A 72,089-nucleotide genomic window follows, 5' to 3' on the forward strand; every position below is an offset into this window, starting at 1 on the left:
ATAAAATCAATAGAAGAAGCTTCAGACTTCATGATTTCAAAGTTCTGCTGCCTTCCAAGAATTATAGACAACGCACAGAAATTCAAAAATCCAGACACTTTGCATCAGCCCCTGTACACTTGACAAAGGGCCCAAATGGCTCCCTTTAGAGCAGGGGTCTCAAACTCAATTTACCTTAGGGCCAGTGCCACGCCTCAAATCCTCCCAGCAGGCCAATAATTTCACTCATGCAGCCCAGAATCCACCCCCCAAACTCCGCCTCCCCAAACTCCACCCCCCCACCTAAGACTCTGGGAGGGAGTTTGGGTGGGGGAGGAGGTCTGGGGTAGGGGATTGGGGTGCAGGCTCTGGGAGGGAGTTCAGGTGAGAGGTTGGGCTCTGGGAGGGAGTTTGGGTGGGGGAGGTGGTCTGGGGTGAAGGCTCTGGGATGGAGTTTGCCAACTTTTCACTTTCAGTTAACGGGCAAGTTCTTCCAATACATAGCCTGGGGATTTAGGTACAGTAACTCCTCACTTAACGTTGTAGTTATGTTCCTGAAAAATGCAACTTTAAGCGAAACAATGTTAAGCGAATCCAATTTCCCCATATGAATTAATGTAAATGGGGGGTTAGGTTCTAGGGAATTTTTTTTCCACCAGACAAAAGACTATATTTTTATTTTTACACCCAGACACATGCATACACACACACACACACACAGTATAAGTTTTAAACAAACAATTTAATACTGGTACACAGTGATGATGATTGTGAAGCTTGGTTGAGGTGGAGAAGTCAGAGGGTGGGATATTTCCCAGGGAATGCCTTACTGCTAAATGATGAACTAGCAATTGGCTGAGCCCTTAAGAGTTAACTCTCACACTCTACAAGGCAGCAGGAATGGAGGGAGGGGAGACAGCATCGCAGACAGAGACAGAGACACACACTGTGTGTGAGAGAGAGAGATGCGCATTTCCCCTTTAAGTACCTGACCCTACTCTTAAGTAAAACTGCCTTGTTAATTACATCAGCTTGCTGAGACCACAGCTGCTGCCAGCAAGCTCCCTCCGTCTTGAGCCCTGAGCCCCGTCGTGTGTCCCCCCTGCTCTATGGAAGATGGGGTAAGCGGGGTGCAGGAGCTGGGGAGAGGGGGACACCCTGACAGCCCTCCTCTCTTTCTCCCCTCCCCCTCCGCACAGCAAGCAGGAGTCTTGGGGAGCAGCTCCAAGGCAGAAGGCAGGAGCACCACATGGCAGTGGGGGGAAGGACAGCTGAACTGCCGGCAATTGATAGCTGCTGGGCAGCTGCTGCACAGGGAACTTAGGGGAGCGGGGAGATAATAGGGGGAGCTGATAGGGGGGCTGCTGGTCCACCCTGGTTCCAAGCCCCCACCAGCTAGCTGCAACAGGCTGCTCTTCCTGCAAGCAGTGGACAAAGCAGGTGGCTGCCAAATGACATTAGAAGGGAGCATTGCACAACTTTAAATGAGCATGTTCCCTAATTGATCAGCAACGTAACAATGAAACGTTAACTGGGATGACTTTAAGTGAGGAGTTACTGTATTTGAACCACCACTGCTGGCTGTCTTTCCATTTCATCCCCTGATTCAACAGGCTCATCTTCCTCATCCAGGAGTTCAAACAACAAACTCCCTTCTTGATCCTTCAGTACTGATCAAACCATCAGTATTGTATTTAGCTCTATATCTCTGTTTTCTAATCACTTGCTGCTTCACTCCCATACTTTTTGCCAGACCGTAATGACACACACACCCTTTTGCCATTCTTTTCCTCTTTCATACATTCATATGGAGGTGGAGGGGCACTTGGCTTTACATATTCCTCCTCCTTCTCTTGTGCTTTTTCCCTCTGCCACTCCTTCACAACATTTTCCCAATCCTCATCATTCCAGGGATTATGATCAAAAGCCATGCTGCAAATAGTTTTCCTAGTCACCAAAGCAGACTCCAGCTTATTAATCACTTCAATGCATTTCTTATGATTCTCTTTTCCAGGTGGCTTTGTAGCCTGTTCAGTTAAAACTGAAACAGCCCCTTCATATCGTTTTGCCTCCAATTTATACTTTTGTTCTTCCTGCATTTGTGCATCCATATCACATTCCAATTCCTGACAAGTTTGAGTTAAAGCAGCTATCTGCTGGACATTCGTTACGTTTTGCGTCAGACCAGTTTGAAAATCTCTTTTCATCCCCTCATTTTGTAATTTCAGCTTCTGTTGCAAACTTTCCTTCTCCTGTTTCCAAATCTCACGCTCCTCTGCAAACCTATTCACAGCCTGATACATAAACCAAACAGCAACATTTGTTATTTGTTCCTTTTTGGAAATAGGAGTGCCACATGTCTGATATTTTAACAGCATTTCATTCAAACACCCTGCCTTGTATGGGACAGAACAGCATTTGGCAACCATGGATCAGCTCTTCACATGCCTGTCTCAATAAGCACCTCTAAACCATACCCAAGGGCTTCGGGATATCTCCCTTGTCCCGCGGTACAATGACCCTTCTCTCTCTGTGTTTGTGAAACATCATCGACTCTAGTAATGACCAATACAACCCCACTCACTGCTATATTTCCCTCTCTTCATACTATAACTAAATCTGGCCCCTGAGCTATAATTAATATAAAAGTCAGAACTGATTCAGAACAATATTCAAATTAGTCGGTTAACACCAATGATTCAAGATACCAAGCACTTAACGGGCAACCAGTTTAGACACAGTTTGATTCAGTTTAAAGACTTATTCACTTAGACATGACAGTAAACCGTCCTCTGCTACCAAATGTTGACAACAGGGGGCGCTACTACCCCATAAATGGATCTTTACTGGCACCCGGTGGAGCAGATTACTGTCATACCAGTGAAAAAGGTCCACAGTAGTTATCTGCAATACGCAGCAGTTTATTGAGAAGGAATTACACAAGCAGTAAAGGGTTATATTAAGCACATAACTCTTATGTTAGACATTAAGAGCTATACATTCCTCTTAACGAGTCTCTCTTTCACACACATACACAAACAGGCCCTGCGCTAGCCTCATGCAGTTCCTGCTTGGAAAACAGAGAAGATGGTTACCAATTTTATAGACGGCTTTTTCCCTCCTGGTCTGTTCTTCTCAGTCCTCTGGTCTGTCTCAGATTCCATCGAGGCAAGGCCTTGGTTGCCTTGACACCTCTGTGGTTCACAGTCCTACTTGAGCCTATGGAGCAGAGTTTTGGCTACTCTGTCTAGCAGCGTTGCTTCTTCAAGCATCAATTAAGGAATCCCAACCACAGTAATTTACTTTGCTTGATTCTTATACTCTCTTTCCTCAAAGGAGTCACATGTCTTAAAAGAATACCCAGTGGGTGTATGGTTACTAAATTTTACTAATTAGTGTTATAGAAGGGGCTGGGGGGTGTGGTACCAAATGAAGATCACCCCATGTTTACTCACTCATCAATCGTTCACTCTGGCTCTTTGCATGATGTCCTTGCTGTAAGGTCACTATAACTAGGTCGACCTGTGCTCTATGCTGGAATTTTATACATGTGATATTTACTTTTTCATGGGCCCATATTTGCTGACCAATAGGTTCAATAATCGATTGTACACTCAGACTTTGCCAGTTCTTTATCAAATTTGTGTCTGCTTCAAGGGAACCTGCTCCCAGGATCCTCTGCAGCCATTCAGCCATGTTTAAGTCATGTCAAGTTATGCTCTCACCATTCATTCAGTATGGCCACACCAATTTGGCACCATCCCAACAATAGCTCCCATGGACTTCAGTGAGAACTCCTGGGTGCTCAGCATTTTTTAAATCTGGAGCAATAGTTTCATTCTCAGAATCCTGGCTTCTTGAGGAGATAAAAGAAGATCAGCAAAAAGAACAGGAGTACTTGTGGCACCTTAGAGACTAACAAATTTAAGGTGCCACAAGTACTCCTGTTCTTTTTGCGGATACAGACTAACATGGCTGCTACTCTAAAAGAAGATCAGGTTATATTATCTAACAGAGAATTCACCCTAAATTATGCTAATCAGTAATTAGAGCAAGTTGCAATCTATAATTTCAAACCTACCTACCTCCTCTGCAAACCTTGGCAAATTTTCTTGCTTCATCAAAACACACTCTGAATGCCTCCAGATTGTCTCTGTGTGAGGCAATGTAGGGTGACAGTGTGAGACTGTACTTAACTCCTCATCTGTAGCCATTCTGTCAGGTGCAATATGTTAAGGAAACAACCTTTAGCCATGCTGCCTGCATACAACAGTGTACATCATGTTTGCTGGAGTAAGACATTTTTCCTCCAAATTGCTAGTCCGTTGAGTACCTCCTATGAGTACCTGAATCATAGAATCATAGGACTGGAAGGGACCTCGAGAGGTCATCTAGTCCAGTCCCCTGCATTCATGGCACTAATGTGCTGCTATAAAGCATTAAGGCCCAATGCTATAAACACTTATGCATGTGGGTTTACTCACATACTTAATGTTACCAACTCATTATTTTAAACACAAGTCTCATTATTTTAGCCCCAGCTAAAAGCTCCAGCTGCTGGAATCATGATATTACACCAGAATCTCAGCTTTTTTTTTTTTTTTTTTTTTTTTTTAAAGTAAGCTTCTAGCTAGCCTTCGTGGTTGTTGAGAAAAGCCTGAAAACCTGAAGCAAGTATACCCTAAAAGCTCAAAAACCAGAAGGCAAATAATAAAAATCCAATATCTATTATTTTTTTAAAATCTCACATTGTGGGGTGGGGCTGATCTCATGCTTTTTGAGCATTTGGGGTTGGCAATATAGCTGTGTAACATAGTAGCTTGCCCATTTAAGGGCTAGAGGCCTGGGGCCAGCCAACGCTAGTTACTAAGCAGACACATCTGATAGGGTCAGGTGATTCCCTTATAAAAGAGCAGCACCAAGTTCTAAAGAGACAGAGAAGAAACGCTTGAGAGAGAGGGACTGAACAAACAGAAGAAAGGGATTACAAAGCTCTCCAGTCAGGGAGGCCTGGGAGAAACATTGAGTAACTCTGAGGCCTTATAGAAGAAAGAGCTGCTGTTGGAACTCAGACTTTATTTTGGGACTTTTACATTTTTGTCTGGGCTCTAAGGTAAGAGCCTGTAAATTGATACGTGCTTTTCCAGAAGGCTCCGTTAAATAGTGATACACGGACATAGAGGAAACTGCACGGTGCTGCAGAGTTCCCTCTGGCCACCAAGGTTGTGCTCAAGGAAGCCACTCCCCTGCTACAAGCATGTTTAAGTGTTTGCAGGAGCAGTGCCTATATTTATAAAGAAATATAAAAGGGAGCATCAAGCACATTTATAGAAGTGGCATTATATCAAGAAGGGTAATGTAGACTCTAATGTTAGTGTAGATAGTGTTGGCATAATTGGTTATGTAACCCCCTGCTTGCTTGGAGTGACACTTTGTCCCCCTCTAGTGGAGGCTAGGCCAGCTAGAGATTGATGAGTCTACTACAGCCCTGGTTAACAGGAATGTGGCTTTTAGCTCATGAAGTACAGGCTAATGCATTTAGCTCCAGAGGCCTCAGGTTTGATCCCACTGCCAATGCCTCTGTGTGGGTCAGCGTTACAGTTATAAATATAGGATTTTAGAAACTTGGATTTGTATCTGTTAAAAACTAGTCACATTACAAAATTTTTGTGCTATGTAACGCTGAACACTAGCAATTGATGTAGTTGAACCAGTAGAGCAAACTGTCTGATGCAATCCAAAACACACATACATACACACAAATTGAGCTTTCCACTCCCTTTCCTGTGATAATATTGAGAGAGGTTCACAGTAGACCATACCCTGCTGTTCAAGTAAAGTTAGCTAGTCAACTACAACAAAAACAGTGACTGGGAAGTGAGAGGAGAAACAAGGAGCTTTACAGGCAGGGAGAGAAAGAGAGAGGGGGTGGAAATATGATTGGGAAGGAGAGAGAAAAATCATAGGAACATAATAAAACATATTGACTGTTTACAGACATAAGAGCAATAATTAATTGTTCCTTGGGTACATGCTGTTCCCACCCTTCAGCTCAGCTCCACAAATTATTTTGCACTCAGACGATAAATATACACTAAAGTATTTAGTAGCAAATAGAGTCTGACTAATTGTGAAGCCTAAAGTTGGTAAAATGGAAAACCCCTTGGATAGAACTGAATACAAAATGTGCTATAACTATTAGTGTAATTAATAGTTTTTTGCTTCTTTTTTAATTTCAGTGCTTCACTTTATACCTTTACGCAGGACTTTATAGACTTTGAAGACAGGACTAAGCATAGGCTCTCTTCTTTTCTTCACTTTCATCTCTAATTATATTTTAAAATCTTATAATTTTAAAATCCCTTTTAAAAAAAATAGATTTGTTCAGTGTTATGGAATCAAGTGCAAATACACATGTAATAAAAAAATCAGCAAAGAGTTTGCTAATGCTTTATAACTCGTTACAGATGACCTACTATGGATTTTTTAAAATAATTGGACTGGTTTCCTTTTTTTGCTTTATAATATAGACCAGAATGAGTCCCTGGCATGTGTTTTTACCTAAGAAATATCATAGAAACGTAGGACTAGAAGGGACCTCAAGAGGTCATCTAGTACTCTAGTCCATCCACCTCTCTCACTCCCTCGGGCAAGGCCAAGTATACTTAGACCATCTCTGACAGATGTTTTGTCTAACCTGTTCTTAAAAACCTCCAATGACAGGGATTCCACAACCTCCTTAGTTAAGTACTAGAATAGGTTACCAATCCTTATGGTTGGACAATTTTTTCCCCTAATATCCAACCTAAATTTCCCTGGCTATAGATTAAGCAGATTACTTCTTGTCCTACCTTCAGTGGACATGGAGAACTTGAGGTAGGAGAAAAGCAGGCTTGTCAAGTCTGTCTTCTCTAGTTTTGCTGGAGGACCTCTCAGGATCTCAGAGGATTTTCATTGCCATCTCTCACACATTAAATCGACAGAGTGGGGGTGCTGAATCATTAACAAAGAAGCCTTCCTCCCAGTTGTTAGTCACTCATGCTTAATAGGCATTGCCAAAAGAGAGTTTAACAGTTACATAAAAATCCTCCACCTTCTTTTGGTGTAGACACATGCATAACGAGGCTGATGCAAACCAAGTTTACATGGACCTAACTTTGTAGTGGAGACCAGACTTCGGCTGCTTAACATTTACTCACTTGACTTTTGTGATATTACCATTTCACTAGTTAGGACCTGAATTTCTTATGTTAAAGAAAAAATAATTAAACCCAACCACCGGCTTTCAGGTTGTCTTTGTACAAAGAACAAAAAGGATACAAGCCCATTTTCCCTTTTCCTCTTTCGTGGCAGGTTGCCTTTAAGATTCTAAATCCACCATTGCCACATACAACTCACTACAGAATTACTTTTTTGAAGAATTCAAGTTTACTGAAGCAGCCCAAATATCCTACTGTACTTTTCAGACCACTTATCCTCTACAATTCTTACGTAGAAAGTAAAGTTCCTGGGACCACTAATTCTACTGCAGCACTACTTTTCCCAGGAATTCAGTATTGGCTCAGAAACAGTAATTTCCTAAATGGTATATTGCCCTTCACAGAGAAGTTTTACATGACATGAAAAGAATCTAATAAGAAATCTTTTATTATACAGAAAAATCTATTATCTATAGTCAATAGATGGCTTAATATTAACATGAGTCTGTTAAAAAGGAACACTCTCAAGTTAGTGCACACTAGTCAACCTACCATAAATCAGATCAATATATTTCAGCTTGAAATACAACAAAATCCAATGGAGCTAGAGAATATTAATAAGACATTCCTAAGTATCTAGGAAGGTATCAGAAACAAAAGGTATACAGGCATTCATTGTTTCTTTCAACAGTTACTTATTTAATACATATTAATCTCTCTCTTGTTCATACTTCTACAATGGAGGAACACTCAATAGTAGGTATTCAAAGCCCATTACAAGCAATCAACGTTTTGCATGTTTCAGTTCCTTCAACAAACCTTTTCACTTACCAATTAAACGGATATCAGTAAAAACTACCTCAAATTGTCCTAGGAATGTCAGACAGTGGATCTGACCATTAGACAAGCAAAGTTATTTACAGCTCACTTTTTTTTTCTCCTAGCAGGGTGAAAATACTTTCGGCATATTACATTTCTAGCTTTCCTCATTAAAGTCATAGGAAATTGTAAAATGACTATGAAGAGGTCAATTTAATTTAACACTTACATACCAGTATAGTTTTCCAGATAGATATTGAGTGTACTAGGAAGCTCTCTCAAGGAGTAGTCACATTTCAAAAAGACAACACTAGGTTTTCTTCTCCTGCTTTTTCCCCTCTTATCTTTGGACAACACTGCCTTAGGAGTGGGCCATACAAACTTGCCATCTTATACAAATGCCATCTTAGATTACAAGAGCATTTTTTCCATCCACTTGCTCTAAAGTGAACTGAATACATTAAGTATCACTTTCCTTAAAGACAATGCTGACTGACTTTAAGATGGGAATGGTTTCTTTCTCCTAAATGAGAAGTTCAAAGCTAATTTCCTGCAGCCATGGCAGAGACTTTAATAGTACTCTGAGGTAGCCATTTGAAGTGACAGCCCTTATAATCATAATATAAACTATACATAAAACTGGCACTTATAGATCTCTTAATTCCAAAGCATGGTATAAACTAACTAATCAATAGAGACTCTTCAGGATAAACTCACACCTTCCTTTCAGACATTGTCAGGGCGAGCAGATTTCACATTCACCTGGACTACTAGTAACAGTTTTTTGGTCCCAATAAAAGAGCCCAACAGTATCCAACACCTTCCTTGGTAAAGCGTCCAGATTTATAGGTACTCCACGAGTTTTCAGCTAAAGTGGCTACTTTGGGATTTTGGAAGAGTTACTAGCTCTAGCCACACACTATGTTACTTGCAAGCACTGCTAATATTGACCAATACTGAGACCAAGTATCGTACAAGGATCTGGTAATAACGGTGAGGGCTACAACCAAAGACAAGATAGAGAGTTTGTCAAGGGGAATACAGTGGGGTCTAACAGCTACAAGGAGACTTGTATCCTGGCTCCAATGGCGCCATCTCCTACAGCTATCTGTATGAAATCCCCATCTGATATTTGCTGGGATATGGAGCACCCTAGGCTACTGCGAAATTGTCATAAGGAAACACAAATGCAGCTAGGTTACCATTTATTTAGAGCAGGAAAAGAGGCTCTATCAGAAAGGGCTGCGAGAATAAGTCTTGATGTACCTCCTCCAGTCAGATGAAGACCTGCAGTTTTATTGTTTATTTAGAATAAAAAGAAATGACCAGATTCTATTCCAGTAGAGATTTTCTGCAATTAGACTACAGGATTGTCCTTTCAAACCTCAAAGGTCGTACTTTAAGCAGTTTTACTCAAACTCTGAGCCTTCCCTGGTGCCAAGCAGTCTGCTGTATGTACTGGTTGAAATGCCATACTCCTTCCTCCGGCAAAAGTCCCAATGAGCAAGGACTGGAGCACTTGAGCTTCTGAGTTTATTCAGAAAGATCACCAGTTAACTTTCCAGACTTCTTACAATTCGCTAGCTTTTCTCCCCCTTCAAGGCCAGAGATCTGGCAGATCCTCAATGTATCTCTTCAGTATCAAGAGCAGGTTTCTCAAAGCAGATCCCTCCCTGCATGCTTCTCTTTTAATTTTACCCTTATTTTTAATAACCTGTCTTGACACAATACCCTTCCATTATTTAACTCACATTTTTGAATGAGTAACACCAGTCTCCAATAGTAAGTGTTATCTAAAAAGAGGAAGTATCCAAAATAAGTAAGAGGAAGAAAAGAGGGAATCTGATGAACAAGTCTGATTGTCATGCTCACAGCTATTTACAGATTTCAAGACTCTTTCAACTTTAAGTAGGGCTGCTCAATAGGCCAAATGATGAGGAAAAAAACAAGGAAGGAAACAGTGTTGGAAAAAATAATTTAAATAAAACAAATCCTACCTACCCTCTCTCCCAGTGACCTGCAACATGAAGACATTTATTTTCATAGAAAGACAGTGTTTTCCTCTTGTGCATTATCTACATATAAAATTAGCACTTAAATTGCTTTTGGTGCTAATCATTTTATTTTAAAGGGTTAACATGTGAATATGGCACTTCTTGCTGAAAGCATCTGTTCCCCGTGCCTTACGTTAGGGACAAAAAATAAGCTTCTACTACCCTGTACTCCTGCTAGTGCTACGTAGACAACAAAGCTATAGAGAAGTGAGCAAGGTTTTTGATCTCGTCAACCAGGGGCAGGTTCACAGAGCTTTTCACCAGCCCTCAACAACAGCGGCTCTGCAGAGCCCCCGGCGCCTCACACCGAACCCTGGGCTCTAGCTTCAGCTTCCTACGAGCTCTCTGCACGGGAGCCCGGCGCCCGCTTCCCAAGGCGCGCTGGAGCCGGAGGGGAGTGGTCAGGTTGCAGTGGTCAGGTGCGGGAGAGCAGCGGCGGCACTCCCTCCCTGGGGCGCGCGCGGAAGGACCTGTGTTGACTTTCCGCGGGGGCGGGGAGAACTGAGATGCTCGCTCGCCACATAACGAACCGCATATACAGAAGCGAGTAAGTTTGAGCTGGTACGGCCCCCGTAGTTTTCGCGTCGTGTCTTCCTTGTTCTGTGGAATTCCATGTCCGCCCCTGTCGGGCTTTTATGGACGCCCTCCCGGCCGTGCTGGGCGCCGCTGCCCTGCTGTTGCTGCTCCTCGCTGCGCGGCTTCTCCTAGCGAGGCGGAACAGCAGCCCGCGGACAGTTCCCCTCAGCCTGCTGGTGGTGGCCGGCTCCGGTGAGTAGAGACGGGCCCGATCCCGGCCGGCCGGCAGAGGGCAGCACAGCGCACCGGCAAACTCCCACGGGCTGTCGCCGCCGTGAACTACAGCTTCCAGCACGGCCTCCGCTGCCCCCGGGAGCGGCGCATGGTGGGAAGTGTAGTCCTGTAGGTGGCGGCTCGGCGGCGGGTAGTCTGGGGCATGCTGGGAAGCGTGCTCGAGCCTTGCACGGCGGTGCGGCTTGGAGCTGTAGTGTCCCCACCACAGCTCTGTCCCGAAATGGAGAGCTGGCCGGCGGGGCGGGGCTCCTGCGGCAGGGCGCCCGCCTCGGCGGGAGGGCCACAGAGAAGCAAGAGGCAGCTAAGGGAGGGCGGTGGAAAGTGGAGGTAGGCGAGTGAGGTCCGAGGGACAATATGAGGAAACCCGCGGGGGCATTAACAGAGAACGCAGGGTGATGCCCAGGGAGTCATGGGTCCTGCTTCGGCAGCCAGGTGGGCCAAAGAGCCAAACGCACCTGGGCTGGGGGAGGGAGGGCGTTACACCCCACACTGCGGAGAGTAATGCTATTAGTGCGGTGTTTTATGTTTCTGCTGTAATATGCAAGACCACTTCATCCACAACTGGGTGACAAGAGTAGTATTTTATTATGTTAAGAGTGTAACCTTTCCATTGCTAGGATTGCAAAAATCAAGCTCCAATACTCACGGGGTCCTTTGTGTGCTACCATTATATACTTATTTATTAATAACATTAACACTTATCCCTGGCTGGGATGGAGCTCTGTGGCTGTCATACAGGTTGGCAACACCACACAGCTGTATGGGCAGCATGTGAAGTATAGGATGTTGAGGGAAATTACATTAAATATGTTTTAAGATCTTGCTATGCTTTCAAGGAAACAAACACTAGCTGTATCACTTATTCTTAAGGCACAGAAAACTAAGTGTGAAAGACACCTTCTACAAGGAAACGTGAGGTTAAGAGGGAGTGGGCCTCTTCTGGAATGACAACAGAAGAGTATATGATACAATACACACAAATCTAGAGAAGAATTAAGCATGTGGTAGCATCTTTTGCTCCATTTTAGCTTGTTTTACAAGCCCCCTGCAGTGCATAGTTGGGCTTTTTACTTAAACTTCATTTTTGCATCCTTAAAAAAAAACCAATACATTATATTTGCTGTGTGAAAAATCACTCACATCAAACCCAGTGAAGGATTAAGGTAATTTAAAAAAATAAAATAAAATAAACCACACTAACAAAGATACGATTGAGTTTGAACCTGGGAGCCTCTTCCTATAGTGCCACTATTATAGATTTAAATAAAGATTTTAAACTTTTAATCCCACTACTGATCTAAGAAGATCTTCTTCAGAACACTTCCAAAAAATATTGTGCAAAAATGTATGTAAAATTGACAATTTTGCCTAGGTGCTGAAATATGGCAGTCTAGATACACCTCTACCCAGATATAACGCTGTCCTCGGGAGCCAAAAAAATCTCACCACCTTATAGGTGAGACGTTATATCGGGTTCGGTCCAGTACGGCGTACCGGCAAGAGCCAGCACGCCGTGCCGGACTGGACCGGCTTCCCCGGTGGTGATTTAAAGGGCCTGGTGCTCCAGCCACAGCGGGGAGCTCCGGGCCCTTTAAATCACTGCTGGAGCTCCGGCAGCGGGGCTCAGACGGGGATTTAAAGGGCCCGGGGCTCCACAAGGATTCAGATATAATGCAGTAAAGCAGCGGGGCTCGGGTGGCACTTTAAAGGGCCCAGGGCTCCCCGCTGCTTTACCGCGTTATATCCGAATTCGTGTTATATCGGGTCGCATTCTATCGGGGTAGAGGTACCATGTTTTTTTTCTGTCAGTCTCCTGCCATGGCATATTTTGGGTGTTAGTCTTCCAGATGATATTTGCCACCAGTGAAAATGGACACCAGCTGACAGAGTACAACTGGTTTTACTTACTTTAGTTTGGTCTACCTCTGCAACTCCATGGCAGAGTGAAAGTAACTAGGGCCCCAATCCTGCAAACACATGTACTCAAATGAAGCATAACTGCAAGATCAGGGCATAAAATAATACAATCCTAGAATCCGATCCTGCATACCCCAAGGACAGGGAATTCCCATTAGCTTTAATGAGAGCGTTGCACTTGCAGCTTACAGGAGTGGGATCATATTCAGTTTCACTATTCAACTGGCTACCTGTGTTGCGTGTCTTTGCACATGAGTATAGTGTAACTGTGTGCCGCTCCTCCTAAAAAGGGGGGGGGGGGGGAAATGCAGGAGGAAGAAAGGAATAAAAATGAGAGGTACCTACATTTTAAGACTGGCCCACCAAAATTTTGGTACACAAAGTTGTCATGTTATCAATGTATAAATAAGGTTACATATATAGAGTCGCATGAGGTTCTATTAACAGGCAAATTGACTATTTCAGGGATGATATGGCAGTCCTCCAACTGTTATAGTTGTCTTACCTTGACATACAAGACCAAACTTTGTTTTAACCATACTGTTAAAATAACTCTACGGCCTAGTGAAGATCAGGCGCTAGATTAGTTACACTGGTAGAAGCTAGTGAAAAGCAGGTGGCAGGGCAGAGTTGGAGTGATACAAGGACATTTGTAATCACAGTATCCCATGTTGCTTCCAGATCGCCAGCATAGACCCAAAAGTGTTGGTGCTGGCTGGTAAGGGGATCATGACCAGGAATGGCTTGCATATAGTGATAACGTGTCCAAGGCTTTAAGTCTGACCATAGGATATAGTTAAGACAGGTGTCAAACCCCATCCTCTCTGCAAATTGCAAGTGTGCAGTAAACAGGTCAAGATTCAACTGTGCTATAACCAGAACAGTTGTCTCAGCTGTATTTGTGGCATATACATGACATTGGAAAACAAAGTCTCTATAGTAGGTCCTCTGTATGGGCCTGGTCCAACTCTCATTTAAAATCAGTGAGTCTTTCAATTAACTTCAATGAGAGTTGAATGGTCTCCATATTACCTTAACCATCACAAACAGCCCCTAATTAAATTCCCAGCTCTCAGAGGAGGGTGAATGAGGCTAATATTAGCAATGTCTCTCGAAGGAAGAAGTGACCCCCAGCAGCATGTTTTCAATTGGGAGTTGCTAAATATTTCATATACTAACTAGCTTCGATGGTTTTTCCCCCCCCAGGAGGACACACAACAGAAATCCTGAGGTTACTCAGCAGTTTGTCCCAGTCATACTGTCCTCGACATTACATTTTTGCAGATTCAGATAAAATGAGTGAAGATAAAATACGTACTTTTGAACAAAAAAGAGCTGAAACTTTCTCCAATTCCCAGGTAAGTTAAATACATACTCATAAGAAAGCTTGATCATTTGTACATGATATAGTACAGTAGAACCTCAGAGTTATGAACACCAGAGTTACAAACTGACTGGTCAACCACACACCTCATTTGGAACGGGAAATACGCAGTCAGGCAGCAGAGACAAAAAAAAAAATACAGTATGATACTGTGTTAAATGTTTTGTTCAGCATTACAAACATTTCAGAGTTATGAAGAACTTCCATTCCTGAGAAATTTGTAACGGAGGTTCTAATGTAGTTTAAATACCTTTTAAAGAATTACTGAAACCAGTAATGTTACTCGTTTAATATTGGATCAATTTGAAAAAAAAGTTTTCAGTTAAAATTCTTAAGGTGTATTAATTTGCTACAATTGTTCAATAAGCATGATATAAAATTGATGGCTTTCTGTATATTGATACTTCATGTAACATCTGTCATTTCTGGAAAGTTAAGGGAACAGAACTGATTACATTTATATTATTTCAGTTTTTGTTCCTACCTAGGTCTACCATTGCTTTCCAGCAGGGTTCTTTCAGCTCTGGTCCCTTTCCTGGAGTTTAGGCCTCTTGTCACTACCTGGCAAGAGTCCTTCTGCACAGATCTGTCAACGGCAACTCTTCTCTGGGACAGCATATAGTTTCTGACAGGCTTGGCTTCCTTCCATCACTTAGGAATTCCCTATTCCTCAGAGCACACCTTCCCAGACCCCTCATCCAGTGAGCTTTCCTGGACACTCCTCTCATCAGGAACTTCCTGTCTATAGAATCCACCTTAGCTGAGCCCTGGTAACCCTTTATCAGGCTCACTAGCTAATTAGCTGACAACCAGCCAGGGCATTTAATTATTTTCAGGTGGGATTTGAGTTGGCTAGTTCTTCCTTACAGGAGTGTGTCTCAAGTAGGCTAGTCCCTGACTCTTTTTATAGGTCAGGTCCCCATGACAGTCACCCTATCAGTTTACATGGCTTGAACAGAAATAAAACAGCAGTAATCAACAGGTTCTTACAGAAAATCTCCTTAGTCATTAAGTAAACAAGTTATTTTGCACAAAAGCAAACTTCACCCAAATCCCTTCCCCAGTATCTCATTTCTTTGGAAGGATTACAGCTTGTTCAGTTGAACACACTGTAATGGGCCATGGCAATGGCAAGCTTTCACTACCTCTCCTTGCATGCTTCGGCAAAATAATCAAAAAGTCACTAGATAATAAAGGGCTACAGCATTGATGTTTAAACTTACAGTTCTCCAGTCTCATCTGTTGTTGAACTGCCAGTTTCGACAGTTTGATGTCTGACTAACAATGAGAAGGTCTCTATGCGCAGAAAAAGCAATTATAAATAAGCACAACCTTATAAAATCATATCGGAGATGAAAAAGACCAATTGGTCCATATCTGGTATATGAGCATGATATGTTGACTTCCATTAAAAGATGTATCAGATTTAAGTGCTTACTGTTAGCCTTTGTATCATAGTAGAGATGGAACATGTTACTGCAAGAATTACATTTCTAAAAAAATATATAGGCCGGGGGCTGGTGGAAATCATAAGTTTAATACTTTCTTAGTTAACTATGTGTAGATAGGATCAGTCCTCGCCCACAGACAACCCCGCCAACCTTAAGCATATTCTCACCAGCAACCACACACCGCACCATAACAACTCTAACTCAGGAACCAACCCATGCAACAAACCTCGATGCCAACTCTGCCCACATATCTACACCAGCAACACCATCACAGGACCTAACCAGATCAGCTACAACATCACCGGCTCATTCACCTGCACGTCCACCAATGTTATATATGCCATCATGTGCCAGCAATGCCCCTCTGCTATGTACATTGGCCAAACTGGACAGTCACTACGCAAGAGGATAAATGGACACAAGTCAGATATCAGGAATGGCAATATACAAAAACCTGTAGGAGAACACTTTAACCTCCCTGGCCACACAATAGCAGATGTAAAGGTAGCCATCTGACAGCAAAAAAACTTCAGGACCAGACTCCAAAGAGAAACTGCTGAGCTCCAGTTCATTTGCAAATTTGACACCATCAGATCAGGATTTAACAAAGACTGGGAATGGCTATCCAACTACAGAAGCAGTTTCTCCTCCCTTGGTGTTCACACCTCAACTGCTAGCAGAGCACCTCACCCTCCCTGATTGAACTAATCTCGTTATCTCCATACTGATTTATACCTGCCTCTGGAGATTTCCATTACTTGCATCTGAAGAAGTGAGGTTCTTACCCACGAAAGCTTATGCTCCCAATACTTCTGTTAGTCTTAAAGGTGCCACAGGACCCTCTGTTGCTTATGTGTAGATAAGCTTTCTACAGTTTTTCTTAAGGAATGTCATTTCTGAAAAGCATTCCATACACCCATTGTGTCAAGTTCCCTCATACACTATGGTAACTTTCATTTATTTATATGACACTGTGCAGTTCAGTGCTTTTGGCACAAGCCTCCCTTCTATACAATTCCATGTCAAGATTTAATACAGTCTATAGCTGTTAAACAGAATGTTTTCACAAAATGTCATAACACAGATGACTCAAAATAACAGTATTTAAAGAAAAAAGTTTGTGACAATAATGCAAGTTTGTATTTAAAATGTGTAGCCACATTAGAAGGTCTATTGGAATAATGCTATGTTCTGTCACTTCTGCTGCTTTTTAACCATTCTTTTCAACCCTCTGTACAACTTTTCTTTATCTTTAGTTTACTTTTTTTTAAACAAGTAACTGTCTTAAAACTTGGTCTCTCCTAACTTCAAACCACCACTCATCAGGGAAACATGATTTTAGCTAAGACTGGTGTATTTAGAATGAGTGGAGACTTTATGGTTTCGGTGATGAGATTAGGAGCGTTTTACTTCCAGGTCATCAGTTGGAATTCTGCCAAATTGATAGTGACTGAGACTTGTTACCATTTGATGACTGTTTGGTGGCCTTCATGAAATGAGTGAGCAGCTTCTGGCCAGTTCTTAGGAAATAGTTGTCCACCTCATTAAAACCGCTGTCACACATGGCACGTTTGTTTGGAGTTTCACTGGAGATCAACTTTTCAGTGTGCATAGAGACTGACTTTTGACCTATCTGTGTGTTCTAGAATTGTTTCCATCAGGTCCCAAAGCCTGCTACCAAGGATGTGTGGAATCTAAGTACTGTTATTCATGTGCTATCTGTTTTGACGAGGGAGGGGGGAAGAGAAAAATAAATAAATTTCAAATTCTGCAGTTTGTTATCTTTCTTGATTATTGAATGGTCTCTCTCCCCCTCCCTTTAATTTATTAGTTTCTAAAGAAATTGACAATATTACTTTTCTCAATTATTAATTTCTTTATTCAAACACTTTTTCTGTCAGTTTTGTTGCTGATCCATTCATTTAAAGGATAGGAATATCATTTATTTAATACATTTTTTTTAAAATTGTGATTAAACTGAGTATGCTGGCCACTGATACATTAGATTCTCTTCTTGCTTACCTCAGTTTTTACACTACTATAATTCCACTCCCAGTTTACACTTGCAAAAGTCAGAAAATTGTATCTGATGAGTATAAACATAAAAATGTCTTAACAATGCTTTGTGTTGTCCACTAGGTGGGGCACTAAGTTAACATACTGCAGGTGATGTTGCTCCTTATGTGTATTTTTATTGAGCTAGAAGTGTTTTAAAGTAACTTGGGATGGGACAGGGTAGCAGAGTTCTGGTATTGTAGTTCTGGTATTCTGGTATACTAGACGTATTGTTTTTACAGCACCCCAAAGTGTGCTATTCACGTTACACAACAAGGTTCTTGACCAAAGGGTTTACACTCCAGATTTTAGAAGTAACAAGTGCGTGTAATAAGGAAACATACAAAATGAACAACAAACAAATATTTTTATAGTAACGGAGATATATATGCTGTCACATATTCTGCAGAAGGAATGTATTTTAATTCAGTTTATCCTACTCTCTTCCAGTTTACCCTTAATCGTATTCCCAGATGTCGGGAGGTGCGCCAGTCTTGGAGCTCTTCAGTACTGACAACACTGTACTCCATACTTTACTCCTTTCCTTTGACTTTCAGACTAAAGCCAGATTTGGTATGTAAAACAAACCTTGTTAATGGTGAAATGCTAATCTGTTCTAAAAGGGAGTAGCTGTTTGGGATATCAAACCATTAATGAATATACAATGTGTGTACACTTAGGCTTACGGTCCTTACTCGAGTAAAACTCCCATTAAGAAAGGACCACAGGATCAGGCTATAATGGTATGCTAGAACAAAATCCACGCTCCTTCTTACCAATCCAAAATTCTGTGTTTCTACTTAACAATAGACTAAATTCTTAAACAGATGAAGCTGTGCAGGGCTTTCACTCTCTGCTATTAAAGATGTCTATGATATCATCTACAGAAGCAACAGAATTTTGAACTGATGTCAGGGAAGATATTTCTCTGTAGTAGGATATCTGAGTAATACCCTGACCATGCTTAATAGAGAACCTTTGGCATTGTAGTAAGTAGCGCAGTTGTCAAATATGACAGTGTGGCTTCACAGTCAGGAGCTGCATGTTGGAAAGGACACCCTGTAGATTTCTTAGTAGCCACTAAAAAGAAGGGAAGTGTTTAAATTTAATCCTGGAAAATCTACAGTTGGACTCCGTGGCTGGAGCCCTGTAAAATATCTGTAGTCCTGTGGCTGTGGAAGATAATAATTATTGACTTTAGCCCAAAATGTGGCCTAATTAGTTATTGAGTGATGTATGGCAAAGAATATTTTATGAAATTTGCCAAATTTAATTGATATACTGTATGTAATTTTATATATTTTAAAGTAAAGTAGAATCTTTGTAATTGGCACTTTCAGGTGTCAAGTAAATGATTGTCCCAGTTAAGGAAGTTTCTTAGCAGTATATCATGCATATTCACTTTAATGAATTACTTAGTGTACTAAGCACCTAAGAATATATTAAAGTAAGTTTAAATCTCTTGTCATCCATATTGGAATAGGGATGCAGCAGGAAACAAACATAGGGTTGCACATTAGAAATCTAGGATACCAATGTATCCCTTTAGGTTTGCAAGGTAACTTGGTAACAAGGTCATTTGTAAGGTAACTCCCTTCTCTTCATGTGTCAGTATATTTATGCCTGCATCTGTAATTTTCACTCCATGCATCTGAAGAAATGGGGTTTTTTACCCACGAAAGCTTATGCCCAAATAAATCTGTTAGTCTTTATGGTGCTACCAAACTCCTCGTTGTTTTTGTGGATACAGACTAACACAGCTACCTCTCTGATATTTTAGGTTTGCAAGTAACTTAGCAAACTTCATTGAAGCTCATTGCACTCCCTCCATCATGCTGGTAGAAGCTGACACAGTCCAGATTGCAGGTGCTTGTTGATGGTTATCTCTGCAAGGAGTAGGAATGCAGTAGCACAAGCTACCTGCAATCCCTGTTCTTTAGCCTTGAGAGTGGGTGTGGCCCATCTAGGCAGGGCAGGTTCAGACCAAACAGGGATTCAGTACTTCACTTGAGCAGTACATGTCAATAGGGTTCTGACTAAATTTTAAAACTGCCCTGTTTCTGTATTTCTCTCTTTGGCACAGAGCCTCGGGGCACTTACTGGCCAATCTAACTTCAGGTGCCCATTTACATGGACTTTTCAACTACATGTCAATTTATTCAATTTTAAAGTCACTGAAATTAATTACTTAGCCTGTTCCCTGGCAATGATCTCATTTAAGCAGATATGCCACTTACCAAAATGTAGATTAGATGTAACCTATTGTAGTAATTTTTTTCATTTGTCCTCAAATATGTAAATTCATGCTATTTAAAGCCAACATATTTCTGTTACTATCACCCAGTGCATTTTAATAAATCATAAGCATTCAAAATTTTGTCATTCTTGCATTTATGACTATATTTAGTAAAGATGCACCCACCACAAAAATTTGAATTGGAACCTAACTTCCGCAAAGTTAGTGTGCTTGGATTCAGGGTTTTGGTTCTGACCCATCTCTAATATAATCTTCAGTTATCTAGTATAGTAATTCTGAATAGCATCAAGATTAACTACATATGCAGTACATTGCAACAAGATAGTTTCTGTAAATCAGTGGTTCTCAACCTCTCCAGACTACTGTACCCCTTTCAGGAGTCTGATTTGTCTTTTGTACCCCCAAGTTTCACCACTTAAAAACTACTTGCTTACAATATCAGACAAAAATACAAAAGTGTCACAGCACACTATTATTGAGAAATTGCTTACTTTCTCATTTTTATCATATAATTATCAAATAAATCAATTGGAATATAAATATTGTACGTACATTTCAGTTATAGTATATAGAGCAGTATAAACAAGACATTGTTTATATGAAATTTTAGCTTGAAATGACCTCTCTAGTGCTTTTCATGTAGCCTGTTATAAAATTAGGCAAATATCTAGATGAGTCGATATACCCCCTGGAAGACCTCTGCATATCCCCAGGGGTACATGTATCCCTGGTTGAGAACCACTGCTGTAAATGATCTGTTTATGGGCCTGATCCTGGTCTCATTGGCTTAATTGGTGCAGATAAGTTTGTATCACAGCAAACCTCACACACAGTTTAAATAAAACAGAAGATCAAGGAGAAGTCATTGTGGAGCCCCCTGCTATTCTCTCCACACATTAATTAAAAAAGAAACACAAAGAAAAGGTAAAGTGCCTTTTATCCAAATTAAATGGACAGCCTGTAGGAGATCAGAGTAACGAGTTCATTAGGAAATTGCCTTGCTACAGTAGTGGTTTCATTTAATGAGTATCAATTTTATCGAGTTATCATTATGAGTGAAATTGACTGGAAAACCTAACTGAGCAGCTTAATATGCTACCAAAGGAGCCGACATGGAAAATCATATGAGAAGAACACTGTGAAGTTACTAACTGTTATATAATTCAATTGATCCTTTGTTTGTAAGAGGAACTTAAAATGACTGTGACATTTGCAGCAGACTCAGAATTATCAGAACTTATGTTAAAATTGCTAATCTATTGATAGTTTAGTACTCATGTAATGCTTTTGACATTTAAAAAAAAAAAAAGTCTGTCTTGATAAAATGAATAATAGTTTAAAGAAAGACTACATCTTTGCCAAGGTCCATATGCCCTTTGCACTGAAATCCTCCACACTTTTATTTATTAAGAAAATTCAAGAACATTGTAAATTTTTAAACGGCATAGATCTGTGATCACTTCAAAATACCTGAGAATAAAAGTCAGAGTGCTTGTAAAGATTATAGAATAGTTAAAAGGGCAAAAATAGAGACTAAAATGCCTTTTTTGCCAATAAAAAGATTCTAGATGTGTAGTACGTAAAACAATTGCTTATATTTAACTTTCCTTGGGTGAAAGTGTGGTTAGTGGACCGCAGCTCCCTACATTCTTGGCAGAATATCATGTTCCTTAGTTTATAAAACTTAGGAGTGGGGAAAATGAATACTAGAATTGAGTTGACAGCATTTGTGTAAAATTTCTGATATAAAAATCAGCACCCAAATATTACTTTGCTTAGTGTTCCTAAGTTTATCAGATCAAGTCAAGAACTAAGTATTTGTAACACTGGAAGCTATAGAGACTCTAGGTTTTATCAATGTAGGCAAATATTTTTCTGCTGTACTTTTTCTTGGGGAAAAAGGAGGAGTTTGGAATACTTCTAAATCATTTATATATTGGAATGACTGATCCTACAAATCCTTGTACACCTAAAACTCCTGTTGACTTCAGTGGAAGTTTTTAGGAGCATGAGGAATGCAAGATCTTGCCTTCTTGAAGTGAAACGTGTCCTGGGCATCAGAAAGCCCCAAATGCAGCAGAACTGATGCAGTTCCACTCTTCAGTAGGTGGAGGACAAGGAGAGTCCTGTATTGAGTTCCCTGTGTACCACAAAGGCAAGCTTTGCAGTGTGTAGACTTACGATGGCATAACTAGTGGGTCCATGGACCAAAAAACTGTATAAGGGAAGCAACAGACTCAGCTGCACTGGTGTTACGTGCCTTGTCTCTTAGTTGTGGAGAGGATAACGTCTCCTTTCATACCTTGACTTGAGCTCATGGCAAAGCCCTTTAGCTTGCCCTTTGTGTTAGGGAGCAGAGTTCAGCATCCTGTCCTGAGGTCATTAGGAGTTGAGGATGCTGAACAACTCTCAGGAGGCACTCAGTACCTTTCCAGCTCAGGAGCTTGGATTAAAAAAAAAAAAAAAAATCATTTTTCGTAGATTAGATCTAATCCTTTTCAGACAGATTCTGTGGCTAAGATTTTCAAAAGTGACTAGTGATTTTTGTTGTCAAACTTGAGACATCTTAGAGGGGCCTGATTTTTAGAGCTCAGTGCTCATCACTTTTTGAAAATTACATCCCTTTAAAGCAGTGGTTCTTAACCTGGGGTGAATGCACCCCCTGGGGGTGCGAGATGCTCTTTCTGGGGGTGCGAGTCATGCCAGATTTTTTTTATAAGGTAAATCATCAAAAACACAAATTAAGCACAGGCACGTAAGTACAACTACTTTGTTTCATCAAACCTATCTATTTATTAACATACATTTTTTAACGATTATCGTAATATACGAACAAAAAATATATCTAGGTTTAAAGAACTGACCTACTTCAATGATTTTTTATAAGGGGTGCGAGAACATATTTTGAGAACCAAAGGGGTGCAGGCTGCAGTAAAGGTTAAGAACCACTGCTTTAAAGTGTTGTATCAACCAAAATCACAAGTCACTTCTCAAAATCTTGACCTATATTTTTATATCCAAGTACAATACCTTAGAAATAATTAAGCATTGTAAAATGCCCAGTTCTTAAGCTAGTTAAGTTCACCATAATAAACCTAGATAAATGCTCACACAATGAAACTGTATGAAAGGAGACCTTTATTTCACTTAGCTAAGATTTTCCATTCTCTGTTCCATGTTCAAAATGTCTTAAGTTCACAGCACTTGAGCAAGTTGCTATGATGGACAATAAGTTATTGTTCCTTTATATCATGATTCTCATTAGATCTTTGTGGTAATCCTTTCCTATTTTTCACTTTTTAAACAAGTGCACTGTGTGTGATGCTGCTAGTAAGGGGAATCTAGTAACTTGTTTTGTGTGCCAAAGCATTTTTTCCCCCCATAGTTTGTCTGGTACTGTACTGTTTTTATATTATGTCTCATCTACTATTATCCTTTTTTAGATAAAAAACACTTAACATGTACAAGAGAAACCAAAGTAGGAAAAGGAAAAAGGTCAGCTGTTTAAGTTGCACAGTATAAAAAAGGAAGGAAAGTTTAAGCACACAAAATTAAGACTAAATTCTCTCCCAGAATTTACTAAAACATTGGGGAATCTTCTGTTCTTTGTTTAATACTTTACACATATATAGACCTTTTCATCTTCAAAGCACTGGGGAGCAGTGGGGGCAGAAAACCTAACTGGCTTCAAGACTGAGCTTGATAAGTTTATGGAAGGGATGGTATGATGGGACTGCCTACAATGGCATGTGGTCCATCAGCGGCTGCCAGTAGCAAACATCCCCAATGGCCAGAGATGAGACACTAGATGGAGAGGGCTCTTGAATTACCTGGGAAATAATTCTCTGTAGTATCTGCCTGTTGGGTCTTGCCCACATGCTCAGGGTCTAACTGATCACCATATATGGGGTTGGGAAGGAATTTTCCCCCAGGTCAGATTGGCAGAGACTGAAGGGTTTTTTTTGCCTTCCTCTGCAGCATGGGACACAGGTCACTTGCAGGTTTAAACTAGTGTAAATGGTGAATTCTCTTTAACTTGAAGACTTTAAACCATGATTTGAGGATATCAGTAACTCAACCAGAGGTTAGGGGTCTATTACAGGAGTGGGTGGGTGAGGTTCTGTAGCCTGAGCTGTGCAGGTGGTCAGACTAGATGATCATGATGGTCCTTTCTGACCTTTAAAGTCTTTGAGTCACTTTACCATTGTTGACCAATTCTTACAACAACATTACCAATGACATAACTCAGGTCTCCAGAGGGAGACAATGTTGGGGTTAAGGTTAGAGCTGAGTTCCTGGCTCCCAGTCCTATGGTCAGCCTCTAGATTTAACTTCTTTTTAGGTTTAAATATATCTCACTCATCCTCTACCTCATGAAAATAGTGTTTTACTTTTCCTCACATCACATAGTTTTTATATGTAGCATATCAATTGCTATCTTATGAGCATGTTTATATGCATATAACAAAAGTCACATTTAACTACCTCAAAAATACCTTTTTCAAAGTTTCTGGTCCATACTAATGAAAGCCACATTGAGAATTGTGGTTTTTAAAGTTCAATTGTAGGGTCGTTGTCAAGCAAGCATATTTATATACAGTTTTTAGGTTTTATTATCCTTTTTTCTCTTTGGAATAGGAGGCTAGGGAGCAGTCCAGTACGATAATGTTTACTTTGAGGGAAGACAGGCCCTCATCCTCTAAACTAGGTCTACAAACTGATCTAGAATTTCCTGCGATTTCTAAGCAGGAGATCATTCACATACAGGCTCAGCTAAGATGCCATTCAGAGCCTTGGGGACGTGCTGAAGGATGACTTAGAGACAGGGCCGGCTCCAGGGTTTTGGCCGCCCCAAGCAGCCAAAACAAAAACAAAAAAAACCAAAAAAAAAGCCGCGATCGCGATCTGCGGCGGGAGGTCCTTTGCTCCCAGGCGGAGTGAGGGACCGTCCGCCGAATTGCCGCCGAATACCTGGACGTGCCACCCCACTCCGGAGCAGCTTCCCCAAGCACCTGCTTGAGAAGCTGGTGCCTGGAGCCGGCCCTGCTTAGAGAACATGACAAAGAAGAGCCATGTCCCTGTCTGCACTTAAGATTGCCACTAAAAATCAGCATTCGAGCAACTGGTGTCTTGTAGCAGACCACACTTATTAGCAAATTAATAATTGAGATTGTTGAATTCCTGGAGCATTCTAATTAACCTCTGCAATCTTTCTGCCATTTATGAATCATCCTTCTGATGATAATATGACCGGAGCCGCACACAGTGTTCTGAATGCAGTTTAATTTGTGACATAATGTCTTCTGATCCATATTCATTTTCTTTATGTATTATGGAATTTTGTTTGTTTACTGTTATTTCCACTACATGCTTTATGAAAGTCAAAAGAACTTCCTAATGTTATTTTTTGTAAGTTCCACATATTGTAATTTGCTGTTACATATTCTAAAACTTTTTATTTAAGTATTTTTATACAGCTCCCAACAGTACAGCATATGGGTGCCTCATTAGTTAAAAACATGCAGTTAAAATAAACTGAACACAATAATACTGCACACAAATGGTAGACTGCAGCTGCTTTAGGACAGTGGCTGCCTTCTCTAGTGGATATCTGTCTTTTGAAAATTAATTCCAGAGTCTAGTTAGCCAGTTGCACCTTACAGTGGGCTCCAAAGGCCACTAAACTGTGGCTCTGGTGATCTGTTTGAAGTAGTAAGTTCATTAAGTGAATGTGAAAGTCCTTCACTGAAAAATGCTGTGAGCTAAGAAGTTTGGTCACTTTCAGCCATTCTAGTTTCTTGATCTCATTGAGTATCCTGGTTTATTTTGGTATTTCTCTTCTTTTTCTACTTGGAAACTGTTTTTTTTGGGCATTTCTTACCAATCCTCCTTTGAGAATACTGAGACAAACAACTAAACACTTTTAAAGCAGTCCCTGTCTGTCAGTCTATGACAATTTAGTAATAATTTTTAAAGACCCTATTTTTTTCTTGCTGACTTCTTGTTCCTTTTGTACTTGAAACTTTTCTTACTATTTCTTAAATGCAGCCACAAAGGCTCTTTTAAAAAAAAAAAACCTGGGATTTTGCCTTTTTTGATTCTTTATTATGTATAAAAAGAAGATCTCCAGGATTTTTTTCCCCCTTTGTTTCTTATTCCCTTCCTTTCCTCCCTCTGCGCTTGTTTTTTATCTTTAGAATATCAGGAATGTCAATTTGGGACTTACCTAGTGTTGCTGGAGGATGATGGGAGGATCTCAGAAGTTTGTGAGCTTTCACACTTTAACTGAAGTGACTGTGGTGTTAAAGATTCAGCAAATACTACTTTTCCCCCCCAGTTTGCTATTGAACTGTGTCAACAAAATCAAGGAGTTTTTAAATAGTCTAACAAAGTCAGTTCTTTGTACAGATTCTCTGATTTCAATCTTTTGACTCTTCAGAGATACTTTTTTCCCCCCAGCAATTCTACAGTTTTCCAATCTAAATAGGCGCTACAGAAATTTCTAATATAAAAACTAAAACACAGCAGAATTTAAAAAAAAAAACCTTTCAGGCCTCCACTGTTAATTATAATGAAGCAAAAGACCCAGGCCCATTATTTTTCCCTTTACAGGTTACCTTTAAACTCTTGTTAAATTATCTTTTTTTTTATTTTCCAGTGATAAGGTTTCACTGCAGATGAGTGATGTCATGTCAAAATTAGCATGAAAACAAAGAACCAATTGACAGGCCTTTTTCATTTATAATAAAATGATAGAGCATGACATTGCTTTATCCATCCATGAGGATACTTTATCCATCCATGGATACTGTTTCTCAAGGTTAAAGAGCAGTATTTCCTCTTGATCTCTTGCTATTTTGTTGCACTGGCATGCTGTAATGTGTTGTGATAGTTACCTATTTTATGGTATTTAATAAGCAGTGATCAAATACCGAATTTATAGAAGTGAATATCTGACTTGTCACTAAGATTTAAGCCTTTCACCCTAGCCTGTATCTTTTTTATAATAATCACACTATAACATTAAAACTATATTAGGTACTTTACAGACAAATTTGAAGACAAAGGGTAAAATTTTCATAAGTGCCTATGTCCCATTTTCAAAAGTGACTTAGGAATACAAGTCTTATTGACTTTCAGTGACAGTTCAGCTCTTAGAGTTAGATTTTTAAAGATATTTAGGCACCTGTACATTGAGTTAGCTTTGTATCACTGTGGTGGCACAAAGATGTCTGGAATCTTTGGGTGACACAGAGCCACTATAGCACTCTTCTGTCACCTCCACTCCTGTCCCGGTTAATTGTGCAAGCAATGAATTGGGAAAAGGAGGCATGGTCAATGTTTTCTTAGGCCTGGCTTATCCCCAGTTGCTATAACATCCCTTGGGGTCCATTATCAGTTAGCATAAATGGGAAAAGCCTGAAGCCTACTCTAAGTCATATAGGCCATTATGGAGAAGCAAAATGGATTCTTTGCATTAGTCTCCACTGCAGAACATGTGGGGGAGATACCCACATCAGAGTTATTCTTTTTGGGCAAGAAATCTGAAGTACTGTCACAAACTGATGTGTCAATAGAAGAGATTTTAGAACAAATAAATAAACTGAATAATAATAAGTTACCAGTACCAGATGGTATTCACCCAAGAGTTCTGAAGGAACTAAAATATGAAATTGCAGAACTACTAATTGTAGTATGTAATTTAGCTCTGAAGTTAGCGTCTCTACCAGATGACTGAAAGGTAGCTAGCATAATGCCAATTTTAAAAATGGGCTTCAGAGGAGATCCTGGCACTTACAGTCCAGTGAGCTTAACCTCAGTACTGGGCAAATTGATCGAAACAATAGTAAAGAACAGAATTATTAGACACTTAGACACGATTTGTTGGGGAAGAGACAACACGGCTTTTGTAAAGGGAAGTCATGCCTCACCAATCTATTAGAATTCTCTGAGGGAGTCAACAGGCTGTGGAGAAGAGTGTTCCAATCAATATAATGTACTTGGATTTTCAGAAAGCCTTTGACAAAGTACCAAAGGCTCGTAAGGAAACTAAGAAGCTATGGGATAAGAGGGGAGGTATTACCTCACCACCTTGTCTCTCTAATATCCTGGAACCAACATGCTAAAAACACCACTGCAAATGAATGAAATTATTCAAGATAGTTAACTCCTTGCATTCTGCTTTGGACTTACAGAGGGCTCTCTCAAAACTAGGTGAGCGGGCAACAAAATGGCAGATGAAATTCAGTGTTAAGTGCAAAGAAATGCACTGTATGGGGTGGGGGGAGAATCCCAGATAGATAGATAGATACACACAGTGATGGGTTCTAAATTATTTGTTACCACCCAAGAAGGAGCTCTTGGAGTCACAGTGGATAGTTTTCTGAAAACTTCTGCTCAATGCACAGCAGTAGTCAAAAAGGCTACCTGTATGTTTGGAACTGTTAGGAAAGGGATAGAAAATATAATGCCACTATATAAATCCATAGTGTGCCCACACCTTTAATACTATGTCTAGTTCTGGTTACCCTCTCTCAAAAAAATATAGTGGAACTGGAAAAGGTTTGAAGAAGGGCAACAAAGGTGATCAAGGGTATGGAGTGGCATCCATTTGAGGAGATACTAAAAAGATTAGGGCTGTTCAGTTTAGAAAAGAGATGACTAAGGGTAGGATACAATAGAGGTCTATAAAATCATGAATGGTGTGGGAAAATGTATTACTTACATTTTCATGTAATACAAAAAATGGGTCACTTGATGAAATTACCAGGCAGCAGGTTTAATATAAACAAGAGGAAGTACTTTTTCACACAGTGCACAATTAATCTGGGGCACTCATTGCCATGAGATGTTGTAATGGCCAAAAGTATAACTGGGTTCAGAAAAGAACTGGATATGTTCAGTGACTATTAGCCAAGATGGTCAGGGACGCAACCCTGAGCTTGGGGCAACCCTAAACATCTGACTACCAGAAGCAGGGAGTGAAAGATGGGTGGATCACTCCATAATTGCCATGTTCTGTACACTTCCCCTGAAGCTGTGCTGGTGACAGGGTACTGTGCAAGATGGACCATGGTCTGACCTAATATGGCAGCTTTTATGTTTTTATGCCAGGAGCTAGTCAAGCAACCAGACAGCCTCAGAGTTGAGTGCACAGTTGTCTTCAATTCACCTTTGTACACTGCCTCTAAGTTATGATGAGTGTTTCCCTGCCATGGAGCAGAATCTATCCCAGAATACAGAAAAGCAATGAATTTCATTGATGTTGTCAGGCTCACAAAGAGCAAACTCTGTGGAATTTTCTAACAGAAATAAGAGACCAGTAGCTATTGACAGGCCTTATGCAAAACAATCTTGCATTAATTTTCAAATTTCTACTAAGGTTGTAGGGACTTTGTTGTCCTCCTTTTGATTACTGAATTTTATGAACATCAGAAGTGCTGAAATATGTAATTAAAGGTATAAATTAGAAAAATAAACTAAATATAATAACTCGCAAGTTCTCTGCTTTTGCTGGTTTTTGTTTTAGCCCTTTGTCTGACATTTAATCCTTGTATGGTTGTGAGCTGTTTTCTGTGTTTTAGCTAGTAAATGTCATTCATTCTAATACATTGTTGCATTCACTTACACTAAAGCAGCTTTCATTTGCAGTGGCTCTGTGCTAGTTGGGGGGGAAGGGGAGACTACAGGTCCAGCTTGATGCCTTTCAACAGCCATAGAAAATGCCTAAAAAAGGTAAAGCAGTATTAAGCCGAAGTGATCTTGGACTGTTTCACTGCTGTCCTTAGGATTCTGAATAGCAGAGATGAAAATGACCAGATTATGCTGCTGCTGTGATGCTGTGGGCTAGTCTACATGGCAACACTAATGTGACTTGTGTAGTCACGATAGAGCGCTGTGAGAGAGCTCTCCTGGTGCTCTAAAAAAACCCACTTCCATGAGAGACGTAGCTACCAGTGCTGGGGCACTGTTTACACTGGCGCTTTACAGTGCTGAAACTTGCTGCACTCAGGGTGGTGTTTTTTTCACACCCCTGCGCGAGAAAGTTGCAGCGCTGTGAAGTGCCAGTGTAGACAAGCCCTGTGTCTGTGTGCAGACTTAGGGAGAGAGTATCAGTTTACACTTAATTCACATTTGGAAGATTTTCTTTGTAACCATTAGGGGGTAGAATTTTTTTTAAAATGAAAGCTTAAATTCTGTAGAAATTATACTTCAACATTCATTCTCAACAGTTTGGAGAGTGGATTTTCAATCCCTGGCATAAGTACTCGATATCTAGCGCAGCAGCAGCTTCGAAAGTACAGCATATTATTTTGATTTTAAAAATCTGATATGCAGAATTGTTCTCAACTGAATCTCATCTTAACCAGATACGGGCTAGTATGAAAAGAATTGCACTTTAATTTTATTATACAAATATATTGATATTTTGTTACTGCTGACATGTAACAAAAACATTTCATGGTGAATTGGGGCACTACATAATACTCAGTACTTCTGACTTATTATTTCAAAGATTTACAGAGTATAAAAAGTGTTGCCCATTAAACTGTCTTTCCCCACTGTAAATAAAGTTTAATGAAACTCAAATGTGAATAATTAATTTCTGTAAGAACCACACTAAAAAGTGACATTAATTTATTTTGCATATAAGCTTGGTGGCTGTTGATTCCCACGAGAAAATGTTGTCCTAAACTGTGTCATCCAAAGACTACCAGATGTCTATCAAACTTACTATATGTAACTTTCTACCCAAAAAAGTCTTTAAGAGTTGGAGAACTGGGCAAACAAAATTTAAATGCCTAAAATAAGTATATTTCACACAAACTTTCATGGTCTGATCCTGAGAGTGCTGAATTAATGGGAGTTGCATGTGTTTTTTAATTAGTTTTGCTGACTGGAGCAGGGGATGGGGAGCCAAGACTCCCAGGTTCTGTGTCCCTGGCTATGGGACAGCTGTTTGATCTTAGCCAAGTCACTTTTGGCCAAAATTTTCACACCTGAGTGCCTAAAGTTTGGCACCTAAATATCAATTTAGGTGCCAAAGTTTAAGTACTTAAATAAAAGCGGCCTGTTTCTAAGATGTACTGAGCACCCATAGGTGTGAGAAATGCAGGACTGAGTCTATAACAGAAATTATGTGACCCTATTATCTAAAATTATTCCTATTTTATATTACATCCCAGGGAAATAAAGCTGTTTTAGCCATAATAAAACAGAGTGTCTCCATTATTTACCAAACAAACTGCAACTGTTCCAAATGTGCTGATAACAGTCTCATTCAGTTTAGTAACCCTGACCTTCCACCCCTGGAATCAGGCTACTTTTACTTAGGAAACTAAATGTGGGTCAGATGCCTAAAGGCATCCTAGTTTGAAAATGTTGGCTTTAACTTCTCTGTGCCTCATTTTACCAATCTGTAAAATAGAAATAATTTTCACTTCACTAGCGTAATTAATGTTTGTAAGGCACTGAAATCCTCTGATGAGTGCAAAGTATTATTATTAATTATATGCATGTAGCTACAAAAGAGCATAATGGTAACAAGTTTTGGTAAAAACTCCCAAGTGCTTACTAGAAAACCCCCAATAATTCAGCAGATCAGCTAAAAAGCCTTGATAAAAGCCCCAATTCAGCAAAGCAGTTAAGCATGTACTAAATGTTTTGCTGACTCAAGGCCAAAATTCAGGAGGTTTATAACTGTATTGCCAGTTTTAATAAATCCTGATTAAACAGTTTAGGCTTTATTGTGCCCTAAGCCCATGCATCGAACTCCTGTTGTCATCAATGAAAGCTCTGCCCGAGGCCAGTATTTGACCCCTATGCTTTGCTAGTAGTGTTCCTGAAAGCTATTAAATTTTGATCCCTACACAAAAATGTCCCTACTAGGAAAGAAGCAACACCTCCCACCTCACCACAATATTTGACATTTAAAATATGTTTTTTGGCAGCTGTTTGTTTTGATGTAAACCCTACTGTAAATTTGCCTTTGCTTTTTGTTTAGTTTTAATAAATGTCTAATTTTTATAAACCTAATCGTTTATGGAAATATCTAAGGTCTCTATACAGTATAAAAAAATCTGATATTTGACTTTTGTTCTAAAATATTTTGTTTCTTTTAGATATTGTGCAACGGACCAGGAACATGTGTTCCTGTCTGTATATCTGCCCTTCTTCTTGAGATACTGGCGCTAAAGAAAGTTATCATTGTGTATGTAGAGAGCATCTGCCGAGTGGAAACTTTATCCCTGTCTGGAAAAATTCTTTACTACTTTTCGGATTACTTCATTGTTCAGTGGCCTGCTCTGAAGGAAAAATATCCCAAGTCTGTATATCTTGGTCGAATAGTGTGACAACAAAAGGCAAACTTTATTTATAATGAATTCACATTTCTGCAGGTAGCTCCTCTTTATAGTTAAAGGAATATATTTATTTTTTCCACAGGTTCTTGATTTGAGATTTACTGGTTGTTGCAAACCAAATGTATAAGTCAAACAGCCAAGACTTGAAAGCAGACTGCAATAAAGAGTTACATTAAGAAAAAATGTTATTTCTGCATACACATTTATTGCCATCATGTGGATTTATTCACCAGCTTCTCTTCACACATGTAAGGGAATAGCAGTGAATCTTCTTGGTCTCTGGTTTCACCTAATTGTCTTGTGACACAAACAGGAAGATTTGTCTACAAATAAATATGAGAGTTTGTCTGAATGGTAACATTTCCTATAAGGAAACTTTCTGTAGTAATTTAAAGGGTAAGAAACATGGTCTTGTTCTAATACAACAGACTGTTTCCTGTATGCAAGCAGCAAAGTCCCTAGCGAATCTTTGGAATATAAAGAAAACAGTTATATTAAGTTGGCTTCATTACAATTAACACTCTACAGTCTTCCAAAACCCTGGACATTAAACCAGCATAATTTTTCCTCTTGATTTGTCAAAGCTGCTCCTACTATCCAAAACACACCTCTTGTTTAAATTAAGATAAATAAGAAGGTGACAAACGTCATGAGACAGATGCAGTGTTTGTATAGTCAAAAGATACACGCTTCAAAATGTACATAAAAATATCCTTCGCAGCTTTACATTGTAGACAAAACTGTCACCGTGGAGTATTGAGCTGTTTTGGCCCAGTTTGCTGCCACATGTATAAAGACTAAAATGAGTATTAACGATGGCAACAGAAGTGGGAGGAAATACCTCTCTTGCATGGTGAATTTGATTTCTGTATATTTTGTTTTGTCTGTTTAGGAAAATAATCTTTATTTCAGCAATACAATGCACATTTAATAAAGAATGGTTTTTTTGTGGAAAATGGCACTTCATATCAGGCAAAATTTAAAAATTTATTTTGTGGGAGAATGAAGTATGTGTAAGTATACTTTAGTCTTTCAAGTTCATCTGGCAAAATGTAGTCCTATACAATGTTCCATGCATAAAGCAATATAAACACATCTGTCATCTGTATATATACACACACACATATGTTTCTGGCTAGAGAAACACATACAAAGAAGAAAGCTCATAGAAGAGTGGAAATGCTTTATAGAGACTGTATGAACTGACTACAAGGAGGCCAAGCAGCAGCTCCTCAAGCAACCACGTGGGGATAAAGTTCTGAGGCCTTTTCCACTCCGCCAGAGGTCAAAAAAGTCATGGAGGTTATTTTGGTAACTGGAGCAGGGATTGGTTTATTTCCACAGAAATAGTGGTGCCTGCTTTTTGGAAACAGGGGTGTGAAGGGACATTTAACCTGTTTCTTGAAAAAATGGTATCCCGATATGCTAAGTCCTGTATGAGGGCCAGGTGTTGCATCCCATCAGCAGATTTAATAGTTCTTAGCTGGGGGAGGAATATACTTGCAAAGATTCCATTAATTTGGTCACAAATGTGTTTCCAAACCCTCTATATTTTACAGGGTCTTAACATGGACAATGACTAATATGAAAGGGGTGCTAATGGATTAGAGATTTGTATGAAGACATCTTTGTGCAGTTTGTTTGAGTCACCACTTAGGTCCTTGAAAATGACCTGATGTGAGTTATGCTAATATGTGTAAGTTTTTCCCTTACTAATTGGAATGAGGACCATGTTATCAGGACTTTCTGCACAGTTGTAGATTGGTAAGAAGGGAGACGCTGTTTTATTATGGCTAAAACCACTTTGTTTTTTAGACACGTTACCGAACTTATTCTGTGAGCTGGATGCCGCCCTCCACTGTAGTAAGGCACTCGAGTTGAGGGGGGAGAGGGACCCTCTTCCCCTGCTCTCTGTAAAAGCAGCAGTGCAGGATCTCTCCCTAGAGCAGCGGTTCCCAAACTTTTGACAGTTGTGCCCCCCCCCCCGCATCCATATCAACCACCCCCCGGGGCCGGGAGCGGGGCCACAACTCTGGGGTGAGTGGGGGGAGACATGGACGGGGGCCGAGGCTGAGGTTGGGAGTGGGGCTGGGGCCAGGCCAGTAGTGGAGCCATGCCGAGGCTCGGCACAGGGCGAGGCGTGGGGATGGGAGCGAGGGACACGTCTGAGAGCGGGACAGGAAGTATCTGGGTGATACTCTTCCCCCCCCGTGGGGGCTGCCCTAGGCCCTGCTGTGCCCCTGAATGTTCCTCCATGGCCCCCTAGGGGTGTGCGCCCCAAACTTTGGGGACCTCTGCCCTAGAGCTTAAAAGCCCACAAAAGCCCTCTTATGCACCATGTCCTCAAGGCAGTATGGTCTGATGACTAGAGGGTAGGTCCAGTTCCCAGGCTGGCTAGTATACACACCACAATCAGGACCATGCACTGCTGGGGTCACATGCTGTTCTGATTTAGAGCAGCAGAAAAGTGTACCTCACCACAGCTCCTACAAGCTCTCCCCATGGAATCCTCTGGTGAGTAGGAGTTGTGAACTGGTGGGTGTATTATGATCAACCTTGTTCCCGTTTCCAGCACTGCCCAGGGCAGGATTTTGCCCTCTGTGTGGATTATCAAACCCTGTGTGGATGAACTGTGTGAGTCTGCCTTTAAACAGTACCGTAGTTCCAAACAATGGTATTCATCTGCACTCTAAATGAGAGTTGTTGGAATTAAAGAAAATCACTAGCCCCTCTCTACTTGTAAATTCCCATTTAAATGCTCCGGTGTATAACAGGTTCACTCAAGAGGTTTTCATGAAAAATGAACTACTTCAGTCTCTAGGTCAGATCTTGAGGAATATCACCTTCTTTGACTGCTTAAGACAAGTCCTTGCTTCCAGTTCAGTTGCCCCGCTTACAGGGGAGTCAAGCCTCCAGTTATCTTGAAAAGAACAACGAAGGGTTTAGTGAAAGCCTGCTGCACAGTATCAGGAATGTCCCAGAAGTCTGTAAAGCTAGAACTGCATGAAGACGACAGCCAGGAGGGGAAAGATCCCAGCTTAACTTTGACTGAACCCTTCAACAAAAATTGCTTTAGTAATCATACCAGCTACAGCAAAGAGGAGTGTTCCTGGCTTTAACTGAGTTAAGGGAAGTTTTGTAATCAAATCTTTTCAAGGAAAAAACACAAACCTCAAATGACTGTTCTAGTTCTCAGAAAACCCTGCAGAGCTGAAGTAAATGAGCATTCTCACCTTTTGTTTATAGTAGGTGGGTATAACCAAACAATTGTTTTTAAAGAGCTTGTATCAGTTGTCCTACTTCCGCCAGTGTTGCCCCATGACTTCAGTGGAGTTGAATGAAGGTAACAGAGGAAAGTGTGACCTATTTTATCTCATCTTTATAGAAAAGAAGTATTCTTTTCAATTACTGTCTTAAATGGCTGTCTCTTTTTAAAATTACTTATCTGACTATATGGTTGCTGGTTAGTAACCATCCATGTAAGACTTCTGCATCTTCTCTTATGGAGGGAACAGTAAATTACTATATTCTGGTTTATCTAATGGGTTACAGAGAAGCAGACACAGCACAATTTACATTCTGTTATAAATTAAGCGTGGGTGATGACATATGCTTAGTGGCTGAAGCCAGTATGTACGATAAATCAAAGTTAATAATATGAATAGCAGGTTTGGATTGAAGTAATAAAAAGAGGGAGAGAGAGCAAACTATAACAACATTTAACCAAACTGGAAAAAGCCTATTTCAGATCCTAATTATACTTACAGTAAGCTCAAGGACAGGGATTTCAATAGTTTGGTATATTTGTAAAACGGGTGTCGCTTTCCCACCATAAACCCCATTTAAAAGAGTTTATCAGGTCTTCTCGGGGGCAGGGAAGGGGGGAAGAGAGCTCTATACTGAGCTTAGCCTTCATTCCTCAGTCAAGTCCTTTTGTGCTATTTGAATTGAGGAGCTTCAGAAGTGTATTCAAAACTGTGACCAAGATGTAGTCTCAGGCAAGACTCCAATGGAAGCCAGTGGGAATTTTGCAGAAGTAAGGGCCTCATAATCAAGTCCTCAGTTTGATCATCAAAAACGGACATGCCATCTGCATGTGTAGATTACTGATTATCAGTGGGATGTTTGATTTAAATTTCCAAGGCAAGATTGACAAATGGCCGCTTTAAGAAACCCAGTGTTTCAGATTACAGTTCTGTTTCTGGTATTGTTTAGCAAATCATTGGAAGAAAGTAAAAATACTTCACACCTATTCCAGGGATTATTCCTCTGTGTGTGTGTGTGCGTGCGCAGTTGCCTAGATTTGTACCCTGAGGTAAGCCAGAAGGTCAAAATGAAGGCACCTGAGAAAAATTAAGTGAATATGGAATAATAGTGAATGAACTTTCACTGAGCCTCTTAACTTGAAGTGCTGTACACAGTAAATGCCTGACAGACATTAAAATCAGATTACACACTTCATAAGTGTTAGGAGGAATCAAAAATCTGTGTGTTACATTTTGTAACAATCCAATAAAAATTAAAAGTAGACTATCAAATTATTCCTTTGTTTGGAGAGCTGTTGCATATTTTAAAACAAGTGGATATATGCAGTAAACATTTTTCATAATTGTTTTTAGCAGCACTATAATTGTTCTATAGCATGGATTATGTTAGTGTTTTTTCAGTGATGAGCTACTAGTCTGGACAAATGGATGAGTCTTCCTCATCTGAGGGAGAAGCAAATGGTAACCAATCCAGATGTAGGATTTTCACATCTAGTCCCTCCTCCACTTGACATTCAGGCAGGCTTCCTCTCTTTATGCCCATTTAATCTTTCTGTGCTAAAATGCCAGTCATGATGCAGAATACAGAATAGGAGAGTTCACTAGAAATTAGGGGCCACTGCACCTGTGGCACCAAACAGCAGTATCAAATGGTAATGATCTTCAGTCACTACTGTCTTGGACTGGATTTGAATTTAAGACCTAGAGGTAAAAGGCTGTATCCCCATTCTGAGTTCTGTAAGACATCAATTCTTTAGGGTGAAAATTTTTCATTACGATTACAATTCAGAGCAAATAGTATTCAAATTGTGGAAAAGTTGTGTGACATCAAGGATGTATTGTATGAAGTGAATACAACGGGATCACTCAAGTTTAGCTAATTAATGGAACAGGATCTGCACATCATGTTACGGGGGGAAAAAACACCAATTCAGATACTTTACTATGGAAAACAAAAGGGTTTTCAAAAATGTGTGTTCAAATAACAAATTTTATTCTTTGGTGGATTTGGCACTCATGGAAATTAAGAACTTCTATACTGGTTAAAGCAAGTCAGCACAAACTGCAAGCTTTCCTAATGCAGCTCTGACTAACTGTTTCTCATTCATGGTCTTCAGGATCCTTGATATCACAGTTCTGGCCCTGTTCTGAGTTGAGACTGCCTATTGTATTGATAATGGTGTTTGAGGTGGGTAAAGATAACAAAATGGAAGTGAATTTGATTGTCAGACATAAGGATTTGAACCCAGATCAATTCTGCTCTTCATCAGCTTGCTTTGCTTCCTCACAATAAGAATGATAATCCTCTGATGGGAAGTGTGAGCTCAGTGTCAGTATTTTGCTCTAAGATGAATTCTGATTCAGCACACCCTCATCATGAATTCTTGTGCAACATCCAGTTTCTTGTGAGCCAAATCCATGATTTGTTTCTTACAATAATTTTATGGATGGTACAGAAGATAGTATTATTCATCTCCGGCAACACTGCTTATACACTGCAGTGAGTATTGAAGGTCCAAGAGCAGCCAAAATGCAGTATAGATTCACAACAGCTCTTAGCTTAGACAAAAAAAAAAAAAAAACCACCAAAACAACCCCCCCATACACACACGCCTTTTCCAACTCAAACAATTTAAATATTACACAGAATATGTTCCATAATCCTTATGAGTGCAAATATGATTTTCAGTGTAATATTATTTGTTCCATAAAGAACTAAACTCTAAGAAAAATTATATACACACCCCTTTCTCTTTGTATATTCTCCTGTATTTTTGTTATTAGTTAATTTTTTATTCTTAATGATGTCAAACAGACATTAGATATCCACAGATTTAGGGTAAGCTTTTTTTGCTCAGTGAAAACATGGGATCATATCAGTTTCCTGATACCTTTATTATGTTTGCTCATACACAAACTTAGAGCTGGAATGAAAGTATCTGAGGTACTCATCATTTCTTTAAATGAATTTGGAATGTGGAGCCAGAAGTGATATTTTGTGAGACATTCTAAACAAAGTGTTACTTTGGTGTGTAATATTTTGGACAGCGAGTTGATAGTACTGGCCATATTGTTTGGCATTTCAGGGGAATCATAATACAATCCTCATGGGTAATATAATATGCATTTGAGTGAATCTATTGCAGATTGATGTCAAAGGCTCTAGCCACTCAGCCTCTGATATTTCTGTATCCATGTCCTTGTGCCAAGCTTGAGGCAGATGATATATTTAATCCATAGCATTTCACAGGGAAGATATAAAAGTTGGAAATCAAATGTTTGTGATATTTTGTATGTTGAAGGTGTTACTCTCTGTTGTATGAAATGAGAATAAACAGCTGGATCAAGATTTGGTGTAGAGTCTCTTAATTGTAGGGACATGTGAAATTGCTTTGTTTCTGTATTGTACAGTTGATCAGAGAGCATAAGAATATTGAGGCATCATTCCAAAGGATTATAATCCTTTTATCTCAGATTTTTTTAAAGATGTATTTTCATCTGCAGGGTGAAATTGAGAAAGAGTCTAAAGCATTTTAAAGAATCACTCCATAAAGGACAGAAGGGGAAGAGTAGATATGAATATATAATCTGATCAGTCTGACTCAGATGCACATGTTCCATCTACACATTAACTTCTTGTGAACATAATAAATACCCATGTGAAGTACTGAAGCATTAGGACATCTGTATATTTGCAAGTCATGTTGCACCTGACTTCATTAAATCTACATGGTATTATATTATAATAAAAAGAAGAGCTGGATCTCGCTTGTTTGATACTCATTAAGACTGTGCAATAATGTATTTTAAGTTCTAATTTTTTGCTCACAGTGGTTCAATGATTAATACTTCCAACTTTATTGTTATACTTTCCAACCAAGTTCTGTTGCCTTGAATTTTATTATCTAGTTTGGGATACTAATTGACAGTGAAAATTGAACAAGTGTCCTAATCTCAAATTCAGTGACTGCTGCTAAATTACTCTTGGGGGTTATCTAGGGGAGGAATTTATTCACCAAATTTGTTTGATGAAGAGGAACACAATAATGAATCAGGTGTAAGCTTTTACAATCTTTGGGACAAATTCATCTCTGGTTAAACTCCACCAACTTCAATGGAATTACATGAAGTAGGGCTTGGCCCATTCTTTTGGTCATTTAAGCTTCTTACTTGATATTTTCCTAAGGTTCACTGCTGAGGCTAAGGAAGTCCAGAAATGAGACTACAAGTAAGTTAGTGCAAAGAGGATAAATATAAACATTGAGGCATGGATTCTACAAACACTTGCAACCCTTTAAGCATATGAATAAAGTTAAGTACATGCATAAGTAACTGTACTTGGACTTTAGCTAATATATTCCTCTACATAAAGAGCATACAAATGCCCATACTGGACCAGACCAACGGTCCATCTTCTCTTCCAACAGTGGCTGATGCCAGATGCTTCAGAGGAAGTGAACAGAACAGAGTATTTTAATCAGGGGATCCATCCCCTGTTGTTCAGTCCCAGCTTCTAGCAGTCAGAGGTTTAGGGACACCTGGAGCATAGGGTTGGGTCCCTGACCTTCTGGGCCAATAGCCATTGATGGACCTATCCTCCATGAATGTATCTAATTCTTTTTTTAACCCAATTATACTTTTGGCCTTCACAATGTCCCCAGGCAACAAAGTTTTGTTATGTAATATATTACATATTAAAACTAGAGTTGTCGATTAATTGCAGTTAACTCATGCGATTAACTCAAAATTAATTGTGATTAATCACACTTATAACAATAGAATACCAACTGAAATTAAATATTTTTGGATGTTTTTCTACATTTTCAATATTGATTTCAATTACAACACAGAATACAAAGTGTACAGTGCTCACTTTACATTATTTTTTATTACAAATATATGCACTTTAAAAATGATAAACAAAAGAAATAGTATTTTTCAATTCACCTCATACAAATACCATAATGCAATCTCTTTATTGTGAAAGTCTAACTTACAAATGCAGATTTTTTTTTGGTTACATAACTGCACTCAAAAACAAAACAGCATAAAACTTTAGAGCCTACAAGTCCATTCAGTCCTATTTCTTATTCTGCCAATCGCTGAGACAAACAAGTTTGTTTACATTTACAGGAGATAATGCTGCCTGCTTCTTATTTACAATGTCACCTGAAAGTGAGAACAGGCATTCGCATGGCACTTTTGTAGCCAGCGTTACAAGGTATTTACATGCCAAATATTCTAAACGTTCATATGCCCCTTCCAGAGGACATGCTTCCATGCTGGTGATGCTCATTAAAAAAAATAATGCATCAATTAAATTTATGACTGTACTCCTTGGGGGGAGAATTGTATGTCTCCTGCTGTTTTACCCACATTCTGCATATATTTCATGTTATAGCTGTCTCAGATGATGACCCAGCAAATGTTCGTTTTAAGAACACTTTCACAGCAGATTTGACAAAACGCAAAGAAGGGACCGATGTGAGAATTTCTAAAAATAGCGACAGCACTCGACCCGAGGTTTAAGAATCCTAAGTGCCATCCAAAATCTGAGAGGACGAAGTGTGGAACTTGCTTTTAGAAGTCTTAAAAGAGCAACACTCTGATGTGGAAACTACAGAACCCAACCCACCAAAAAAGAAAATCAACCTTCTGCTGGTGGCATGTGACTCAGAGGATGAAAATGAACATGCATCGGTCTGCACTGCTTTGGATCGTTATCAAGCAGAATCCATCATCATCATGGACGCATGTCCTCTGGAATGGTGGTTGAAGCATGAAGGGACATATGAATCTTTAGCACATCTGGCATGTAAATATCTTGTAATGCCAGCTACAACAGTGCCACTTTCAGGTGACATTGTAAATAAGAAGCAGGCAGCATTATCTCCCACAAATTGTAACCAACCTTGTTTGTCTTAGCGACTGGCAGAATAAGAAGTAGGACTGAGTGGACTTGTAGGCGCTAAAGTTTTACGCTGTTTTGTTTTTGAGTGCAGTTATGTAAACCCCCCCCCCCAAAAAATGTGCATTTGCAAGTTACACTTTCACAATAAAGAGATTGTACTTTAGTACTTGTATGAGGTGAATTGAAAAATACTATTTCTTTTGTTTATCATTTTTACAGTGCATATATTTGTAATCAAAAATATAAAGTGAGCACTATACACTTTGTATTCTGTGTTGTAATTGAAATTAATATATTTGAAAATGTAGTAAACATCCAAAAATATTTAAATAAATGGTATTTTGTTGTTGTTTAATCAAGTGATTAATATTTTTAATCACTTGATGGCCCTAATTAAAACCAAGGTTTTAAATCAATCAGTTGTTGTACAGAGATTGCGTCACAATTAACATTGACTAATCTATTGTTAATTGTTTCTGGCATAAGCTTTGAGAATCTGGCTGATAAGAGGTACTAAGGACCACATTTAAAAAAAAAAAAGTATTTAGGCACCTAAAGTTACAGATAGATGCTTTTGAAAATGCCAGTGGGGTGGGATCCATAGAAGTACTTAGGCACCTATGTCCCTGTTTTGGCTGCATTGTGAATCACAGAACTCCTGCCAAACCCTGTAGGTGCCTAAGCTCTCTTGGCACATATGTTTTTCAGGGTAAAAGTTCCTGCAGCATCCATGTTATTGCCTCTGCAGATGAACAGTGCTGCCTCCCTCTAGGCATCCGGACACCTACCTCCTGCCTAAGCCCTGGAGTGATCCATGAACCAGCAGAAGACAGGGATAAGTAGCCTTATGATTAATTTGGGTGCAAGATGCACTTATCACCAATAACAGATTCATTCCCTAGCAGCAACTTAGAGATTAACTATGAAGATGATTGGTGAGACGCAGACACTGAGTTTTATTAATACCATGATCAATATAAGTAATCAAAAAAAGTCACAGAACTAGAAAGACAAGATAAGACCAGCAGCAGAACCTGCATCACATACTCACCAATCCACAAGGCTGTGGGTTCCCCTTAAGGTGAGGTAAGTATTAAGGCTGCAACTGTGCTGCCATCCCCAGGTTTCCCCTGGTGGGTGGTGGGGTGGTGTCAGGTTTGGTTCCTTTTACACTCCTATTCCCAGCACTGTATTTGATGAAGTCTTGGCCTCTGGTCCATATTTGTCATTCCTGCTACCTATTTTGGGGGTTACAACTACTGTTATAAGCATTTACACAGACAGCTGGTTTGTTAGTTAAGGAAGAATGGCTGGACTTCAACAATTTCCACCCCACCATCAACCTCAGCCTGGACCAGTCCACACAAGAGATCCACTTCCTGGACACTACAGTGCAAATAAGTGATGGTCACATAAACACCACCCTATACCGGAAACCTACTGACCGCTATACGTACCTACATGCCTCCAGCTTCCATCCAAGACACATCACACGATCCATTGTCTACAGCCAAGCCCTAAGATACAACCGAATTTGCTCCAACCCCTCAGACAGAGACAAAGACCTACAAGATCTTTATCAAGCATTCGTAAAACTACAATACCCACCTGGGGAAGTGAGGAGACAGATTGATAGAGCAAGACGGGTACCCAGAAATCACCTACTACAGGACAGGCCCAACAAGGACAATAACAGAACACCACTGGCCATCGCATACAGCCCCCAGCTAAAACCTCTCCAGCGCATTATCCACGATCTACAACCTATCCTGGAAAATGATCCCTCACTCTGACAGACCTTGGGAGGCAGGCCAGTCCTCGCTTACAGACAACCCCCCAACCTGAAGTAAATACTCACCAGCAACTACACACCACACCACAGAAACACCAACCCAGGAACCAATCCCTGTAGCAAACCTCGTTGCCTACTCTGTCCCCATATCTACTCTGGCGACACCATCAGAGGACCCAACCACATCAGCCACACCATCAAGGGCTCATTCACCTGCACATCCACTAATGTTATATATGCCATCATGTGCCAGCAATGCCCCTCTGCCATGTACATTGGCCAAACCGGACAGTCCCTCCGCAAAAGAATAAATGGACACAAATCGGACATCAGGAATGGTAACATACATAAGCCAGTAAGTGAACCCTTCAATCTCCCTGGTCATAGACTCATAGACTTTAAGGTCAGAAGGGACCATTATGATCATCTAGTCTGACCTCCCGCATGATGCAGGCCACAAAAGCTGACCGACCCACTCCTGGAATAATTCTCTCCCTTGACTCAGCTGTTGAAGTCCCCAAATCATGATTTAAAGACTTCAAGTCGCAGAGAATCCTCCAGCAAGCGACCCCTGCCCCATGCTGTGGAGGAAGGCGAAAAACCTCAAGGGCCTCTGCCAATCTACCCTGGAGGAAAATTCCTTCCTGACCCCAAATATGGCGATCAGCTGACCCCCGAGCATGCGAGCAAGATTCTCCAGCCAGACCCTCCGGAAAAAAGTTCTCTGTAGTAACTTTTAATATCCCATCATTGACCATTGTTACTAATTACCAGCGATGGCACGTTATTGACCTATTGACTAAAATCACGTTATCCCATCAAACCATCCCCTCCATAAACTTATCAAGCTTAATCTTAAAGCCAGAGAGGTCTTTCGCCCCCACTGTTTCCCTCGGAAGGCTGTTCCAGAACTTCACCCCTCTGATGGTTAGAAACCTTCGTCTAATTTCAAGCCTAAACTTCCCGACGGCCAGTTTATATCCATTTGTTCTCGTGTCCACATTAGTACTGAGCTGAAATAATTCCTCTCCCTCCCTGGTATTTATCCCTCTGATATATTTAAAGAGAGCAATCATATCCCCCCTCAGCCTTCTTTTGGTTAAGGTAAACAAACCGAGCTCCTCGAGTCCCCTTTCATACGACAGGTTTTCCATTCCTCGGATCATCCTAGTGGCCCTTCTCTGTACCCGTTCCAGTTTGTATTCATCCTTTTTAAACATGGGAGACCAGAACTGCACACAGTACTCCAAATGAGGTCTCACCAGTGCCTTGTATAACGGAACCAGCACCTCCTTATCCCTACTAGAAATACCTCGCCTAATGCATCCCAGGACCGCATTAGCTTTTTTCACGGCCACATCACATTGCCGACTCATAGTCATCCTGCGATCAACCAGGACTCCGAGGTCCTTCTCCTCTTCCGTTACTTCCAACCGATGCGTCCCCAGCTTATAACTAAAATTCTTGTTAGTCATCCCTAAATGCATCACCTTACACTTCTCACTATTACATTTCATCCTATTACTATTACTCCAGTTTGCAAGGTCATCCAAATCTCCCTGCAGGATATCCCAATCCTTCTCCGAATTGGCAATACCTCCCAACTTTGTATCATCCGCAAACTTTATCAGCCCACTCCTACATTCGGTTCCGAGGTCAGTAATAAATAGATTAAATAAAATCGGACCCAAAACCGAACCTTGAGGAACTCCACTGGTAACCTCCCTCCAACCTGACAGTTCACCTTTCAGTACAACCCGCTGAAGTCTCCCCTTTAACGAGTTCTTTATCCACCTCTGGATTTTCATATCGATCCCCATCTTTTCCAATTTAACCAATAATTCCTCATGCGGTACCGTATCAAATGCTTTACTGAAATGGAGGTATATTAGATCCACCGCATTTCCTTTATCTAAAAAATCTGTTACTTTCTCAAAGAAGGAGATCAGGTTGGTTTGGCACGATCTACCTTTTGTAAAACCGTGTTGTAATTTGTCCCCATTGCCATTGACCTCAAGGTCCTTAACTACTTTCTCCTTCAACATTTTTTCCAAGACCTTGCATATTACAGATGTTAAACTAACAGGCCTGTAGTTACCCGGGTCACTTTTTTTCCCCTTCTTGAAAATAGGAACCACATTAGCTATTCCCCAGTCCAATGGTACCACCCCCGAGTTTACAGATTCATTAAAAATTATCGCTAACGGGCTTGCAATTTCTCGCGCCAGTTCCTTTAATATTCTCGGATGAAGATCATCCGGTCCGCCCGATTTAGTCCCGTTAAGCTGTTCAAGTTTGGCTTCTACCTCGGATACGGTAATGTCAACCCCCCCTCCTTTATTCCCATCCGTCACGCTGCCACTATTCCTGAGTCCTTCATTAGCCTCATTAAAGACGGATGCAAAATATTCGTTTAGATATTGTGCCATGCCTGGATTATCCTTAATCTCCACTCCATCTACAGTCTTAAGCGGTCCCTATTACAGATTTAAAAGTCACTATCATTGAACAAAAAAACTTCAGAAACAGACTTCAAAGAGAAACAGCAGAACTAAAATTCATTTGCAAATTTAACACCATTAATCTGGGCTTGAATAGGGACTGGGAGTGGCTGGCTCATTACAGAAGCAGCTTTTCCTCTCCTGGAATTGACACCTCCTCATCTATTATTGAGAGTGGACTACATCCACCCTGATTGAATTGGCCCTGTCAACACTGGTTCTCCACTTGTGAAGTAACTCCCTGTTCTCCATGTGTCAGTATATAATGCCTGCATCTGTAACTTTCACTCTATGCATCTGAAGAAGTGAGGTTTTTACCCACGAAAGCTTATGCCCAAATAAATCTGTTAGTCTTTAAGGTGCCACCAGACTCCTTGTTGTTATCACCACCAAGTTCACTCAAAATATTAACACATCAAGTCAACCAAAAACCATGCAAGTCACAAGTCCATTTATAAAGGTGTGATCAATCCACAGCCAGGCCACAGACAGTGTGCTGAACAGCCCTAGTACATCACACCCCTCTACCCAGCCACTCTGTTCTTGTGAGATTCAAAGCTGCCAGTTTTGCCTGACTCAGCAAAGAGATAGGCAGGAAGACGGCCAACTGCAAGCATTGTATCTCACTCCTAGAGCAAATAGGAATGTGGAGAAAACCAGTCCCAAACTGAAAAGCTACAAAACAAAACAAACAAACAAACAAAAAACACACAAAAAACCAAACACACACACACAGGTGAAAATGAAACACCATGTCTGAAGCCAAACAGAAGGGGCACTGTGCAGACACCTGAAGAGTAATATAGCTCACAAAACGATTGGTTGCTATGATAATATGCAGGATCCTCCACTGTCACTCACCAGAGCACCTAGGAAGAGGCTTGTACAATGTCCTCCGGGCCAGGGACAGAGTCACTCAGAAACATAAGCATCCTCCAGGCTGTCTCAGGGAGATCAGAGAAGGTCGGTCAGCCAGCCGAGGACAATGGATCCTCCTCACCCCCCTCTGGGGGGTGTCGGGAGGGGACCATGGCATAATGCCACACATGCCATAGAGCTGCTTCTTGGTCATGATTGCAAAAAGAACATTTACCAAATTTTCAGGACAACAATCTGCCTGGTTGCACAAGGTTCTCATCCACATAAGAGAAGCAGCTAGTGAAGGCAACACAGGATTCTCCCCCAGAAGAACAGTCCCTGCCTGTTCTGCAAATAGTGATCAGCCCTGAGTGCTGGACAGCACTCTCAACTCCGATGCACTGGCCAGGTAGGCAGGAAAAGCCCCGCGAACTTCTGAATTTCATTTCCTGTTTGGCCAGCATGGTGAGGTGATCAGCTCATCAGCACAGGTGACCATGCAGTCCCAGAATCGCAAAAGAACTCCAGCATGGACCGAACAGGAGGTACTGGATCTGATCGCTGTATGGGGAGACAAATCCGTGCTATCCGAACTCCGTTCCAAAAGACGAAATGCCGGAATATTTGAAAAAATCTCCAAGGGCATGAAGGACAGAGGTTATAACAGGGACCCGCAGCAGTGTCGCATGAAACTTAAGGAGCTCAGGCAAGCCTACCAAAGAACCAGAGAGGCAAACGGCCGCTTCAGGTCAGAGCCCCAGACATACCACTTCTATTATGAGCTGCATGCCATTCTAGGGGGTGCCCCTACAACTACCCCAGCCCTGTGCGTGGACTCCGTCAATGGATTCGCATGCAACAGGGATGCAGATTTTGGGGACGAGGAAGATGATGAGGAGGAGGAGGTTGAAGATAGCACACAGCAAGCAAGCGGAGAAACCGTTTTCCCCAACAGCCAGGAACTGTTTTTCACCCTGGATCTAGTACCTTCCCAACCCTCCCAACCCAGGCTCCTGGACCTAGAAGGTGGAGAAGGAACCTCTAGTGAGTGTACCTTTGTAAATATTATCCATGGTTTAAAAGCAAGCGTGTTTAATGATTAATTTGCCCTAAAGACTTGGGACGCATTCCCGGCCAGTACAGCTACTGGAAAAGTCTGTTAACGTGTATGGGAATGGAGCGCAAGTCCTCCAGGGACATCTCAATGAAGCTCTCCTGGATGTACTCCCAAAGCCTTTGCAAAAGGTTTCTGGGGAGGGCAGCCTTATTCCGTCCTCCATGGTAGGACACTTTACCACGCCAGGCCAGTAGCACGTAGTCTGGAATCATTGCATAACAAAGCATGGCAGCGTATGGTCCTGGTATTTGCTGGCATTCAAGCAACATCCATTCTTTATCTCTCTGTGTTATCCTCAGGAGAGTGATATCATTCATGGTCACCTGGTTGAAAGAGGGGAATTTTATTAAGGGGCCATTCAGAGGTGGCCGTTTCTGCTGGGCTGTTTGCCTGTGGCTGAACAGAAATCATCCCTGCTGTGCACCACGCGGTGGGGGAGGGGTGAAGCGATCTTCCCAGAGAATAGGGTGGGGTGGCGGGGTTTAGTTGGGTTTGTGCTGCACGTTAACCCGAAAACCGCAGCCCCTCCTTTTAAATGGCCAACCCATCTTAAATGGCCAACCCAATAGGTGCTTCGTATGGGACATGAGGGCGCTGCTGTTTGAAACCATTCCCACATGTTATGAAGGTTAAAGAAGCCAAAAGACTGTGGCTTACCATGGCTGCCTGCAAGCCGAATTCTGTTACCCGCCGGCCCTGCGTGTGTGATCTCTCACACCAAACCAGCAGGCCCTCAATATAAGAGGCAAAATGCAACCTTGTAAAGAAAGCACACGTGCTATGTAATGTTACCAGCTTGGTTCACCGTGAAAGAGTCTACCCATTGTTCTTTAAAATGTGTCTTTTTAAATACTACTCTCCCTTTTTTTCCTCCCGCAGCTGCAAATGTTTCAACGCTCCCCGTATCATCTCCATCCCAGAGGCTAGCGAAGATTAGAAGGCGGAAAAAAAACACACTCGCGATAAAATGTTCTCTGAGCTCATGCAGTCCTCCCACACTGAAAGAGCCCAGCAGAATGCGTGGAGGCAGACAATGTCAGAGTGCAGGAAAGCACAAAATGAACGTGAGGACAGGAGGGATGCGCGAGAGGACAGGTGGCAGGAGCAAGAGGAGAGGTGGTGGGATCAAGATGATAGGTGGCGTCAGCGTGATGAAAGGAGGAAGGAAGCAATGCTCAGGCTACTGGAGGATTAAACTGATATTCTCCGGCATATTGTTGAGGTGCAGGACAGGCAGCAGTAGCACAGACCGCTGCTGCAGCCCCTGTGTAACCAACCTCCCTCCTCCCCAAGTTCCATAGCGTCCTCACCCAGACAACCACTCCACCCCAGAGGACTGCCCAAGCAATAGAAAGCTGGCATTCAATAAATAAGTTTTGAAGTGCAGTGTGGCCTTGTCTTCCCTCGTCCCCTCCTCCCCCACCCCACCCAGGCTACCTTGGCAGTTATCCCCCCATTTGTGTGACAAAGTAATAAAGAATGCATGAATTTGAAACAATGACTTTATTGCCTCTGCAAGCGGTGATCGAAGGGGGGGCGGGGAGGGCAGTTGGCTTGCAGGGAAGTAGAATGAACCAAGGGGGCGGGTTTTCATCAAGGAGAAACAAACAGAACTTTCACACCGTAGCCTGGCCAGTCACGAAACTGGTTTTTAAAGGTTCTCTGAGGCGCAGCGTGCCCTGCTGAACTCTTCTAATTGCCCTGGTATCTGGCTGCACGTAATCAGCGGCCAGGCGATTAGCCTCAACCTCCCACCCCGCCATAAAGGTCTCCCCCTTACTCTCACAGAGATTGTGGAGCACACTGCAAGCAGTAATAACGATGGGAATATTGGTTTCGCTGAGGTCTAAGCGAGTCAGTAAACTGCACCAGCGTGCTTTTAAACATCCAAAGGCACATTCTACCACCATTCTGCACTTGCTCAGCCTATAGTTGAACAGCTCCTGACTACTGTCCAGGCTGCCTGTGTATGACTTCATGAGCCATGGCATTAAGGGGTAGGCTGGGTCCCCAAGGATAACTATAGGCATTTCAACATCCCCAGTGGTTATTTTCTGGTCTGGAAAGTAAGTCCCTTTCTCCAGCTGTTCAAAGAGACCAGAGTTCCTGAAGATGCGAGTGTCATGTACCTTTCCTGGCCATCCCACATTGATGTTGGTGAAACGTCCCTTGTGATCCACCAGTGCTTGCAGCACCATTGAAAAGTACCCTGTTCGGTTTATATACTGGCTGCCTTGGTGCTCCGGTCCCAAGATAGGGATATGCATTCCGTCTATCGCCCCACCACAGTTAAGGAATCCCATTGCAGCAAAGCCATCCACTATGACCTGCACATTTCCCAGAGTCACTACCCTTGATAGCAGCAGCTCAGTGATGGCATTGGCTACTTGGATCACAGCAGCCCCCACAGTAGATTTGCCCACTCCGAATTGATTCCCGACTGACCGGTAGCTGTCTGGCGTTGCAAGCTTCCAGAGGGCTATCACCACTTGCTTGTGAACTGTGAGGGCTGCTCTCATCTTGGTATTCTGGCACTTCAGAGCAGGGGAAAGCAAGTCACAAAGTTCCATGAAAGTGCCCTTACGCATGCAAAAGTTTCGCAGCCACTGGGAATCATCCCAGACCGCAACACTATGTGGTCCCACCAGTCTGTGCTTGTTTCCCGGGCCCACAATCGGCGTTCCATGGCATGAGCCTGCCCTATTGCCACCAGGATGGCCAAATTGCCGGGGCCTGTGCTTTGAGAGAAGTCTGTGTCCATGTCCTCATCACTCTCGTCACCGCGTTGCCGTCGCCTCCTCGCCTGCTTTTGCAGGTTCTGGTGCTGCATACACTGCAGGATAATGCGCGTGATGTTTACAGTGCTTATAACTGCCGCGGCGATCTGAGCAGGCTCCATGCTCGCCGTGGTATGGCGTTTGCACGGAAAAAAGGCACGAAACGATTCTCAGCCGTTGCTCTCACTGAGGGAGGGGTGACTGGCTTACAGGGTTGGCTTACTGTACTGTTCCCGCAGTCTCCACCACCCATTGGAATTCTGGGTTGCACTCCCAATGCCTGATAGGGCAAAAACACTGTCGCGGGTGGTTCCGGATACATGTCATCAGGCCTCCCTCCCTCCCTCCGTGAAAGCAACGGCAAAAAATCGTTTCTCGCCTTTTTTCCTGGGTTACCAGTGCAGACGACATACCACAGCAAGCATGGAGCCCACTCAGCTCACTGTCACCGTATGTCTCCTGGGTGCTGCTAGCAGACGCGGTACTGCAGTGCTACACAGCAGCATCCCCTTGCCTTGCCCTGAGGACGGCAGACGGTACAATACGACTGCTAACCATCATTGTCTCATGGGTGCTCCTGGCCGACCTCGGTTAGGTTGGTCAGGGGCGCCTGGACAAAAATGGGAATGACTCCAGGTCATTCTCTTCTTTAAGTTTTGTCTAATGGAGATTCAGTCCTGCCTGGAATATCATGCCAGCTGGAGGCTTCTGCCTCAGGCTGCTCTCCCAGCCGGCAGCACTGCGCGGTCGCACCTACTCCAGCCTACCCCTTGCTCCCATGGCTCATGAAGCCTGGACAGTAGTAAGGAGCAGTTCAACTATAGGCTGAGCAAGTGCAAAATGGTGGTTCACTCTACTTCCCTGTAAGCCAACCGCCCTCCCCTCCCCTCCCCTCCCTCCTTTGATCTCCGCTTGCAGAGGCAATAAAGTCATTGTTGTTTCAAATTCATGCATTCTTTATTAATTCATCACACAAATGGGGGGATAACTGCCAAGGTAGCCCAGGAGGGGTTAGGGAGGAGGAAAGCACAGGGGTTGGGTAGTTGTAGGGGCACCCCCTAGAATGGCATGCAGCTCATCATAGAAGCGGCATGTCTGGGACTCTGACCCGGAGCGGCCGTTTGCCTCTCTGGTTCTTTGGTAGGCTTGCCTGATATTCCAGGCAGGACTGAATCTCCATTAGACAAAACTTAAAGAAGGGAATGACCTGGAGTCACTCCCATTTATGTCCAGGCGCCCCCGACCGACCTCACCGAGGCCGGCCAGGAGGAACCAGGAGACAGCAGCAGACGGTACAGTACGGCTGCTAACCATCTTTGCTAACTTGCAAAGGCAAGGAGCTGCTGCTGTGTAGCATTGCAGTACCGTGTCTGCCAGCAGCACCCAGGAGACGTACGGTGACAGTGAGCTGAGCGGGCTCCATGCTTGCCGTGGTATGGCCTCTGCACTGGTAACCCAGGAAAAAAGGCGAGAAACGATTTTTTGCCGATGCTTTCATGGAGGGAGGGGGGACTGACAACATGTACCCAGAACCACCCGCGACAATGTTTTTGCCCCATCAGGCATTGGGTGCTCAACCCAGAATTCGAATGGGCGGCAGAGACTGCGGGAACTGTGGGATAGCTACCACAGTGCAACGCTCCGAAAGTCGATGCTAGCCTTGGTACTGTGGACGCACACCGCCGACTTAATGCGCTTAGTGGGGACACACACAAATTGACTGTGTCAAATCAATTTCTAAAAAAATCGACTTCTATTAAATCGACCTAATTTCGTAGTGTAGATATACCCACAGAGGTCCCCTTTTTTGTGCAGCAGGATGATACCTGCCCTGCGGCTACTGAGGCAGCTCATTCTCCTGGATACATTCCAGCACCATGAGAAAGAAGTCATGTCTGATAAGATGCCAGAGATGCTTATAGAATTCAGATGGCAGCATATAGTTGAGGTCTTGCTTGCAGAGAGCTGCTGCAATGACAGCGGGTGGCCACGCACCGCTTTTCCTCATCAGTCAGATGGGTAACCTGCAGCTCCTCCATTGCCAGCACATCACAGGTTTCAGGCAAATACAGAATACTGTACAAGGAAACAGCTGCTTTCCGGATCTCCGCAGGGTCAGCTGTCAGATGACCATCCAGCAGCTGGAGGTGAAAAAGAAAAAAAAAATATATTAAAAAAATCTGTCAATGGTCCATAGTCTTCTCCAACCCAAAAAAGAACCTTTTAGGAGCATCAGTTTCATGTAGCTGAGTAAACCAGGCCTAAACCAGGGCTCCTTCCACCTTCTCTTCCAACACGCACCTCAGGAGCCAGTACTTCTCAGTTAAGGCTTGGTGAATCTGCACCAAGTTTCCCACATCAAGATTGCCATGAAGGCCCAAGATGTCTCATTCCAGGGTACTCAGGGCTTGATGCAAGGACTGCATGGCAGCCTGTACTTCTGGCAGAACAGTTCGATCTGGACATTTCTGACATCTCACCATTGTCTCAAGGACTTATACAGCAGCTTTTGCTGATGCCAACACTCCCAAAACACAGTAAACATCTACATGAAATTCAAGTCCTGAAACAATTTGGTATTAAGCGCCAGTGGGAAACACAGGCAGGAAGAAGAAGAGACAATGATGATCAGACAAGTGAGTGGGAGACGTGGAGAACGAACAAACATATCCATACGGCCTTCATGGTATAAAAGCAACCCAGTCTAGACCTGGAGTTATGGTTGTGAGTAACCTTTAGCCAAGAGTACTGCCTAACAGTGAGATGAGAGAACCTCCAAACATCTACTATCCCAAAGGTCTGCAGGAGACAATACAGTTCCCTGGCTGACTGAGAGTGTGGCTCCTCGTGGTTCCCATCTAAAACATAATTTACAGTGTAACTGAAATCCCCTACCAGAACAGTAATAATATCAGGGTCACAGCTAAGCATGACATAGGCAAGTGTCTACAAAAAGGAGACATGGTCTCACCCCAGAGTGGGAGGCATACACAGTAAAAAGATTGGGGGGGGGGGGTGAGGGGTGGGGAAAAACAGTCCCAACATGTGTCTCCACCTGGAGGAGCCAGCCATGTATAGTTTCCTTCAGAGAGGATCTGTGCCCCTGCACCCTGGAAAAAGAGAACAGCTACCCCTGCAGTGACACTGGAGCCATGGCTCAAGAAAGCATCCCCTTCCCTCAACCAGTTCCCCTGATTATCATGGACTGAGTGAGTCTCTTGCAAAAGGACAACTGCAGCCCATTTTTGGCTGAGAAATTCAAGGAGTTGTGCCCTTTTATGACCATCCTGGCATCCATTATATTTAGAAGTTGATCAGCATCATAGAGACTAGAAGGAGAGAGCCAAAGAGCAGAGAGAAACAATGGAAAGTGGAAATACTTGGGGAAAAAGCCACAGGGAAGCCTATAGGCGCCAACTTTTACTTTCCCAAAGAGGTGCTCCACCCCCACTCTGAGGCCCCGCCCCCACTCCACCCCTTCCCCCAAGGCCCCACCCTTGCTCCGACTCCCACTCTGCCCCCTCCCCGAGGCCTCCGCCAACTCTCCACTGGCTGGTCTCCACCCTCTCCCAAACCCCTCCCAAGCCACCAAACAGCTGTTTGGCAGTGCCCGTGATTAGCTGATCAAGGGTGCTACCGAACAGCTGTGAATGGTGGGAGCTGAGCACCCACTATTTTTTCTCCATAAATCCATCTCATCTGTGTGTTCTCTAGAACTTGTTTCTGCTTGCTCTACAAAGTGCTCCTCAGCCTCCAGTACTTGCTTCTGTCCAGGCACAAGTGACAGGGTCACAACAAAGGCATCCTCTGGGGGTGCTGCTCCCTGGATAATGGCAGACCACATAAGACAAGGGGCAAGGATAGAATTTGGCAGTTCAGATGTAGGCTCTGTCTCCTGCTGTTCCCCTTGATGTCCCAGCCTCCTACCCCTGGGATCCCACATTCTTACTAGATACCCCAGAGCCAGTAGTACATGGGCAGAAACCCCTCAAGTGACCAGGATCACCACACAAGAAATACTTAAGGTTTTCAGAGATAGCAAACACTGTATGATCCACCCCATCCATGTGGTCCTTTAATTCCAGTTTCAAGGCCTGTACAGGGTTATTGAAAACCACATAAACCTGGCACCAGAATGACATAACATGCCTCACATTTGGGTTCTTGCCGCTTAATGAATCATCCCTGAACAGCAGAAACTGCCTTCTCATAACATGAGAGAGCAGACATTTGTGTCTCATTGTGCAGGGGGGCATTGGAAAAGACCCCTTTCAGTAGCAGAAGTAAACAAGGGTAAAACTGGAACAGAAAACTCCTTGCCCCAGAGTTCCTTCTGTACCAAACAATTCACAAACTGCTCCTGGGCCAGGAAAAATAATCACTATAGATTTGCTTATTTGAGAGTCAGATTTTATACTAGCACAGCCAATAACTTTGCTTACATTCAGCAACACATCCTCCACAGCTCGAGAGACAGCAGGCACACACTGAACCCCATGCTTGCAAATCGCTAAACCCACCTGAAGTGGACCCCATGAAGAAGCCTCACACACTCTCCCCCGCCCCAAAGAGAAACAGGAGAGAAACACCAATTAACAAAACAAGACAAACTGAAACAGAAACACAGCTAGTACACAGCACATACCAAAGACAGCCTCACTCTCAGCCAGTCCCACAATCCAGAGAGAGACTGCCTCTGTAGTCTAATGGTGAAAGCACCCACCTGGGAGGACAGAGACCCCAAGTCTAGTCCCCCTGCTACAACCACTCTTTATCAGAATATCCCATAGCTCAGTGACTGGAAAACTCTGAGAGGCGGTAGATCCCTATTTAAATCCTCTCTTCCTCTCTGGCAGAGCAGAGTGGGGTGGGGGGGAGGGCAATTCACCCTGGGTTACCTATGCCCAGATGAGTCCTGTAACCACTGGGCAAAAAGTTGTAAGATGAGGAGCAGCACCACCACCTCCTCCAGCCATTTTGTGAGGAGCAAGGCAGGCACCCAAATTCATTCCCACAAGAAACACTTTAGGCACCTAAGCTATCTGACTCCAGGCAGCTAGTTCATGTTTGTGGATCACTAAGCAGAGCTAGGCATCTCCCTGCAGCCTGGATTTAGGAGCCTATCCCTCTTATCAGCATCTCTCATTGGCTAGGTTAGGTGGCTACATGTCTAGCTTGCTAACTTTTGTGACTCACAGTCTTAGGTGCCTACCTCTCCTCATTCATTGTCTAGGCACCTAACTTGGCTTTGTGGATTGCCGTGTGTTCCTGGATTTTCTAGATGCCAAGATGCTCAGCATTGCAACACCTACGTCCCATTTGTGGATCCCACTTGAGGTGCCTATCTGTATCTTTAGGCATCTAAATATCTTTTTTTGAAATCTACCCCTAAATGAATAAAGAGTGAAAAACAATGCAATCACAATGTTGCCAGTGTACTTTTCTGGTAACTCGGGACTGAATACAAGCACAATAGTTGCAAGATAAACAATCCGAGATACAGTAGTTAAATCACTCAGGATTCTGTACTACACTGTAACCTAAATTATCAGATCAATTATTCCTAAATCTCCGTGATCCAAATTTGGATCATGCCCTCCAACATCTGTTACATAAATTGAAAATTCTGTTGATTATCTGAAAATTTATTTATCCAAACAGACGCAATCTCTCTTGAGATTTGAATACCTACGTTTGTACTGTATAGGATTTCCAGCAGGACTGTAGCAAACCTGACTGAGTCAGAGGCAAATGCTACTACATCTCATCCATTCACTCACCATGGATGAAATTCAGCTTTTTGTCCCCATGCACCAGTTCAATCTCACATAAGCCCACAGTGTTAATTTAATCTCTTGTGCATTCACTCCTGTATTGTTGAAATACCTTCATCTCCTCAAGACCAACATGTGAGTTCACAGGAGAAAAAAAAAAGGAATAAGAATTCAAAACATTAAAGGAGTATTTACTAGAAAGTTTTCCCTGAGAGTTTTTGGAATGCCACCTTTAAGTGAGGTAAGTCTCTTTAGATCAATACAAGCCAGGCAATTTTTATTGGCAAGCTAAGGAAAAAGAAAAAATGTGGTTTCTTTCCTAATCCTAATAGTATTTTTCACATGTAGCTTCCTTTTCACTAGCATTACACCTTTCTTTATGCAACTTACAATGCAACGTAACTAGACACCCATTTTAAGTTTCTTAGCCAAAAGTAATGTGCTTTCAGTAAACAGGTGCAGAGAAGGCTTAAATGTGATCAGAGAACATCTCTCTATTCTCAACATCTTTCAACCTCCTGTAATTTAGACCATCACGGAACTGATTTGCTGATTTTAAGTGGCAGCTATAAGGAATTATGATTTCTTTATAGAATTACTCTACACTTGATATCCAATTTAAAGATGAGAGAATTAACTATATGACATAACTTTGATCCCATCTGAATGGTTTGCATCCAATTACAAAACATCAGTTGTTAAACTTAAATCTCGGATATTGAATTACCTATTAATGGTGGGTTGGAATTGGGAACTGTATTGCTTGAGGGATTTGTGATGGGATATGAGAATCTTCCCTCTAAGGCCCTGATTCAGAATAGCACTTACGCACGTTGTTACATGGAAACCCTGACATTCTTCTGCAGCCAACCTCAGCAGCACAAACATGCCCTACCTCAGTTTCCCCTTCATCAGCCTGTACAAAGGAATATTGCATGTCTCAGCAGTAAATTCAAACCCTTTTATTTGCATAGATGGCCACAGTCCACAAATCCCTCATGGTAAAAACAGTTCTTTCCAAAACACTAAAGTAAAACAAAGTTACAATGCTGCAGCTCTTCAATCTCATTCAAAAGGTCACCATTCTCAGGCCACCCACCCAAGAGTTATTAACTATTCTGTCCCAGGGCCACACTCTCCAACCCATCTACCTGAGAGTTCCAGGAGTCACTTCTCTCCCATGAGCTGTCTCCTGAAGCCCCATGTCAGATCTCCCACAAGAGAACTCTCTGCAGCATCGCACCCCAGCCTTCTTGCCTGTAAGTCCTTCCCCTGCTCTGGAGATGAGCCCTACAGAATCAACCCCCATCTTCTGGGCTATGCTTACACTGACCATGCTGGTTCTTCCCCTCATTCTTAAAGGCATCTACACAAGCCTTCCTGCAAGCTCCCACAAGCCATTCCCCAGCTCTAGCATATTCTCCCATCAGTTTTCCTCAGAAATCATCAGAAGCAGCTCACAGTTACTGTAGTCCTTTAGGACTCCTGCAACTACTCTTTTCTCACTGCTGTTCTCAAGTATCTCAACTGCCTTACTTGACTCTCTCCTGCTTTGTTCACAGGCAGCCCCTTTATATGGCCCAGGTGCCTTCTCTTAAGCCCAATTGGGAGGCAGCTGACCAGCCACAGATGCACTGGACCCCACTCCATCTTAAAGGGGGCAGTCACAGAGTAATACACATGCTTAACTTTAAGCCTGGGCTTAAGTTTCAGTGACTTCAGTGTGACTTAAGCATGTGCTTAATTGCTTTCCTGAACAGGGATGCTTTCCTGAACTGGGCCTAAATCACCTGTTCAAATCAAGCCCAGTTTGGTGCTGACTAGACGTTATTACTATCTGATGGCCTTTGGGAGCTTATGTTATGCTGTCAATTGGAAAACATAGAGACCATCAAACCTGTTATGTACCTCTGTGATGTCTGTCCTGAGCCAAATCAAATCTGGCACTTTATGAGGTAGAACGCCTGTGAGGGACATATAGATTTTGATGCCATCCAATTGTGTTTTAGCTCTTCTGGGGTGGCAGGAGAGGGAGATGCTCTTTTCCAGCCTGCATTAAGTCGGTCAAAGTCAAAGATGATTCTCACAGGGAAGTTGGTAGGCATTTGGAGCAGATGACCATATCACTGTAGGAATCACTGGGGGACCACTGAGTGTGCGGGACCTGTTTAGTTAGAACATGGGTCTCTTCCTTTGATTTTAATTTATACCTTTTGATGTCTTCCATCATTTGGAGATGCTTCAGCTGAATGATGTCCAATTTCTTTTCAGTCTTGACTGTGAGAAGCCATGTAGTAGCCTCAGTCCATTTCCTACTGGAGAGCTAGTGATACAACAGAACTACCACTACATTAGGCAGCAAATGAACCTTTTTTGCAGTCTCAGCAAATGTAAGATGCCAATGACTGTAGAAGCCATGGAACCTAAACTGCCTCCACCCTTAGAGTAGACCCTCCAGAACAGGGCTGAGTGGGGAAACAACTGATCTGTGGATAAACAGGCACTATGAGGCATCTTCCAGACCATTACATTCTCATCAGAAAAAAAACACATGTACTTTATTATTGCTTTTAGATACAGTCTAGTCAATATTAGAAACATACAACAATTAAACAATTTAAAATAACTGCAACTTGTATAGGCTACATATCCTAAATAATTAACTCTAATTTTAGTCTTAGCAATGAAATTGAATCTTTGAAAGTTAGTTAAGTGGCTTTGATATCAAAATGAAAGATGAGAGTATCCTGTGGCTTTAGAAATTCCAAATGTGTAAACTTTCCCTCTAGTTTATGAACAGCCTGCGAAAAGAGACAAAGCAAATGCTAACGTCATCTGGGCTACATTTGTTCAAGACCATATTTTTCTATTTTATGATATACACATTCCAATTCAAATCCAGGATTGTTTGTCACAGTCATGTAATCACAATGGTAAATACATTTTAAAAAATAATGAATTATAATGTTTGCCTTCTCAGTGTGAGGTTAATTAGGGTCAAGTGAGGACACCATGAGCCTGCTCCTAGTGCAATCAATGGCAACAATTCTATTAATTTCCATGAGAGCAGGCTCAGGTCCTAAGTCAAATTAAGGATATGTGCATTTGTACAGAACATCTACTTAAAAGCTCCTACAGTCACTTTGGAATTACAACCCGAATGGAATTTTAAGAATGAAGTCCTGCTTTCCAGTGGATTACTGTACTGCTCTTTTCCAGTTAACAGAAACGTCTTATTTAGAAGAATGTGCAGATCTGCTAGTTATGTAGATTTTTACATTGTCACACTTTTTAACAACTGTAACAACCTCCATCACATACTTCCTGGCAGTTAATACCCCCCAGAAAATAACTGTATCAACAATTATTGCTTAAATCAAGACTTTTTTTTAACCTCTGTGATGTGTCTGTCTTGTTACAGCCTTTTCTTTTTGACACTTGAGCAGACTAGATTCCATTTTATTCAGCACAGATGAACTGATCTGACCTTTTAATCTGATTTCTGAGGTTGGAGATTGTTGGGTCTGAAAACTAGGTTCTATTCCGCTCATGTCTGACATTCCTCTTTTTGTGTCCTCCATGAAAACAAAGCTGGAAGATTTCACATTCCAACAACTGTATTTTATACCTATTGGATGTTACTTATGGCACACAGATAAGAGCATCCATTCATATCACACCTATATCTCCTTTACTGCATTTATTTCATTGGTGTGAGCCAAATAAAAATAATTAGACTGAAACCAAAAGAATATGGATGTTTAGCTCTTCCTAATGACAAAACCTCACCAACGGATGGCATTATAGTCTTTTCAGAACGATATTGAATATGCTGAGTGTCTGTGGTCTCTTGGAAAAATATTTTCCCTCTCTCTTTTAAAGGGATTCAAAGTCATTATTTACAGCTTCTTTTCTCACTGTAATTTTCTAGAAGAGGAGTTAGATTAACCAAAAAAGAAGTATGATGGGACAAGCGAATCATGAAGTATGCTATGCAGCACGTCTTGGTCCTTAAATGTTTCTCTTTTTCTGAAGAGAGCAAAACTAACTCCTTTGGACTTTTAAGTAGCTTCTCTTCTTTTTAGTTTGTTGTTCCTAAGTTTATAATGTGATGGTTCCCGCTGCCCACCGACCTTTGGAGAACTATCCTTTTGGGGCATGAACCTGTTTACTATGATTATTACATTTTGAGGGAGCGGAGGGATTTTTTTTTTTTTAAAGAAATATTTTAGACAGATTTTGATTATGTTACAAATGATAAAATCTAAGCTATTACTATTTTTTCCGGTTTATTGGTTTTGTCTTGTTAAAAATAACTAAGAAGAAAGGGACTCACTCTGTCAGTTTTCATTTACTCTTAACACAATCAGTCTGAACGGTTCCCCACTTTTGAGTCAGATTGTCTGTGCATGTGTGTTTCTGCATTTGTTATTTTGTTTTTTCCTTTTTGATTGACTGAAACCACTCTGGCACCCACTGTGCCAGCTCTGGTTACATTGCTGCTAGTGGATATGTAGCTACAGTATCATCTTTCAAAGGAAGGCAACTGTTGTCTCATAATTTAAGAATAAACTAGACTTGTGCCATAAATTGTCTTTTTACATTAAAAAACAGTTAAAAAGAATTATGACTTATTTATCCAGGAAAGCTACCATTTTCCATCAACCATGCAGGAAGTAAGAGAAATCAGGACAAACATCTTATCTACTGGAATCAATGGCGGGGGGGAAACAAACAAAGCACTGAACTGTGAATGCTGATGTAGGTAAGTCTTTCAAGTTTGGGGTAAATGTAGTTTTATTTTCACTTAGGCCTCATTCCTGCAAAGACTTACACACATGAATAATTCCAATAAATCAATTGATTTACTCATGTGCACACAGGTAAATCTTTGTACGATCAAGGTCTTATGCCCCAATTCAGAAAAAACAGTGAAGACCATGCATCCTTCCTAAATAGGGACATTAATTTGTATTTTATGATTCTATTGTCATATCATGGGCCTAATCCTACATGAAAGTCTATGTGAGTTTTGCCATTGTCTTCAATAGAGCACAAATAGGCCCCATGTGCAGGAATTCACTCACATGGTGTGAGTGCAATGCCTTTGAAGGTAGTTACAAAGTCAGGCTGAATTTGAGTCTGAATTTGGCCCTGTGTATTTCAGTGTATGGTGTCTTTTTTGCTTAGGTTTTCTTGATGATGATTTTGAAATGCTAGTAAATATCATGATGTCTATTTTATGAAGTATTCATGACTACCAAGAAAATCTATCTTCTACAATCTGCTAGAAAGATGAGTGTGATACAAACACTTTATAGCATTAATAATTGTTCTACAAGGCAAGAGAAACTCTTATGGGATGAGAAGATGAGAGAAATCTGTTAAAGTAGTTCAGAGAGATATAGCACCATACACACAGTAGGGCATGTTTAATTATGGCATGGAGGGCATTTATCGCTGAGCACTGTATGCACCAAGGAATTGTGAAACTAATTATCAGATTATACTAAATTACGTGCATGGAAAGTTTTAACAGATCTTTAGATAACACATCAACAGAAATTATACAGACTTGTTTGGAGAAATATTAAAGACATTTTCAAAATGAGTTCAGATAAATTAAGTAACCATGTGAAAGCATGGGTTCTGGTACTATAAAGCTTCATGTCTGATTATTTTGTAAAGATTTTATCCTAAATAGTTTTATGCTTATTATATTGCTGCATACTAACATTTATTTATTCTTATTGACTGGCAACTAATCCCAAAATTTGCTGGGGACAGAACCACGGCCCCAATCATGCATTGAGTTCAATGGGTTTATTCATGTGCTTAAAATTAAGCATGTGCATAAGTCTTTGCAGGATTGGGGTCTAAAATAACAGCACTAATATCTTGTGAAACATTTTCTACAGCTGGGATTCTCCCCGAACCATGGGATTGGTTCATCCCTGGAGAAAGGCTACTGAGCTCAATGGAGTTTGTCATGGTCTTGCTCCCTCTATCACACATCCTTGGAGTGTGACAGTATCTTGTATAAAACCCCTCATCATACAGATCTGGGATGGAAACTCAGCCCTCTGGCTGGATTCTGCTGGAGCTTATCTCTTCTGAGGTTCAAGAGAAAAGAAAATGAAGAATGGAAAAACAAATGAAGAAGCTCAAACTTACCATGGGCTTACCTTCCCTCTGCCTCTGAGATGAAGTCTGGCCAAATGTCCTCGGTGGGCTACCAGAAAGAGTCTTGAGGCAATCATTGGGGGTCCAGTCCACTTTTCAATCAGGGGACTCGGTCCATCTGTAGCCATATGACCAGGCTCCATTCTCAGCCAGGATCCTACTCTAGAGAGGGTATTACAAGTCTGTCTTCCTCCCAGAGCTCTTCCCCCCCTCCCCATCGCCAACCTTGGGGAGTATGAGTCACCCAGCCTCCAATCTTCCATACCCAGGTAGTCATCAGCACAGGTTTAGGGCCTGGGAGACTCTGCCCTCCAGAGGAGGCCCACAGGAATCTACCCCTTCCAGGGTAGTCATAGTTCCCAAAAATGGCAAAGGAAAGAAAAGCAGTATTCGGGATCCCTTCTGGCAAGGGGCCTCCAGTAGTCTGTAATAGTTCAGCACAAAGCAGAGGGAGCAGAAGCTTGCTGTGAATGGGGAGGCAGAGGGAGGGGAGCTACTGAAACTTGGGGGTGAGGAGGAGCAAGCTCCAGGCTGGGAAAGGACATCCCAGCAGTCTTAATACCAATCCTATGGTAGTTCCTCAGCAGCTGATGCCCAGTGCTTCACCCTTCCATCAGGAACTGGCATCCTGTATGCCAACAGCCCCTGGCCCTCACTCAGGGGCCAGTGCCCTGTCCCTCACCCCACCAGCATGCACACATGCTCCTGCCCCTCTCCTGGGCCAGGTGACTCCGCCAGGACCTGCAGTGACTGCAAGGTGGGATGGAGCTGGGTCAGTGAGTCATATGAGCATCCACCTCTCCCAGCCAGCTGGGGGCATACACTGTGTCATCCCTGTGCAGTCCCTGCACACCTCCCTGGCTCATTCAGCCATTGCAGCTGGCCAAGTGAAAGAAAAGGACAGGAGAGCTTTTCCTGTTCCCCAGCAGCTGGTCCGCTCTCATGCACTGCAGCAGGCACTCCAGTCCTTCCTCTGGGATCTGCTTTAGCCTCTGCACTCCAACGCATGCACACAGGGGCAGAAAAATAGCCAGGTTCTGCTCTTGCCTCCACAAGATATTGTGAGGGCAGAAAACATTGTGGTGGTTATGGGTGGGGCAGGAACATACATAGCCCCTACTCACCCCAGGTTTCCTGGCACTAGACTACCCCACTCTCCTGGTTCTGCACCCTCAGACAAGTCACAGGACTTCAAAAGCAGACATTCAGAGTCTAGCCCACCTGCTTCTTCCCAATTGCTGTCAGGAATCTGTTTATGACTTTACAAATAGTTGCTGATGAAATAATTATGATGTCACAAAGAGGATTATGAGTTCATGTGGAGAATAACTTTTACTTTGTACAAATCCTTTCCCCATACAAATAGCCGTAGTAATAAAGAATGTAGACAAATGATGAAAATATATGAGATTTACATATAATTAGCCAGATTCCCCAGTATGCATCAGCTGGTTTGTACCACTCTGGATGGATTTATAGGTTTATGAGGTTTGTGTTGCCAGAATGGTGCAAAGCAAGCAGAGCATTTTGGTGACTCTAGATCAAATATTTCTTAATACAGTGTTTTCCATATTTTTGCATGAGGCATAAGTACACTACTGATCACAAAATCAAGGACAATTTGAATTTACAATTTGATTGTCCAACATGAAAATGTTTGTCTTTTTACGCATTAAATATGAAATATGCATAGCAACTCATAAGAAAAGTTTTAAATGTCATTTTAAATGTCATGGATTCCCGCAACCATTTTTGAGTTTGGAAAGAATGGTTGAGAGCATTGTTACAGAAGGTCCTAATTCAACTTTAGTTGAAGTTAATGGAAACATTTCCACTGACTTAAATGGGTGTTGAATCAAACCTTTGGTAATTTGTTCCTTGAGGTGCCTGAAAACCAGTCATCCCAAAATCAGTGTCCAAAAAATTAACTGACCTATCTTATCCTTGACCTAAGCCATAATTTCCCTCACCCCATTCTTCAGTTCTCTCCCTTCTCATCTACAGTACAGTCTCTCTAAGATGGCTGAATGGGTTATTTTCCTGATGAATAGCACAGATGAGTTCTGCTTTCCTTTAATTATGAACAACTCCGGCTGTTTTCCATAGAGGCTTTATAGAGTTGTGCAGTGGTTTAGGTTCAGCTAGTTCATGACATCACAACAAAGAAATCTTTTTGGCTACCCATTGTGTCTCTCAAGACTCTTATGGCCTGATCCAGTTACAGCTGAAACTTTATCGAAAGATTCCCATTGATGTCAACAGGACTTGGATCAGCCCTTTATTTCTATTTATAGTGCCATATTTACAACACAAGATCCAAAACAAACGAGTCTGTCTTGCCAGAAATCAAACAGAAAAAAGTCTTAGCCCGGGCTACTGCCTCTGGGCCCAATTCTGCAAACCTTTATGCACCAAGACGTACCATCAAGTATTCACCTTTTGACTGACAGTTTCTAACTTATTAAATCTGAAATGTGTTTAATTTGATATTTATACTATAGATTTTAAGAGCTGTGAAGAAGATGGCAGAAAAATACAAGGCAGAAAAAGATTTTGAATAGCCAATGTGGTATCCTGGGTAGATCAGAAGGACTACTCATCCACAAAGAGATTAGCAGAGGATTGTACAGAGTGAGCTCCTCTGGTTGCACACCTCCAGTAATGGAGATGCTACATAAGAAAAAGAAGAAATCAAAGTCTATTCTTGGGGTAAATATTCTGCACAGTGGGCTGAATTTAACCATGTGACTGATTAATGCTAACATTGTAGGGTGAACAGCTGAATGCTTACCTCATTGCATTAAGCTGAATAAGGAGTGACATCAGTGAATGTTATGTGTGCTGAATCGTGCAATACCATAAGCACAGCAGTCTGTGCAGGGGCATAAGCACCTCTGAAACTCCCCAAATTCTTATCCTTTCTTAATCTCATTGCAGTTGTTCTTCCTCTTCTCCTCTGTCTTACCTGCTTCTGAAGTTTTATTTGATTGTGAATTCACTTATTGAAGTTTGAAGATGCCATAGTTACAGAGTGTAAAAATATTTTGGTTTTGTGAGTGACTAGTAGTGTTTGTGTAATGGTTTATGTCCTTTTAATCTGGTACCACTAATTTGGATGGCATATCACACCTACTACAGTCTCCTCCAATGGCTGAGCCAGTGGGATTATTCTTTTAATTTAATAGTTAGAAGCCCAGGTTTTTGTAGTCAGGAGTAAGGGTTTACCTCCTTGGTCATGATGTCACCCAAACTGCAAAATATTACTCTCTTCCTTTTCAACTCTTCCCAATTCTTTTGTGCTTTTTTGACATTTTCCGCTTGTTGTGTTGGGGCTTTTCAGCCTATTAGCAACTGGGGGCAGGAGCTAGGAATTTCTACTTAGGAGGGCTATGGTGGTTCAGCAACTGGAAAGGTGGGAATGATGTTGTTTGCTGGAGAGGTTGTAGTAAGGCTGGCAACTTGGGGAGTCAGGTTACTTGTCAGAGATGGGAACCTGGTCAGGTTGCTCCTGAGAGGGCGGGGTGTGAAATACTCATGAATCCCATGACTATAGTATTGCACACTTCTTCACAAATCCATGAATATAGAGATGTTGAACTGTGATTGCTTAGGTCCTTAGTCATTATTTCTATTCTTTTTGCATACAGTTGGTGGGCTGCCAACAATGTTAGTTGCATATGTAGCTGTGAAACATTGCGATGGCTCAGCAGAATAGAACTGGCAAAATACAGGTAGTGAAATATAGCAATCATCACAATTCCAGATGTGAACTGGGTGCTTAGGATAGTGAGGCATTTGGTAAGTCTTTTGAAATAGCCAAGATTTGTCATGGTGGTGAGAGGTACAAGGAGTTTGGCAGAAGATAACAGAATTAAGGCTCCTATTACCCTTTCCTTGTAGCTTTGTATCCCTTGAAGTCTTTCTGGGGTCTCATCAAAGCGAGTGATCTCAGACAGCAGACTATGATGTCCGATTTGATTAATAAGTCTCTCTCTGTGTGTAGATAGATGTAGCATGTGTTAAAAATTAGTGGCCGCTTCAGATTCCACAGCAAGGTTCCAGGGCACTGAAATGATTTTTCCATAATGCTGCTGCTGCTGTAAGGTTTGAGCGGCTGCAGATTCTTTCCTGTTGACGTTTCCCCAGCCTTGGCAAAGCTGCCGAGCAGACCGCTCTCCTGTTACCAGCTCCCAACCTGCCACCTCCCCGCGCTCCCCCATCCCTCTGCTCCCCAGCGCTGCCCTCTCTCCAGCAGGTGCCCACGCTGCACCTCCCCCAGCTGCATCCAGTCCCTGACCCACCTCCGCCTGCCAGCATCTCCCGCCGTCCCCCACTCGCCCACGCCCTCACCTACCCCGCGCCCCAACCGAGCCCCCCGTCCGGCCTCCGGATTGGCCCGCGGGCTGCTCCAATGGCGGCGGCGAGGGAGGGGGCTGCGCGCGGGGGGCGGCGGGGCCGCGGCCGGGGGAGGGACTAGAACTTTCCGCCGCGGCCGGGCCGGACTTTCCCCCGCAGCAGCCCCAGCCAGGAGCGGCGAGCAGAGCGCAGGGAGCGGCCGCCACCCGCCGGGAACACGGACCCTCCGCAGCCGCCATGACTCACTTCAACAAGGGCCCCTCGTACGGGCTCTCCGCCGAGGTCAAGAACAAGGTAGGGGCCGGGACCGCGCGGGGGCGGTGGGGCCGGGCGCCCCCCCCCCGGGGGCGGGGGAGGGTTCCCCGCTCCCCGCTCCCCGCTCGCTCTTCCCGCTCCGGGGCAGGATTCCTCATTGTCTCCCCGGCCCGGCCGGCGTCGTCCCTCGCCCGCCCGCTCTGCCCGCCTGTGGTGGGGGCCGTGATCGCCGCCCAGCGCTCCCTTCGCCGGGGTAGGGGCGCGGGGCAGCAGTCGCCGGCCCTCGCCCGCCGCCTGGGGCAGGGCTCCCTCCGCGGAGCCTTGTGGGGCGCGCCAGACAAAGAAGGACGAGGCTCCCTTGGCGGCCAGCGGGGTGCGCCCGCCCCGGGCCCTCGCTCGGGGGGAGGGCGGGCAGGAGCAGGCTGCTGCGGGTGTCCCTGTGGTCTCCGCTCCGCGCGGCCGTGGCCCACCCCTCCCCGGAGATGGTGGCCGCAGCCGGGAGAGCGAGGGATGCTCCGGGCTACGTGGCTGGAGTCCGGCTCCTTGCTGGTGTTTGCGGCGTGTCTGAGGTGCGCCTAGCAAGGGCAGCCCCCTGCTGAGCCGTCTGCCAGCCGAGCCCTCCCCCGGCGTAAACGCAGTGCTTAATGTGTCCCGAAGGAGCCCTGAGGCTCAAGCAATTAGGTACCAGGGCGTAAGCAATTTTTTTTTTTACTTTCACAACTGATGCGACAAGCCCAGAGGTGCCCGGGCCATGAACTGCTGAGCCTAGAGGTGCCAGGGCTCAGTCCTGGCAAGCCTGGAACAAATTAAGGACTTGGCAAAATGCCGTGACTCTGCCTGACCGCTCAGGGCATATTCGTCTAGTCAGTAAACGTCGTTGTCACACTGAGGAATACGGTGTTTTCAAAGTTAATGTTCCCCCCTAGAGTTTCCTAGGAGCAGCAGACTCATGTAGTACGTGTCTGTATCAATGTGTAATATGCCAGCGCCTTTTTTCTCCCCCAACATTGCGACTCATTCCTTCTACCTGGCTGCATCACTGCTAGTGCCCCCCACCACATCCATGCTTATCCCTTCATTGACTACTATCTACCTCTCTGTCCCTCCCCCCCAACACGGCCTTTCCACTCTTGCATATGCTCTCCCTCCCCTATCTTTCTAGTCTGTAACTTGCTGAGGGGATGAAATTCCTGATTCACCTTTGTAGCTTTTAGGGTTTTAACTCTCTCCATTAGATTTGCATACAAACAGACTGTATGAAAGGTGGTGGAGGAGCTGGGTGGTATTTGTCTCCTTGTTAATTAGTGAACTCTTTGGTCTGGGAAAGGGATGAGAAATCCCCTCTCCCCAATAATTCCAGCCCAAAGCTCCGATACATTCCAATCATATTACATCATGGGGTACTGAGGAGAGACCAGCCAATCGCGTGGGCGCTGTGCACAGAATGCTCATTGTCTCCTCTGCTGCTCCAGCCAAAAGGGGGTGGGTAGAAGAGTCGCACAAAGGAGGACTAGGGAGGGTGAGGCCGCAGCAGCTACTGCTGCTGGGGTTTAGGTTCCATTAGTCTCCTGGGGAAATAAAGCATTTCAGGATTGCCACCATCACATTCATCTCATTGCCTAATGCAAAAAGGCATGCTCCAGTGGCACCTAAGCCACAATAAAATATGTTCCTGCAGTAGTACAATCATGGCAGAGACACATGGTACAGATAATATTAATTCAGCAATTGCTTCTCCTTTTGATAGTGATTTTAATCTGTTACAAAGTGTGTGTGAAAAAACCTCCCAAAGTACCTATGTTTTGATATTAACAGTTCTAACATTAGTAGCATGGCCTTTGAGCAGCGTTTCACTGGTTTTCTTCTGTTGTTTTTGATTTGGTTGTTCTCTCTCTTCCATTATTCTGCTCTTTGAAAGATGCTTTTATTAGTATTCCATTAATCAAATCTTAAATGATAGTATTCAGAGCTGAGCATTTGTTTTGGCACAGGCAAAAATCTTTTCAACACAAAGTACACTACTAACACAACCATGTTGCTTACTTCATAACTGGTTGTTTCACTTGTTTGCAAAGTACCAAATCCAGCATCAGACTTGACTTAAATTCTAATATGCTGTTTCATACTGATTTATAGTCTAGTGGAATCATTGGGTGCATTTTTATTTTACACTTAAGACTAGCCCAAAAATATGTAGAGGATTTTACAAAACATCCAAAATATAATTTTCTTCCTTGATATCTATTGACTTTCTTACATAGTTATGTTTAGTTACAAACCTTGGGGGGTCTGGCTAAGCAGATACCTATTTCAAGGAGTTTCTTTTAGATTTCCAGAGTTGTTTGTCTAGTAAGGTTATGGTAAAAATGTATAAAACATTTGAGCATGTTAATGAGAAGAAGTAATTCCTTTCTGCCCAATTAAGGTTCTTGGCTGTTAACAGAGAAATAATTTTACAAGTTGTGAGTTATGTACATGGAGTAGCAAAGAAGCTTTGTGTTCTTTCTTCCACTTATTTTCATCAACTTCTTTAATCTACTGGGCCCCATGAATGTCTGACAGCAGTCCATAATACTAAAATAGTAAATAAAACTGTGGAACCTATTTCCATAGAGACTTAAATGTTTCACCTTGCTGAGTCCTTGTTATCTGAGTAAGGAACTGGTTTCGCTGCTTTCTTTAATAGGATTGTCTTTCCAAAAAGATTCCCTCCATATGCAACTTAAGGTTGATTTCTATTCTGGCTTGTGGCTTCACCCAGTAACATCTGTCAACTCAACACCAACATAAAGGATTTAGAATGGAGTTAATTTCTCTTTTTGTAGCACTGGGCATCTGTTCTCAGAATTTTGTCCTTAATGCAGAGATCAAACACAAGATATTATAATGCAGTCAGACTTACAGCTTCTTTCCTAAGAAGAATCTTGAGTGTGAAGTACAGTAGAACCTCAGAGTTATGAACATGAGAGTTACAACCAGTCAAGCACACACCGCATTTGGAACCAGAAGTATGCAGTCAGGCAGCAGCAGTGGCAGAGACTTCCCCCCTCTTTTCCCCTTCCCAAAAAGCAAATACAGAACCATACTGTGTTAAACATAAACTACTAAAAAGTAAAGAGAGAGCCGCATTTTTCTTCTGCACAGTAAAGTTTCAAAGCTGTATTAAGTCAATGTTCAGTTGTAAACTTCTGAAAGAACAACCATAACGTTTTGTTCAGAGTTACAAACATTTCACAGTTACGAATAACCTCCATTCCTGAGGGGTTCATAACTCTGAGGTTCTACTGTAGGTCTTCCCTTCATGTAAAGTTCCAGAAGACCAGGAAGAAATGGCTCTACTAAGGTCCAGGTGGCCCTTTCCTAAAACTTCTTGTGTTTTGAGAATGAGCTTTGTTCATCAGTTGCTTGATTCATTTTTTTTACTTTAGTGACCCAGTTTTGTCACACCTTTCCAGACATGCTTTCTAAAAATATTCATGCACATGGCAAACATTCATTTTTTCCTTAAATTTTGATTCTAGTCTTGTTTTGATTGTTTTCTGAGCTGGGTAGAGAAGTCTCTTGATTTGGTTTTATCATCTCATTTGGCATTGTAACAGTTTTCAAAGATATTTGTTACTGTTCTGTTGTTTGTAAGAATTTTTTTTTTAAAACAGTCTTGGTGCTCCAAAAGCATTATTTGATTTTTTTTTTTAAGTGTAATTTGGAGCTTCAGAAGCTCCATCTACTTTTTGCATTACTAAGCTCTAACTCCATGTTTACTCTGAGAGAACTTGTCTTTTCCCTTTTGTTCCTTGCCTCTTAGTCATTATTAGTAGGGTGCTTTGCCTCTCTTATGGGAAACATTCCTCTCCCCATTCAAACAGATGTCTTTATAATTGGTGGTAGCAGAGGTATTCAAAGGTCTTGTCTACACAAGAAAATTGTACGGAGTTAGTTAAATCCATGCAACCCTCTTGTGTGGATGCTTTTGTTTCAATTTAGAAGTATCTTCTATCAAGTTAGCTTAAGTTGATTACTTACTGACTTAAGTTAAACTGATAGAAAGTACTCTAAGCAAAATGAGTGCACATATAAGGGAGTTAAATCACTTTGTACCAATTTAAATCTGCTTACAACTTTGTGTAGGTAAGGTCTCGGAACAAAGATTGATTCCATATTTTGTGTTTCCTTCAAAAGACTGGACAAAGTATTTCTGTGGTATCAGTAATGAAGTGGGGGCCAAATAAAACTATCCTCAGTCAAGATACAGACTTTGCCTGACATTTTACTTCCCCCTCAGTGTACTGTTACAAATGACATGGCTTGCAGTTGGCAGGAGTCTGTGCTTCCGCCTTGTGGAAAACATAAGGTGCCAGACAGTGTAGGGGGAAAGGGAGGAATTATTTTCTTGCTGGACCAGGGCCATGTACCCATCTCTTTCCAATCTCTCCTACCCTCTCCCCCCCCCCCCCCCCAACAAAAAAGCAAGCCTCTTCCCCATCCTCAGTATCCAAAAGGCATGAGACCTCTGGGTGTATGGGCATTTACTAATTTAAGTTTTTAGGATGTGTTGACAGACCCCAGCAAATGCCATTATCCAAATGCTATATCTGCTGCTCCTTTCTGCTGGGGGTTGTGGGTTTTTTATACTTTTAGATTGTCTAATTTTTCCCACAACTGGGAAAGGAAGAATAGACACAAAGGGAGAGTGTTGAACTTATTGGGGGCAGTGTGTCTGTAAATTTGGCTTGGTATTGTGTTCCCTATATCTTACCGCAGGGGTGGGCAAACTTTTTGGCCCAAAGGCTGCATCTGGGTATGGAAATTGTATGGCGGGCCATGAATGCTCACAAAATTGGGGGTTTGGGTGCAGGAGGGGGTGAGGACTCCCGGTGTGGCGGGAGTGGGCTCTGAGATGTGGCCAGAAATGAGGAGTTCAGGCTGTGGGAGGGGGCTCTGGGCTGGGACAGGGAGTTGGGGTGCTGGGGTGGTGGGAGGAGGTGAGGGCTCCAGTTGGGGGTGCGGGCTCT

At 42.2% G+C, this 72,089-nt stretch overlaps 2 protein-coding genes across 3 annotated transcripts in view; both read left to right on the forward strand.

The window, feature by feature from the left end:
• The first annotated feature begins 10,559 nt into the window (after positions 1 to 10,559).
• Positions 10,560 to 42,479, forward strand: LOC112119101 (UDP-N-acetylglucosamine transferase subunit ALG14 homolog). 2 transcript variants are annotated; one of them, XM_026656073.2, is made up of 4 exons: positions 10,560 to 10,819; positions 13,985 to 14,136; positions 18,119 to 18,241; positions 42,173 to 42,479. In XM_026656073.2, the coding sequence occupies exons 1-4, from the start codon at positions 10,687 to 10,689 to the stop codon at positions 42,305 to 42,307; spliced, it is 543 nt and encodes a 180-aa protein (XP_026511858.1). In that variant the 5' UTR covers positions 10,560 to 10,686; the 3' UTR covers positions 42,308 to 42,479. The 2 variants fall into 2 exon arrangements, with proteins under 2 accessions (XP_026511858.1, XP_026511857.1); XM_026656072.2 differs by lacking the exon at positions 42,173 to 42,479 and adding an exon at positions 32,048 to 32,462 and having other exon boundaries at positions 10,575 to 10,819.
• A 24,463-nt stretch (positions 42,480 to 66,942) lies between these two features.
• LOC112119100 (calponin-3) overlaps positions 66,943 to 72,089 on the forward strand; it is a 45,974-nt gene continuing 40,827 nt past the window's right edge. Inside the window, exon 1 of the mRNA XM_024217662.3 lies at positions 66,943 to 67,116. Coding sequence (XP_024073430.1) covers positions 67,060 to 67,116 — 57 coding nt within the window. The 5' untranslated portion in view covers positions 66,943 to 67,059. The remainder of the gene's footprint in view (positions 67,117 to 72,089) is intronic.

The sequence above is a fragment of the Terrapene carolina genome, unplaced genomic scaffold (genome assembly GCF_002925995.2).
Source record: "Terrapene carolina triunguis isolate 2854851 unplaced genomic scaffold, T_m_triunguis-2.0 Scaffold211, whole genome shotgun sequence".
Classification (NCBI taxonomy): Eukaryota; Metazoa; Chordata; order Testudines; family Emydidae; genus Terrapene; species Terrapene triunguis.

What these genes read in the sequence shown, in the direction of transcription:
- LOC112119101 (XM_026656072.2), top strand. Translation starts at nt 10,687, where the DNA reads ATGGACGCCCTCCCGGCCGTGCTGGGCGCCGCTGCCCTGCTGTTGCTG. An exon ending in GCTGGTGGTGGCCGGCTCCG is followed by an intron (nt 10,820 to 13,984) that starts GTGAGTAGAGAC and finishes TTCCCCCCCCAG; the next exon opens with GAGGACACACAACAGAAATC. An exon ending in AAACTTTCTCCAATTCCCAG is followed by an intron (nt 14,137 to 18,118) that starts GTAAGTTAAATA and finishes ACTCTCTTCCAG; the next exon opens with TTTACCCTTAATCGTATTCC.